The 72089-nt window shown below is 38.8% G+C and overlaps 1 protein-coding gene across 4 annotated transcripts; it reads left to right on the forward strand.

Annotated features, from left to right (window-relative positions):
• The first annotated feature begins 13137 nt into the window (after positions 1 to 13137).
• CRISPLD1 (cysteine rich secretory protein LCCL domain containing 1) lies at positions 13138 to 54398 on the forward strand. Of its 4 annotated transcripts, none has more exons than XM_057426207.1 (15): positions 13139 to 13276; positions 14208 to 14530; positions 31198 to 31316; positions 31444 to 31576; positions 33080 to 33195; positions 34106 to 34206; positions 35321 to 35500; positions 35593 to 35653; positions 35779 to 35845; positions 39535 to 39665; positions 43428 to 43471; positions 43565 to 43637; positions 45677 to 45752; positions 51513 to 51604; positions 53497 to 54398. In XM_057426207.1, the coding sequence occupies exons 2-15, from the start codon at positions 14273 to 14275 to the stop codon at positions 53546 to 53548; spliced, it is 1503 nt and encodes a 500-aa protein (XP_057282190.1). In that variant the 5' UTR covers positions 13139 to 13276; positions 14208 to 14272; the 3' UTR covers positions 53549 to 54398. The 4 variants fall into 4 exon arrangements, with proteins under 4 accessions (XP_057282191.1, XP_057282190.1, XP_057282189.1 ...); XM_057426206.1 differs by having other exon boundaries at positions 13142 to 13276; positions 51513 to 51643; XM_057426208.1 differs by lacking the exons at positions 51513 to 51604; positions 53497 to 54398 and adding an exon at positions 46998 to 47019 and having other exon boundaries at positions 13138 to 13276.
• The last annotated feature ends 17691 nt before the right edge of the window (positions 54399 to 72089 follow it).

The following is a 72089-nucleotide window of genomic DNA, read 5'->3' on the forward strand; positions in this document are numbered from 1 at the left end:
GCCAAGTGGAAGCAACAATGTTTACTCAAAGTTTGCTTCCTTTGGAAAAGAAATTTGGTGTGGCTTCATTTTATTTAGTTTGTACCTTGCGAGAAATGCACTGACTACAGAGGAGGTGTGAAATGGTGTGAAACTATCAAAATGCAGTAGGGCTGCTGGAATCACAGTCTGGATCTTGCAGGGGACAGGGAGTTAGAAGGCTTCCTCACAAATCAAAGAGGATGCAAAGGAGTCTGTGGCTGGCACAGTATGATTATGCAAGTGTGATGTATATCTGGTAGGGTCAGTGAGCTGGACATTTGTACTACAATGGAAAGATGTCACTCTCTGCTGCTATTATCACAAATGCATTAGACATGTAACTTCCTCACATGCGAGTGGCATGGCTAAAAAGGGGAAATTTTGATTGCTTCATTTCCTCTGTGACAATGATATTGATTCAGTAATGGAGGAAAAGAGGCCCTATCCTTCAAACCTGACTGACAGTCTGCATGTCCTTAGCAGTTAGGAAATCAAAATACTGCTGTGTTTGTGATCTCTGCTATTGCTTGTCAGTATTCTAATAAAATAGCACATATTTTCCGGTCATTGGTCTAGTCTTAGAAAAGTAGTTTTAATATTTGAATATTTAGGGTTTGTAGTATATTCTGTAATAAATGATAAGTGTACAGCAGTTTGTTGTTTTTTAAATCTCAGCTTACCACTTTTAAAAATAGCAAAATGATAAAATTCTGCCACTGCAAAGTTGCCAGGGTGCATAGCAGAGAGATTTTATGACAGGTTGCTTTTTGCTGGGATAAATGCTTCTCGAGAAATTTTCAGAGGTTGAAAGTCTTTGGGGAAGTTTGTGAAACCTGATCCTGTGGTTTTGGTGAAAACTTGTGGATTATATTTCTTATGTATTGGGGCTTTTTTTTCTCCTAAATATTTCATATCACACACATTTATAACCTAATTGCAATGTATAAATGATAGCAGATCATATACTCAAAATAATATTATCACAAAGAAAGCCACACAGCATTGATGTGGTGACCCACCTGACACTGGGCACATGTTAACTTTAAGCACTTTCTCCCGTCAGCTAGGTTTCCCTTTCACAATCACTTCTAGACATCAGGACTACCCATTCACTGACATATGATAAGGTTTGAAAAATGACCTGTCAGCAAGACTCACATCTACACTTAAATAATGATAAGAATAACTGAAATTTCTAAGGTTCCCAAAATAAACATTAGAAAAAATGCTCTGAGGGGGCTATCTAATGCATTATTTCCAGATGTATAACAAATAGCGTGTTTCTTTAAAAAGTGCTAGGAAGGCAGTTTCTTCCAATGCTTGAGACAGTTTAAAGGACAAAGGCACATAAAGGAAACAACAGTAAAGATGGTTTGGCATTGGTAATGTCTATAGAGATTGCTGTAAGGAAACTCAAGGTCAAATTCCTGATAATTTTCAAGATTTTTTAATCTTTAGTTATAATGTATATATTTCTATGTGTAAAAGAGTGATTTAAAACATTCAAGTGAAAATATTTGTGTTATATTTCACAATCCCCATATCCAACTGCTTATCCAACTTCCATACCTTCCCAGGCTGCAGCTCCTGATACAGTTGTCAGTTCTTAGAGTGACATGTCTACTCCCAGCCTTCCCTTATGCTACTCCAAAATCTGTTTGGGAAGCCTTTATTCTTTCTTGGCCTGCAGATGTTCTTAAATCAGGATTTGGACCTCTGGTGATTTAACATTTTCCCTAGTCTCACAGTACATTTGGCAACACAACCCAAGGCAAGATGCACACGTCTCTTGTCAAAGTGGAAAATATCCAGTTGTCCTGGGGAACCCTCAAGAAGGCCAGCTGGCAGTTCAGCTCTTGTGAACAACCACCTTTTCTTGATAGAGTCTAAAAAAATGCCTAACCAGAATGGATACGTTTCGAAGCATTTCCAGAGGGTTTGTATAAAAAACTCATGAACAGTTACATACCATCTACCAAATACAAGGAGTCCACTAAGTTTAACTGGAATGTACTGAAATTTTTGTGTGCAGTATTCAATCTTATACCCTATACTTTGTGCGCTTACAACCATCTTTTATCAAATTCCATATTTTTCTCCAGTTACCCATTTAAAAATATTTTCCACAATTTGCTCCCACAATATTGTTTCAACCATTTGTTACCTGCCAGAATGAATTTTCTCAGTCTCTTTCATTTCGCAGCTTGCTTTATTTTGAGCCTGAACTCTTCCTCCCTGTTGCCTTTCTTATGCTTTCTGTACTTTTCATTCTTGGGACAATGCAGGTGTTTGTTTAACTGTATTCCTTTCTTCAACTTCTCAGCAATTGTTTTCACTTTCCTTGTCTTTATTTAATCATCTTCTGTCCATTATTTTTCTCCTTCTCTACCAGCCTGACATGGTAGTTCAAGCTAATACCACCGCATGAGACTCAGGAAAACACGTCTTCTCCAGCTATAAATGCCAAATAAAACAAAGACAGAAGACAGCTGGGTCTTGTTACACAGATGAGATTTTTACAAAAAGTTTGATTTGTTAAATGTCAAGTGCCTGTTTTTTTGTGTTTTTTTTTTAATGTCTACTTTTATCTTCACTTTTCAAGATGCAATGCAGTTCTATAGCAATTTAATATCACTGCTACAAATTAGTTAATAAAACAAAAGTAGAAGCTACATAGCATGTAGGAAGGGTATGGAGCTTCTGACAGGTAATACTGTGTCTCTCAAGTAAAATTACTTTCTGATCTCATGCCAATTCTCTCCCTCTCCTTGACAGCCTTTCACTTGACTACAGAATATAATATGGATCCTGGCTTTGATATTCTTAATTTTGGGTGTTTTTTGTTTTGTTTTGTTTTTTTGTTGTTGTTATTAGACCTACTATGGTCTATCAGTGAGTGAAGAACCATTTCAGATTTCTGTAAGGAACCCAAAAATGTAGTCTGCCTTGTTTTTTCTGTGATGTTTTCTGCTCATTCTCTGAAAGTATCTTCAGTGATTTTACACAGATAGTAACAAACTGGTATGCTTGTTATAGTATTTCTACTGCTTTGCCTTCCAGGTGTGCCATTTAATCGTAACCATTCCAAAGATGACTTTCTTTGAAGAAAATCCCTAGATTCTTTACTAAGCTCTTAAAACAAGATGGATAGAAAGGTAATTCTTTGGTAAGCCTTTAAATCCACAAAAAGAAATGTTGACATGGCACAGGTAAATTGATGAGCTGATGAGAAAAATCTGAAAGATGAAAACAACCCATAATGAATTAAATGACATTATTTGTAAGCCCAGATCTTCTGGGGAGTAAAATCTGATTTCGATTCACCTCACGTTTTCCCCATTAAAAGAAAATCTGTAATAATATTTCATTAATGAAATAATCCTCCTCATTTAAAAGACTATCTTAGATCAATGCAAATATAGTTTCAGAGAAACACTTGCTTTTTGAGGATAATTTTATGTATCAGAATACTATTAATAGAATATGGATTTATAATTTGACATTTTTTTAAGCAATCTAATGCAGATTTCTTACTTTGTATATTTTTTTTTTTTTTCACACCTACAAGAAGACTATTTTCCTCCAGGTCAGGGCTGTATTATAGCTGGTAATTCTTTGAGTTTAAAATAAGAAAAACACTCTTATCTCTGTCACTGTTCCTTCCTGGAGTGCTGAATAAGACACCTCATTTACATTTATTAGTTAGTGCTACTTCTCTGCCTTTTTATTCTGTCTTTCTGTCTTCTTTTATATGATTTTTTAATTAAATCTTATTCTGTCCTTTCATTACTTATTAATGTTTTCATTGGGGAAGCATGATTTTCATTCTCCTCACAAAGCACAATTTATTTCAATAACCTCATTTAGACAGTTATCAGAAATAACACAAATAATGCATTTGTTAATTATGCAAATTGAAGTGACAATTTCAGAACACCCATTCCTAACATCATGTCAAATGGTCACACCTGCAATATGGCTTCTGCTTCATAAGCAAATATGTAGACTATTAGTGTGACAGCATCTGGTAGAGATTATTCACAACTTCTAACAGAACATCTGAGATGATAGGTAGCTAAGTAAGAACATTCTCCCTATTTCAGCAGTTATGACAAATATGTCCATTATGAAGATGACTTTGACCATCAGAGTTAACCTCCTCATGTTGGCCAGCCCTCTACATAAGCCTACGCTGACTATACAATTCAAACTCCTAGTTTAGGTACCTGCAGTTAGGCAGTGAGAATAACCTCTATGTCGCTGCAAATAGCCAGATTTCATTAAGCAAAGTATTCACAAAGATGCTTTAACTTTAGCTCTTGCTTTAGCCACATTCCCATTGAGCATTTTCCTGGCAATACCTCCAAACTGCTGTTACCTGCAAACCTCCATCCACATTTTATCCTGACTGCTACATTTCTTGTAAATTTGCATTCATCAAGTAACGATGAATGAAAATTTTAAGCGAAAGGTTTAAAGTGAATGCCAGCAGGTGTTTTTTTTTACTTTATCTTGGTTCGTAATCTTTACATTGCCAGTGAACCGTTTTCTAGCACTTTCAGTTTTATCATTATAAGCAACAGAAGATTGTAACATTACAGTTTCCTTCATAAAATATTTAACAAATAAAATGTGAAATGACTTCATTCTGCTCGCTTCCTTCAGTTTTCTCATAGCTTCCTATATTCCTATATTCAGGTAACATAATTTCTCCCAGTATTAACAAATAGTTTGCTTACTTTTAATTCTTCACAGTGCCATAGTGCAGAAGAGTACAACTGGATGATTGCATCTTTTTCTTTGGCATGAATCATAGAGTCATAGGATCATATGGCCTAGGTCAAGGTTATAGGAAACTTTAGCATTCCGACATCTTTCTCATAGCTTCTGATACGAAATGATTCCAGTGCCTGCCAGGTTCACCATGGCTTGCTGGCTCATCAGTCTGAAAGGAAACAACATGCACAAGATAACTTGCAAGTAAGAATCTCTTGTTTTCAGAGATGCTGCAACATAACCCTGAGGGTCTATTTGTTGAAAGGATATACATGCTTTTGCCACCCAGAGACTAAGCTCAAGTGCCATCAGCAGCTTTACAGTTGTAATCCAAACCAAAACAGTCTGCAGAGTGAAGTATAAGAGCAGTTCACAGCAGTAAGGAGTTGCTGGGTATTGTTTATGTATGCAAGTGAGATGGGTGTACAAGAGGAAGTGGTCTGCAAAACAAAGGATTTCAGTGCTTGCATGAACGCAAACGGGAACTTTTTCAGAGGGGTTATTGGAGCTATGAATTATCCTTTCCATCTGACTCAATGCTCTGTTTCAAGCTTCTCCTCTTCCGTAGCTTACTGGCTCTTGACTAATTATAAGCTAATATGCTAAGAAGCAGTTGCACAAAATTGCCTTCTCTATATTGGGTTTACATGCTAGCCTTTGGCTGCTATTCCCACCACAACATCAGGCTGCTTGTATAAGTGGTAAAAAAGACACATTGGACAGTTAAACAGTAATCACCACTGCAGCCACAGTCCCACAGGGGCACAACCATAAAACTAGCATTCATAAAATAAGGAACTACATACAAAAAGCTGCCTACACTGAAGAAAACAGACTTTTCAGATGCTAGCAGTGTTAAATGTAGATGTGAGCACATTTTCACCAGGGTTGCACAGGAGGTAGCAGTGACATCTGTCGTGGTTTAAACCCAGTCAGGCAACTCATTCACTCACTTCCCCCCCTTCTTGCCCTCCCCCTGCTCCCGGAGGGATGGAGAGGAGAATCGAAAAGAATGTAACTCCCACGGGTTGAGATAAGAACAGTTTAGTAACTAAGGTATAACACAAATCACTGCTGCTACCACCAATGATAATAATGATAAGAGAAATAACAAGGGAAGAGACTACAACACCTCATCACCAGCCGACCCATAACTCGCCCCACCCCACCAGACCAAGCACCCACCGATACCTCCTCCAACCCTGCAGTCTACCAGCCCTTCCAGGGCACTCCCAGTTACCTCCTGGGCATGACGTGCTGTGGTATGGAATACCTCTTTGGTCAGTTTGGGTCAGGTGTCCTGCCTCTGCTTCCTCCCGGCTTCCCCTCCTCCCTGGCAGAGCATGAGGCTCAAAAAGTCCTTGTTCAGACCAAAACATTGCTATCAGCTCTGTTCCCAAGCTGAAAGTCAAAACACAGCACTGCACCAGCTACCAAGAAGGAGAAACATGACTGCTACTGCTGAACCCAGGACAACATCCCAGAGGCTTAAATACCTTGATGATGTGACATTTTATGGCATATGCCATTATAATTCAACCTCTTTAATTTATTGACATCAGCTCAAAATCTGGTGTGGAAAAATGAAAATTAAGAAGACATGTTGCATTTAATTGACGTATCTGAGGAAAACAAACTGAGGAAATTACAGTTTGATTGTAAGCCCTCTCTATCATGTGACCCGGAAGAAGAATGATTTTAAATGGGGCCCTGAGCAGCAACAAGCCTTTGAGCAAATTAAACGCGAGATAGTTCATGCAGTAGCCCTTGGACCAGTCCGGACTGGGCCAGATGTAAAAAATGTACTGTACCCTGCAGCTGGGCAGAATGGTCCTACCTGGAGCCTCTGGCAGAAAGCTCCAGGGGAGACCCGAGGTCGACCCCTCGGCTTTTGGAGTCGGGGATACAGAGGATCTGAGGCCAGCTATACCCCAACTGAGAAAGAGATACTGGCAGCCTGTGAAGGGGTTCGAGCTGCTTTGGAAGTGATTGGCACTGAAGCACAGCTCCTCCTGGCACCCCGGCTGCCCGTGCTGGGCTGGATGTTCACAGGCAGGGTCTCCTCTACACATCATGCAACTGATGCTACATGGAGTAAATGGGCTGCACTAATTACACAACGAACTCGAATAGGAAATCCCAGTCGTCCAGGCATTCTAGAAGTCATCATGGACTGGCCAGAGGGCAAAGATTTCGGAATGTCACCGGAGGAGGAGGCGGTGCGTGCTGAAGAGGCCCCACCATATAATAAACTGTCAGAAAGTGAAAAGCAGTATGCCTTGTTTACTGATGGGTCCTGCCGTATTGTGGGAAAGCATCGGAGATGGAAGGCAGCTGTATGGAGTCCTGGACGACAAGTTGCAGAAACTGCTGACGGAGAGGGTGAATCGAGTCAATTTGCCGAGGTGAAAGCCATCCAGCTGGCCCTGGACATTGCTGAACGAGAAAAGTGGCCAGTACTTTATCTCTATACTGACTCATGGATGGTGGCAAATGCCCTGTGGGGGTGGTTGAAGCAATGGAAGCAGAGCAACTGGCAACGCAGAGGTAAACCCATCTGGGCTGCTGCACCGTGGAAAGATATTGCTGCCCAGGTGCAGAACCTGCTGGTGAAGGTACGTCATGTAGATGCCCATGTACCCAAGAGTCGGGCCATTGAGAACACCAGAACAACCAACAAGTGGATAAAGCGGCTAAGATTGAAGTGGCTCAGATGGACTTAGATTGGCAACATAAAGGTGAATTATTTTTGGCCCGGTGGGCCCATGACACTTCAGGCCATCAGGGCAGAGATGCAACATATAGATGGGCCCGTGATCGAGGGGTGGACTTAACAATGGACACTATTGCCCAGGTTATTCATGAGTGTGAAACATGTGCTGCAATTAAACAAGCCAATTGGTTAAAGCCTCTTTGGTATGGAGGACGATGGTTGAAGTATAAATATGGGAAAGCCTGGCAGATTGACTATATCACACTGCCAACAACCCGCCAAGGCAAGTGCCATGTGCTTACCATGGTGGAAGCAACCACCGGGTGGCTGGAAACATACGCTGTGCCCCATGCCACTGCCTGGAACACTCTCCTGGGCCTTGCGAAACAGATTTTGTGGCAACACAGCACCTCAGAGAGAATTGAGTCAGACAATGGGACTCATTTCCGGAATAACCTTATAGATATTTGGGCCAAAGAGCATGGCATTGAGTGGGTATATCACATCCCCTACCATGCACCAGCCTCTGGGAAAATCGAACGGTACAATGGGCTGTTAAAAACTACACTGAGAGCAATGGGTGGGGGAACTTTCAAGCATTGGGATACACACTTACCAAAGGCCACCTGGTTGGTCAACACCAGAGGATCTGCCAACAGGGCTGGCCCAGCCCAGTCAGAACTTTTACATATTGTAGAGGGGGACAAAGTTCCCGTGGTGCATATGAAGAATTTGCTGGGGAAGACAGTCTGGGTAATTCCTGCTTCAGGCAAAGGCAAACCCACTTGTGGGATTGCTTTTGCTCAGGGACCTGGATATACTTGGTGGGTAATGCGGGAAGATGGGGAAGTCCGATGTATACCTCAAGGGGATTTGATTTTAGGGGAAAACAGCCAGTGAACTCAATTGTATGCTGTTGCCTGCTGTGTAATATTTTTACAGCTCATCAGCTAGATGTCTCCAGGTCACCAGTGACTAGCCCTGACTTCCCTCCAACCATCATCCCAACAGAGAATGAACTTTGATAGAACCAGATGAGTTCTGCAGTAAAGGAACGACCAGCATCAGCAGGCAACGATCCAATACTGCACACAGCCTTTCCTGCCCTGAAAGATTGTTACAAGAGATGGAACCTGACATCATGGACCGAATGGACTCGGCAGCATTATAGGGATCGGTCCATGCACTAAGAAAATGATCTTTTTCTCTTGGTCTGTGTGTATATGGATGTATATATGTGGGAGAGCGATGGTGTATTGAAAATGTGGGATATGAGCATGACGTGAATGGTATGGAATAAGGGGTGGATAATGTCCTGGGTTCAGCAGTAGCAGTCATGTTTCTCCTTCGTGGTAGCTGGTGCAGTGCTGTGTTTTGACTTCCAGCCTGGGAACAATGTTGGTGATACCGATGTTTTCGGTTGTTGCTAAGTGATGTTTACCCTGACCAAGGACTTTGTGAGGCTCATGCTCTGCCAGGGAGGAGGGGAGGCCGGGAGGAAGCAGAGACGGGGTGCCTGACCCAGGCTAGCCAAGGAGGTATTCCATACCACAGCATGTCATGCCCGGGGTGGGGGGTAACTGGGAGTTACCCGGAAGGACAGGGGCTTCCGGGTGGGACTCGTTTCTTGGCCGGTGGTATCGTATTCTCTTCCCTTGTTATTTTCTCTTATCATTGTTGTAGTTGGTGGTAGCGGTGGTAATTTGTGTTGTACATTGGTTGCTGGACTGTTCTTGTCTCAACCCGTAGGAGTTGCACTCTTTCGATCCTCCTCCCCGTTCCTCCGGGAGCGGGGAAGGGGAGAGCCCCGGTGGGGGGGGGGAAACGGCCCTCGATTGTTGTCAGCCCGGCACCACTCACTGGGAGTGAGTGAACAAGTTGCCTGACTGGGTTTAAACGACGACAATGTGTCTCTGAATTACCAATAGAGCTGTGTTTCTCAAGAATAAAACAGTTCACAAGGTCCTCAGCAATGGATGTGGCTAAGACATTTTCAGCTGAGGGAATCCATCTATCAAAAGATCTTGCAACATTGGAGTAATTTTGGTTTGGATAAAGGTTTCCTTGCCATACCCACAACAACACAAATACTAACACACATAATTTGTTTACTTCATTTGTTGTCCCGGACTGTGAAGTCTTTTGTGACTTTTGTTACCAAGCAGAGAGTCAAAAAACTGCAGAGGCAGTTTGGGCAAAATATTAAAAGCAAGGCTTTGAGCACAGTTCCTCCATTTTAGCCACCAACTTGCAGATGGATACATTTGCCCTTTTTAGCTCTATGTATATTTATTTGTAAAATGAAAAAGTTCAATCAAAAAGCAAAATCAAATCAGACCACTCAGCAACATGTTGGGCCTATTAGATCTCAGCAAAGGAGCATTCAACAGCCTGCTGCATATCAGGAAGAGATTAAATTTAAAAACTGATCTTCCACCTTATAGACATTTCCCCTTAAAGGTCTCCTGCTTGGGCATTTTTTGTGAGGGTCTGGAGCAATTTGCCACACTGTTAGGACATATAAGCAGAGGGGTGCCTAATTTGAAGGTCACTGGAGCTTACTTACATGCTTGACAGGTTTGTGATACACACAATACCATACAAAATCCAGGGACTGAACTTCAGGTGTACAGAGGGTTTTCCTGGCAAAAACTGTTCCCATGGTTATTAGTTGCCTACAGGACCGGGCAACAACTAAACACTGATTTTGTGGGCCTAATTTTTGGAAGGAAAAAAAAAAAAGTGGAAAGTGGCACCAAAGTCCTGTAATGGATCAGACTTTAATAGCTCCTTTAGGTCAATGCAGTGCTGTGATACTGTAATGTCAAGCAGCAAAGCAGAAGGTATATTAACTGAAGATGTTTAAAATCAACAGAAAGGTGGCCTCGATTTTTCTTCTTCTGTTTTCAATTAAAAGCTCAGCTCTTATAATTTAGCAGGTTTGCTAAATATGTGTGTATATGTTTTAGAGTCTTTCTCTCTTCCCCACTTGGTCGTGTCACTCTTTCTCAACCCAATTATCCACACGTGGGGGCCCTGTGCATTATTTCTATTAGGAACACAAATTGATGATGGAGTAAAGTATCTTTCATTCAGGTCTTTGGTCATTTACAATGACTGATGGAATTCTGCCTCCTCAACCCCTGGAAGACCCAAACAGCAGAAGATACTCTTTCCCTAAAAATGTTCTTTCCTAGGCTTTTCTTGGTGCCATATTCTCAGTGTTTGTACAGCATATACCTGGTGACCCATTTCTAATTTCTTTCAAGTGTTTTGGGGGTTTTTGTTTGCGTTTTTTGCTTGTCACAATTGTTGTTGCTGCTACAGCTGTTCAGAAACCAGTTACTGAATCTGTCTGACTGCAGGTGCCTTTGGGAAAAGATAGTTTTAGTTTCAGGAGATGTAATGGTGCTTAACTCTTTATTGCAACAATTTTAGAATATGGATAGCAGTTATATCTTTGGTGTCAGAGGAATTCAGAATTCATAGAATTCAGAATAACAAAACAGGCGAAAAGGGTCTCCCCCCAAGCTGATAAAGTCAACAGATCCAGGCAGTTACATTTAATTATATATACAAAATTAGGTCAAAATATAACTTGGAAATCACAACACTTTTATCTGGTCACAGATTTTACAGCCATATATCAAATAAGAAAGAGCACAGTTCACAGAGTGTAAAGGGTTTATTCACTTGTTGATAAATTACCTGCTAACCCAAAAAGAAAGAGGTAAAGATCAAATTCAAAGAGGCCTAGCTCTTTTTATGGTAGTATTTATTTTATCTAAAACTTGTATTACAATATAATAAGGTCTTCAAAGACCAAATATGATCAAGTGCTTTCTAAGAAGTATGATGAATACTCAGAATGAAAGATGTTTGATCTATACTATGTTTAAAACCCAGCACATGTCCAGTGCTGAGTGAAAGGGGCAGCTTCTGTGCTTTCCAGTGATTGATAGGAACTCCATTATGTATCTTCACTCCTTTAAAAATCTTAAGGTTTTGCGTACAACCATTAATAGCTATAACAGTAAACCTTTTCTGCAGCTTTATAATGAAATAGCACTTGTGCCTGTACACAGAATAAATGGCTTGGTATGACACACATTCTTTACTAGGTGATGACGGTGAAGCTGTACATTAGTGGTTTAGAGTTTAGAGGTCTACAGAGGATGAAAGTCCACATAGCAAGACAAATGGGATGTGAATATTATAAAAATCCAGATCTGAAATGTAGTCTCCAGCAAGTTCTTCTAGTTTTTTGTTTCCTTTCCCTTTCTTCAAACTCTTAGATGGCCAGACTATAAGCAAGGCTCACTCTTGTACACCAAAAATGACAGACATTAAGGCATCCCGGTGCATAAATCCTGACAAAACTTGCATCTAGTCTGTGTATGCAGCTGCACAGTGGTATTTTACCTCACAGTTTTGCTGGGATGAAAGTGTAGTAGTGCCTGATACCCAGGTGCATAAGTCCATTTCCCAACATTACAAAGAAAAAGTCTTAAAGATCAACCAATATAGGGCATAACAATTTTTTGCATATCACAGTGCATAACAGAATACCTATAGCATCCTGCAAGACAGGTTAGTTTCAAAGTCTTTAGAGAAATTATAACTAGAACGGAGAGAGTACAATAAGAAGCAGTGTGTTACTTGCATGGCATTGTTTCTCTTGGGCCCATGAAATTTGGAAACATTTACAGAGCTGGTATGAAGCCAGCTGGATTCTGATGAATTTTAACCTCAGCCTCTCATTTTCTGAAAAGTAAAATACAGAAAACCTTTGCAAGCTGGTACAGCAATCCTGTGAAGACTGGAATCTGATCAACCCTGCTGTTAGCTCCATGTACCAAATTATACTAAATAAATGAAACATTGTCCCAGTCCTTTTACATACAAAATTCAGGCTAGAAGACTTTGATGAAATACAATGAAAAAGTACATCTCTAATACCTAGTCTTGTGGGAAGCAGAAGTGAGTGGTTACAAAGTTTTGAATTCTACTTCTTAAAGAGAAAACTCATGCTGATGGTCTGATCTACAGTAAAATTTCTGTCCTGGTACCTCCAGCCCTACTGACATGTTCCAGACTTTTGCAGAGCTCGTGTATGAGCACCCAGCTTTTTCTCCTTGCTGCATCTCAGCAGGAGGGTGCTGCTTTAGCATCCTCTCCTCAGATACCAGGGGATGGAGGCGGCTGGGGCCGGGGCTCGGCTCTGCCTTTTATGCTCGACAGCTTTTGCGGGACCAAGGCCAGCTTCTGGCAGGATGCAGAGGACCCAGACGACCCTTCCTGCCAGCCACACTCGAGACACCGCCGGGGGGGGGGGCTCCTGGGAGCTCCGCCGCACGGGGGAGGACGGGCAGCGGTCGAGGGTGCGGGCGCTGATGCGGGGCCGTTTTCGGCGCGGTGCCCGGAGTTTGGCGCATTCCGCCCCGCGGGGTGCCGGGGAGGGTTGTCCGCCGCACGTCACCGCCGCCCGCGATAAAAGCCCGGCGGGGAGGGAGCCAGGAGGAGAAGCGCGGAGGTCCTCGGGGCGGCAGCGACCCGGAGGCCGGCGGGGGAGGCGGCGGCTCGCTCAGCGGCAGTCCTTCGCCGCACTCCACTGCTGGACGTGGCCGCACCGCGGCTGCCCGCTACAGTGAGCTGGGAGAAGCCGTGTCTGCGCCCCCCGGCCCCGGCCCCTGTGCGGGCCTGGCGAGGAGGTGGTCGGCGGAGCGAAGTTGGCTGCAGAGGGAGGAGGCAGCCGGCGGCGGAAGGGTAAGGGCGTTGTAGGGAGGGGGGGCTCCCGGCGGCTCCCGCAGCATCCTCCCTGCGGCGGGGGATGCGGCGGGATACAAACCCCGGCGCATGCAGGGTGACTCGGCCAGGAAGAACGTCGGCGGGGCCGGCAGCCCCTCGGCGAACGGGGCCTGGGCGGTGCACCACAGAGAGCCCGCTCTGCCCCCTTCGCCGCTTTTTGTTTCCCTCGCAGCGGCTGGGTCCGGCGCGGTCGGTGCGGCCGGATGAGCGCGTTTTCACCCAGGCACCCATGGCGCAGGAGTGACCATGGCATTCCCACCTAGAGCACTCAGTCATGCAGTAGGCAGTGTCGGTATATGCTGTTCTTGGAAGTGGTACTACTTTTACAGAGTTATCTCTGCTGTCCTTTGTTTGGTGAATAGACTAACCTCATCAACCCTCATTTGCTTTCTCGAGTTGGAAATCATTAAAAGAAAAAAAAAAAGCTTTAATCAAAGTCGTATTTTGAAATGCACCAAGAGGGGATATTTCGTATCAACTTAATTGTGTTTTTCAGTCATTATTTTGGCAATGGATGCAGGCCTTTTAAGTTACTTTGTTCTTATTCCAGTACTGGAAGACCCTTTCTACAGTCTAATCTTCATTTATGTTTGGCTCCTTTTAAGTAGCTATGAAAAGCATGCTTTCCTGCATGAAGGCAATTAAATGTGCATGCCAGTGTACCATATAAAACAGCTTGAACAGACTGAAGTTCATAAGGTTGAAGATAAGCCATCTTCCCAAATCAACAGTGTATACTTACTAGAGTAAAAACAGAGTAGCATCCTGGTTTCTCCCCCTGAAACAACAGTGGCAAACTGTACAAACTACAGTTGTTGTTGCTTAGTAAGTTCATACAGACCAGCAATTCAGCCTCCAAATTACATTACTCTCTCTTATGCATTTACAGCCAACAGACCTGGAAGAAAGACTTTGTCTTGGACCTAACTCCTGAGCATTTTGAGATCATTCATCATGAAGTATGTAGTACAGGAATGGCTCAGAATAACCACCTTGCTATTCATAGCTCAAGGACTTTCTGCAATGGTTCTTCCCAATGCAACGCTCTTACAGGAGCTTTTGGAAAAGTACATGGATGAAGATGGTGAGTGGTGGATCGCCAAGCAGAGAGGGAAAAGGGCTATCACAGACAGTGATATGCAAAGTATCTTGGATCTTCATAATAAATTACGGGGTCAGGTGTATCCACCAGCTTCCAATATGGAATATATGGTAAGGAAAAACTGATAGTGACGTGCAGAAAGAAATGTGCTTAGAATGGTTGCTGTCACTTTGTAACACAATATACTTTCAGTTTTGGCTTGCTTGTTTTCCAGTTTAAAGCACTTGTTTCTTGTTTGTCTTTTTTTTTTCCTTTTGTACAGAGGTGAACTGTGAGATAAAAGTATCTGCTTGTGGATCAGACATCATGTTCTACCGATACTAATGGTTTTAATCCTTCATAGCTCTCCTGAATTTAAGTGGCAATTCTGCAGTGGTAGGGTTCAATTTCCAAAATTACATTGCTCAAAGTAGTTGATTGTGACCTAAGAAGTTACCATCTAAGAAGAGTTACTGAACTCTGAACTTTCAAAATAACTTGAATACTCTCCCATGCTTCTAGGTTAGATGGAATTTCTGAGGAAGAAAGTCTTCTATTTAACTTGGCATCTGTTACTGGATTGGAGTCCTGTATGTTCCCATGTTAGACAGATTAATAATGTAATGCATAATTTATATTTGTGTTTTTCCCTTAAGAAGCATCTATATTTGGTTTATTATTAGTAGATTTAAATCTCCCATGGTTTTGAACTTTGATTTTATGCCATAGTTCAAGGCTAACTCTGTCCTTGCTAATTAAATCAAATCAGGTCATTAGAGCTTTGAAGAAGTCCAGAGGTCTGACAAGAATGGACAACTTTTCTTCCGTTCTTGTTTCTGCAGAAAAGCACAAATCTCTTTCCTGTGTCCACACTGTGTATTATTTGTGTATCAGTCCAGGCACCAGAGAAATAGCATTACTAAGGGTTGGGTTGTTTATACCAAATGTTACACATATTTATTTACAAATATTGTCAGGTTATGACAGCAGGTCATACTAACACATTTCAAGATGTAGATGTCTTTTGCAGCTTGGAGTGGTGTCTATCAGCTTGGAGATCTGATTGAACTGAGCATATATGTGCCCTGGAGAAACTGTGCTTACTTAAACCATTAATAAAGGCAGTTTAACTTAAGTTTACCTGTATGAGTGTTACTATATTAGACTAAGAGCCATCAGAGAATTAGTTACTATGTTTCATCTCCAAATAAGGGGATGATAATATCTGAAACTCCTTTCTTTAACTCCTTCATTTAGAATAGTCTGCACATCATTGAACTAGTATGTTTCTGTTACGACTTTATAAGACCTTTTTATAATATAAGTTAGCTTCTTGTTTCCAATAATCTAAGTTGATTTATTTCTGGAAAACTTAAGAAAAACCTGTCCAGAATTTTTATAAAATAAGAACAGGGAAAACTGCATTGTTTTCCTATGTTAAAATAGCGTAACACTTTTTCCCAAGATTCTGCAAAAGAGTAGCTTTGATTTTTATTTAAGTGCTTTTTTCCATTCCTAATGATATTTTACATTTACCTGTGTTACATATTTTGAAAAGAACTTGGATATGCTGGTTGGAGTTACACTTTTGACGTCTGTATTCTTCACAGATTCCTCCTGCACTGCGCACACTTTGGCCTAGACCTTGTGTTAGGTCTACATCTGGAACAATTTTTTTGTGTTGTTGTTGTTGTCTTTTTATTTCTGTGCTTCACTGTGACCCCTGACCCAGAGTACAAGTAGCATGGAAAAGAGATTACACAATTTTAGTATTAAGGAGATATACTTACGTCCTGTTACTCAGAACAGGACAGCAGCTTTCAAGAACCTTGGATTCAATTTTGGGATAATATCCAAGGGAATCAGGGATTGGGGTGGGCAAAAGTTTAGGATTTGTGAATGGGAAGGGTCTGTGTAAAGAATCTGGCCAAAGGAATGGATATGCGTTCAGAGACAGAGGCCCATGAGAAGGGCATGCAGGGGGGCTGAGAGTCTGGTCAAGAAGATGTTGAGAAATCAGTGGCATGGAGAGAAAGAGCATTTGATGAATAGATGTGGTTAGGGGGAAGAGCTGTGACTTCCTGGTCAAAGAAAATTTGGAAGCAAGAGTTTACGGAGGGAGGTTAACAGCACACAAGTTCACTAAGAGGCTATACAAAAAGACAACCTGTGAGTGAGTGATAAGGGAGATTGTATGTGGAGGAAGCTGGCAGGAGTCAATATTGGGAACTGAGAGGATAATTTAGGAGACAGTGGAAACCCTCCACTGCTTAAAAGAAGGAGGAAATTATGGGATTTCTGATTGTTTGCATGTATTGTTTAATAAGAGTGAAATTTGAGTACAGAATGGTAAATGTGGTGTGGAGCCACAGATTGAACAGCAAAGAAGGAAAAATAAATGATAGCTCATTAAGGAAGCATGGTTTGTTTTGTGTAAAGTGATTCCTTTGGAAAAACTAGCATCATAATCATAGTGCATTATTCATATTGCACATTATATTTATTGCATAATTAAATTACTTGAGGCAAACTCTATTCTGTCATTTCATAACTTTTGAGAGATATAGCTGTATACGTATTACTGCTAGTTTTCTGTCCATAATTAAAGCAAATGCCTGTTTTGACACTTTATAGTGAATTTATTTTTCTAGATTCATATCAATAATAGGATTAACAAGTTCTACTTTTCCAGGTGAAGTGATAAGCACTCTTAGATCTGTCTTTCCAAGGGTCTGTGACCTCTGGGTTAGTTTTGTGATTCTTTTCCAGTTTGTATCTACGCATGGTAGATATGTCTAAGGAACAGAATGTTCTCATGGTTGTCTGGCTGAATTTACCAGATGACAAGTTCATCTTCCCAAGTACTGTGACTCTAGCAGTGAGCAGTAATAGATTTGTCGGGTAAAAGGATAAGATAAAAGCGTGTGAAAAGAGAAACTTCTGCAGTGAACCCCCCCCCCCCCAGCTTCCAGCAAACAGCAGCTTAGGGTCTTCCAAAATCTGCTGTTATACTTTTTGTGGCCAATAGTCTTGGGTGGAATTTTCTTTTATGAATCTGAATGCTTTTGAGTCCATTTGTATTGTTTGAATCCATGGCATCAAGTTGCAGAGCACGGTATATTTCAAATCATAGAATAATTAGGGTTGGAAAGGACCTTAAGGTCACCTAGTTCCAGCCCCCTGCCATGGGCAGGGACATTTAATTATGGATTGTGGGAAAAAGTACTTTTTTTTTTTAAGAAATAATAATTTCCTCAATGGTGGCATCTTTTCAGCTGGAGAGTCCTACTCCTCTTACGTGAAAAATGTTCTATCTGGTATGGTTGTACTGTTTTCATTTTAATTCAAAGGGAGAAAAACAAACTCTTGATACTTATGGCATACCACAGATACAGTTTTTTGCTTCCTAATCATTTCTAAAATTCTTTTACTTTTTTCACTGTGCCTGAACTAAAGCTGACATTTTCATATAGATATTCACAATTACTCCAAGATCTTTCCAGTGTGCTAAGAGGTCATTTACTACACTACAGTGTATGAAAGTTGTCTGTAATCTCCAGCAATGTTCTCATTATTTTGCATGTGTTCACACCGAATGCTGTCATTTTGTTTTCCAGTCACTTATTATTAGTGAGGCTCCTAACTCTGTCTTTTATTTTCCTATCTTGTTTTTAACTACCATTAAGTAGTGAATACCATCGTGCATTCCCTTTTCTTGGGCTGTTGTGAAGAAGTTATACAGCAGAGGACCGTGGACACATCTTGCAGGGAATTTGAAAAGTTATTTTGTATTCTTATCTCTGTTTTCTGGCTTTTATCACTTTTTTTCTTAAACTCATGATATCTTAATTTTAGTCATTTATTAATGATAATGAATTAATGAATAATTAATTAATGAATTTATTAATTTCAAGACCAGGTTGGATGAGGCCTTGGGTGATATGGTTTAGTGTGAGGTGTCTCTACCCATGGCAGGGGGGTTGGAACTAGATGATCTTAAGGTCCTTTCCAACCCTAACTATGCTATGATTCTATGATTAATTTTTAAATAACTTAGGAACTTTGTAGGAAGCTTAACTGCACTTAATCCTCTTCCACATGTTGACACCTTCAAAATTTAATACATTCAGGGAGGATTTCATATTATCTGTGTATTTAGAATGTTTTTTAATGTTCTGTATGGAATCATCCCATGGAAATCAGCCTTTAGTCTGCAGTTTCTCAGGATCTACTGGACACTTTTTAAAATATTACTACCCACACTCTGTTTTCTGTTACTGTGGTAATGAGGCCATATTAGGAGAGATTGTGTACCACAGTAATTCTGAAGTTCCATGATCAAGTTCTTCCAGATTCTTGAAGGATATTGTCTGGTCCTGCAGTTTGATGCTGTTAATGTATTCAGTTCCATCTAATGTGTTTTAAGTCTGATATGGATCCTCCAACTCCCCTTCTGTCTCTTTCTCCATATAGAAGGATTCTGGCAAGAGAACCTGTGTAAGCTCCTCTGTAGGGAACTGTAGTCCAACCAATTCAATTAACTTCTCTGCAGTGGCTTTATGTGACCTTCTGACTGCATGTTAGATCATTCTTTCCTAAACATTTTATTTCAATGCTGAGAGAATTCTTGAAGTGTCAACATTATGACTTAAACAGGGGAAAAAAGATATTTTTAAGGTGATGATGAACATGAAAATGAATGGCAGATACATACTGTTGATGTTTATTGAGGTCTCTCCTCATAAGAGAGATGCTCCAAACCTGTGATGATCCTTGTAGCCCTCCACTGGACCCTTTCCAGTAGCTCCTTGTCTTTCTTGTACAGAGGAGCCCAGAACTGGACACAGTACGTCATGCATTCTATTTTAAATCATTCTTTTAGTACTGATTCCATGACTTCATGCATATTTTCCCAAACAAATGAGTAAGTCAAATAGCTCATGTAAGACCTATATTCCATGCATGTGCCTCTGTTGTACTGAAAAGTGTTTAGGTTCCTATTTTGATAGATAGCAATGCATTTCAACCTGGTATTTCTCAGCAATTAGCCACACACTGCATTTTGTAATTACTGTAATTAGAGAACATCGGTGTCGTCTAGAACAAGGAAGTCTTTGCTTATTTATAGTTGTCTTTTTTCTAATCCTGCTGATAAATGCTAGGGAAGTCATTGAAAAGCTTGTGCTTTGCTTCTATAAAGTTTTATTTTGCAAACCTTGTGAAGAAAATACAGTCTTCTAGAGGTACTTTTCAAAAAGTTCAGAATGCAGTAATTTATTTGCTATAGCTGCATGGTTCTTAAGGGCAGTTATGGGTGTGTATCTGAATCAGTACTGAATCCATATTTTGTTTACAGAAGAAAAAAATATTCTTACTTTGTGTTGCTATAATACCTCTGAAGGTCTTAATTTTAAAAATTGATAATGATCTGATGAAAGTGCTGATACCATGATACTCCTTTCGAAATCATGACTGACTCATGACTCCTGAGGGGCCTTACATTTTAAGAGGCTTAAAGGTTTGCCTTTCCATTTCAGTAACTTCATGAAAACTTCAGAAGAATATTAGTAGTGACTGTAAATACTTCTCATTCAGATTTTTCTATTTTTTCCTCAGGCATATTCCTTCTGTATTTAAATACAACCCATTGGACTTTTGATCATATGAACTCAATAGCAGGTGGAGCTGTTCCATGAATAATAATGGAACTTTCATGTCACCATAGTGACTGAACAGCTATAGAAATAAATTATTGGCTGTTTTGTGATGCTTTTAGATCCTATGATCTGCATAAGTCTGAAGGTAGAAGTTTCTCTCTCTATCTCTCAGCTTCCAGCTGAGATTTTTTTGTCTGTAGTATACTTAGGAGAACTGAAATAGCATTAGGAAAAATGAAGGAAAGCCTTGTAGTGTACTTTACACATTTTAGTGTAGTGCACTTACACATTTTGGTGAACTTTTATGTGCTGAATAGAAGTGCCCTGTTAAATTTCCTAGACCTTTCTGACAAAACTTGTTCATGTCTCTGTTTAGCGTATCTTGTCCATTTTGCCAAAACTCTTGAGGGACACTTGGTAAAAAACCATTCATGTTCCTTTCGAGTGGAGGACTTTGGTTTGTGGAATCCCTCAAGTGTCTGGAGAGCACTTTGGGTGCCAGGAACAGGGCACCTCTTTTAGAGTGAACCTGCCTGCTTTCCCTCTGGTTTTCCACTTTTCTGCTCCACTTCAAAGGTTGGTGGAAGTGCTTCAGCTCCTCTGCCTGTGCTCAAAGGCTGTTGACACTGCATCAAAGAATACATTGACGTTGACTTATGCTCTTATTCTGTCTGGCAGTTTTAGCAAAGGATTGTGCAATGTGAAGTGTCCAAGAAAGCAAGTGGATAAGTCCGTGGTATGACTTTTACTGATGTAATGCCAACAACAACTAAGCAACTCCAAGCAAAGAAACTGAAAGTGGAAAATAGCAGAAAGGCTCACTGTCTCAAAGTTTAAGGGAGCCTTCCCAAAATAATTAACAACATAGGACAGAAAATGTTCATCTTGTATTTTTGCTGTCAGAGGCATTCTTCATCCTCCATATCAAAAATATTATTAAAAGTTAATCAGTAGTAGTAGTATAAGAGCTTAAATACAAAATACAGTCTGAACACAGAATCAATAAGATTTATAAAAGTATCTCCATGTAGCCTTAGTCTTTATGATGATACCTGCCTGGGAATCTTCTTTAACTTAAGATTTTTTTTTAACAGATGCAAAATACTTATTTTTTTAACAATTTCATTGAAATGGTAGATATGAATTTATCCTCAACTTTAGATTTGGCTTAAGTACAATGACTGCCATAGTTAGAAAAGTGTGATTTATTAAGAAGACTGTCTTCTGTCCATACAGAGGATGTTTTTTATTTTATAATGAAGGAAGATAAGTTTCTATTGAGGCTATTTCACTCATTAAATACAGAATTTTGGCTGCCTGATAGATACCACAGTATATTTGCCCTCAATTCCCTGTTGGATCTCCAAATGATCAAGAACTCCTTTAATACATTTATTAAGTCTTTTTTCTTTCCTTTTTTTTTTTTTTTTTAGGTTTTATTTAAACATATTTCTAACAGTCGTAACAAGTCACATATGATCAATGGGTGCTTTATGGCAGTAAGTTCAATTCACTTATGTCAGATTACAGTGGTCATCTTCTCAAAGGATTCACTGTGACACATGTTTGAGATACTGTGGCTAATTCCTGTTCAAAGTCCAGGAAATTCTGTAGCATCTCTAAAACTGCTGTATGAAAGCAATCAATTATAGCTGGTTTATCGTAGCAGTCACTACTAGGATTTGAGGTAAGGACCCATACTCTGGTCAATTTGTGATTAGCTATAAATATTTATGATTACTATTTGTAATGAATGTGTGTAATTCATAATTCAACAATCAACAAAACTCAGAAATCAAGATCAGTGTTTACACTCTTGCTTCTTTTCCATTTGTGTCAGAATTTAGAAGTGAATAGGTATTTAGTCATGTTCTAATAGAAAGTCTTTATGCAGTACTTTTAAAAAGTAGCAAAATAAATGCACTGTTTCAGAACACCTTGGAAAGCTGAATATTCCAGCAAGGTTTTTTTAACATGCTTTGGGTACACACAGAATTAAATGTGATTAGTCATGTCTGCTGGTTCCTATTCCTGGTTTTACTTTTGAACACAAAAAGCTCAAACACATGAAACTCTAATAGGGAGATACTTCTAAATATTGATGCAATGTATTCAGTGTTGGGGAACAATATTTTTGGCTGTATACCACTTTCATGTTTCCAGGCAAAAGCCACAGTTTTCCTGCTTCTTACTTTTGTCCAGAAAAGTGGCTGAAACCTCAAGGTATGTTCAGGGATCTCTGCCCAGTTAAAGCTCTATAAACTCTAGTCCGCCACATGGTAGCATGTAAAGTCCTTACTGTTTTATTTCTAGACAGGTAGTAGTTCTCCAATGAAAAATAGGTGCCTAACTTTCTTGGTAGTATAAAGTTTAACAATTTCAGCTATTCTCTTTCTTTTTGCTTAAAGGATGTATCAGTACTAGTCAGTGTGGTTGTTTTTGTATATTCAAGGAGAATTGTCTCGTGTTTCAGTACTCCTGAGCTTTTGTGGTCACTCTGCTGTATTCTGTAAGGGATCTTGAGCTTGTACAGAGGCCACATTTTTTTCATACTCAAATGGCTGAAAGTAAGCATCTCAGTCATGTGCTAATTCTCATTAGTTTCTATGGATTTCATTCAGCAGCCTTGGTATGGATCAAAATGCCTCACCTAACCATAACTGAAAGCCAAGCTGATGAAAACTGCCAATGTCTGTTCATCAAGAAGAAACCATATCAAGCCAATCTATTTTTTTTTTTTTTATATGACCCACTAATTAACCAGCATAGTGTAGCAGAGGGGAGTAGTAGGTGTCATATTTTTGACCCTGGAAAGCTTTTGACACTCTTCACCCTGACATTTTTGCAAGTGAAAATTGACAAGCTCCCTGTTAAACTGGCAGATGATTGAAGGTGTTGCTGCTTCTGGAGCCCATGCCATTTGGGTAAGCACTTGGGTTATGACTTGTGTGAGCATACACTTAAAGAATACACTTGAAAATTGCAGAAGACATTAACATGGGCGCAGGTTAGGATTGTTTCAGAAAACACGATAAATTAGAACTTGAGAAGTGGGAGTAGTGGTTTGGAACCAACATGATGAAGTTTAACTGCAAGTTATGGAATAAGGAAGAAATCAAACAGGCAAGATATAAGGAATAAAACGTAGAGGTAACACTGCAGTAAGAAGATACAGGAGTCGCACTGATTTAAAATTTAAAAATTAGTATAAGGGAGCAGTCTTTGAAAGGAGACTTCTCCATGTGAAGCTGGTGAGACCTTGTCTGAAATGCAGTATCCAGTTTTAGTCATTTTTTAAGAATGGTCTAGCCATTCTAGAAGGAATGAGAGGGATTAATTATAAAGACAGCATATGTGCTTTAGGTGTAAAAGTGAAGGAATGAAGCAGCTGAATTTGTTTAATTTGGGAAATAAATGAAGGTTGTTAACAGGAGAGAGGGTGATTTCTTTTTTCCTTGGCAATAAAACATCAGCTAGCATTCCAGCATTGCAGGACAGGAGGTTTGGGTGGCATACCAAGGAAATCCTCTTTACTCTTACAATAAAAATATTCCAGAAGAAAATTAACTATTATTCCGAAAATGTTGTTGCTAGTTTTGATTTAAAAATAGGGATAATACACATATATTTGATTCTGGCTTAGAGGAAGAAGCTAGATAGATACAGTCAACATCAGTCTTCTGAAGTAATTTTCAGTTGTACCTTTCTGTCACTTTGCACTGGTGCCCTGCAGCTGATTTCTAGTTCTTGACTGTATTTCTGGCTTACTTTGCTCATGGCATTTCTCATTCTATGTTTCATCTTTCCTTTTTTTTTTTTTTTGTTCTCAGTGTCATTAAAGAATACAGTGGATTCTATTAAAAAGTAAATAAATACCCATACTGTACTGTGGTATTTACTTTACCACTCTCTATATTTAGAATATATACAGCAATGAGGTATTTATACTATGCCATGGTAAATGTTTACTTTCAGTGGTGCCTGATGGTACTTACTTTTCCATCTTTCCTGAGCTTAAATTTTAGCTTTTTTCTTTTCTTTCTGTATAGTCCCATTCCATATATTTTTTTCTTCCTTCCTACATACATGAAAGCCTCTCCAATTAAAATGTTATCCCGTTTTATTTTATTTTATTTTACTTTTTCACTGGAAAACGTTTTTTGAACTACTGGGGTCTTCAGTTCTGTTGCAGTACTGGTTGGTATAATTGGTAGGCTCACTTAACACTTTGGATGGGAATGTACTTATTTGATCTAACGCTCATACAACAGAAATGGTGGGAGTCATCTACCACCACAAGCTTTTGATGCCTGTGGTGTATATGTCTTCATTTGAGCCAGTCTTTTTTTATAATTAGTAGAGAAAACTGAGAATTTCCAACACACAGTTTATCTCAATTAAAGGTGGGTAGCTAAAATTACCTCCCTCTACAGATGCTTACTTGTCTGTGTAACTGCAAAGGTAATTTGGATAATTAGCTCAGATGTAGGTATCTGCTTTAAGGCTGTTTAAATTCAGGGGAGGTTAATCCCTGTGTGGAGTGATTAGTTTGGCTGGTGATGAATTGTAATTTAATATGAGGTATCCTCACAGAAACGTCAGCTCCGCCATAAGCAGAGCATTAGTTTCAGTCTACGCGCTACTTGAACCCCATGTTGACAGAGGTTAAATACCGCAGTTTGTAGTCCAGTCCATAAAGCTAAGCTGGTGTTAGATGCGGTTTATTTTAACGTGATAAACCAGAAGCATTCAGAAGATCCTTATTGCATGCAACATTCCTGCTGTAAAACTTGTAACCTTCTGGGGTAGAAGAAGAGTGGGCAGCTGGAGTTGGTAACTGTTATTACCATTCAGTTTAATCTGCCACCTGGGTGGTGGAAAACCTGGTTTTTAGCTTCAACTGATCTAGCACATGTGGAAAGTTTGTGTAATGCTGCTAGCGCCTAATATATGGGTATGTCTTTGATGTTGCACTGGGTTTTAATAGGATACTGATGAAGGCAGTGCCTGTGTTAGTGAGTGTTGTGGTGCCACAGGAGCAGGTATGTAGAGCAAAAGAACTGGTGCTGAGGGCTTGACATTCATGCTGTCTGTATTTCAGTGGTTTTTATTTTGAACTGGGATTAATCTGTGTGGACTGAATACCCATGAACCACTGCAAAGTGTTAGATGCACTCCTAGAGCACACCTTGCATTTTAGCTGGAAGAGATCCAGTTTGTACTCCAGGAGTGCTCTGTGATACACAGTAAGTGGGAGTGATCAGGAGTTCCATTTCCAAAGCACATTCCTGTTCTAAATTAAAAAAAAAAAAAACAACAACAAACCAAACCCTAATTCACTTTGAGTTCAGTCATGGTGGTATTGCAACCCAGTCTAAAAGATTAGCATTGTTTTCAGGCTGCTGTCTACATGAAAGTGAATGTTTTATATAGTAGATATTAGATTGGTGTGAAATCTAAGAAATGCAGTAGAAATAGCATAAATAATAACTCAGATGATACACAAGTTGTTTTCCAAAGCTGAAGCAGGAACACACTTCTGATACTGTAAGGCTGAAGTATATAGAACAAAATATTTTTCTCTTACAGTAAAATAGGTGTTTGCAGGGACTGAAAACTTAGCCAATGCTCCTGCTGTGTGTAGTGGCTTAGGTGAAATAGCTTTTAAAATAGCAGTTTTGCTATTTGGGTATGCTGTTGTGGATAGCAGAAGCATCTGAGCTGTCTATGATGCCTTGTGAGTGGTAGACTATTCAGAGTAGATGATAAAATTAAGTCTTGAGCAGCACTGAGCCTTGACCCTTGGTTTTTATATGAGGATGATGCTAACTGTAAAGACCAAAACATGTTACCTTGCAATGGGAAGAGACTACTTCCTCTAGTAGACAGCTATTGCAGAGATGGGGAGAAAAGAAGTTTTTTTTTCTCATCCATTATCATGATGTCAGAGTGGTCATAGCTACCTAGTTATGTACCTCTCTTTCCCTCCCTCTCATATAGAGCAAGTTTACATCTGCACCTTTTTTGAGAATTTCATGTTGCACTTTGGACACCAGAGGGCAAGACAGGTACAAACCAATGCATATCTGTCCTGGGTTCAGCAGTAGAAGTCATTTTTTCTCCTTCTTAATAGCTGGTGCATTGCTGTGTTTTTAACTTTCGGCCTGGGAACAGCACTGATAATGCTGATGTTTTTAGTTACTGCTCAAATGTTGTGTCTGACCAAGGACTTTCTGAGCCTCATGCTCTACCAGGGAGGAGGGGAACCCGGGAGGAAGCAGAGGCAGGACACCTGACCCAAACTAACCAAAGAGGTATTCCATACCACAGCATGTCATGGCCAGGATGAATAAATGAGAGTTACCCAGAAGGGCTAGATCACTGCTTGGGTTGGGCGGGGTCTTATCAGTCAGCGGGTGATATTGTATTCTCTTCCCTTGTTATTTCCTTTATCATTATTATTATTGGTGGTAGCAGTAGTAATTTGTGTTATACCTTAGTTACCGGACTGTTCTTATCTCAGCCAGTGGGAGTTACATTCTTTCAGTTCTCCTCCCCATCCCTCTGGGAGCTGGGGGAAGAAGCAGGGGGAGTGAGTGAATGAGCTGCATGGCTGGTCTTAAACCATGACAATATCCAAGACTAAGAAAATGGTATGTGCTACACCATTTTGTGCACTACAGTCTCTTTAGTTCCATAGTTTCTTCCATGATACTGTTGAATACAGGGCTATCGTTACAAATCCAGCTATCTTATAAACTACATTTTCTCATCTTAAAATTATCAAGATAGCCTTTGGTTCAGTGCTTTCTAACCTTCTGCATATGTAAATAATTTGAAAAGTGAAATTTCATTCTGTGAAAAGTTGATCCCATTATCTCCTTTCTATATCATACTTAGGCTTTGAATCTTTCCTAATTTCAGCTTTCACTGGCAACTGTATGTGTATAACAAATTAACTTCTTACAACTGCAGTCTGCAGACTTTATCTTACAAGTCACGCATTCTTGGCTTTTACAAGTCATGTAACAGGTTTAAAAACTTACGGACCTGGCCGTAACTAGAGAGACATTAATCTATTCTATTCCATTCTGTATCTAATATTTCATCTCTATTTGAGCACATTTAAACTCTAACGTAGTCTTGAAGAAGTAACAATGGTAAGTTGTACTGTAGGTTTCATGAACTCATCTGAAAAACTGGATCAAATTAAGCATTGGCTGGCAGGATAATAGCAGTTTTTTCTTATGACAGACTGTGCTAGGTGTATGTGCATGGCATCCATGTCAGGTAGTTTTTCTGTGTGCACTAAAAATAAGGGGTTTAGGTGTTAAAGGCTGAAGAATAAATGAATGGGTCCTTTCCTCTATGGCGCAGAGAGAAAATGTCCTGAATAGCTGTCTTGGTTGTGTAGTACATGCGTTGAGGAGGAAAGCAAGACAAGTTGCATCATTTGCTGCGAACCCAAAATACATATATGCAAGGCTTTTGACATCTGATTCACGTCTCGGAACATGTTGCAGTTGAGGTTATTTGTTGATACTGTGTGTTTGAGTTATGCAGTATGACTGAGTTAATTCAATCCTTATAAAACAGCAACTATTTACTGTAAGATTTCTGATTATTTTTATCATAAAACTTTTTATTCACAATTTCTCATCAAAATTTTGAATGATTAAACTTAAATGAGTGCATGAAATGTATGCTTTGAGATTTCATGTTGTATTTTTTATAAAAAGATAACCTGTCTTCTAATTCCTAAATTTAAATTCTGATATATGAGACAGTTCCCATGAAATAATATTACAGGCATTGTACAAAGGTACTGAAATATGAATTACTCAAGTTTTAAAAATCATCTTCTTTCTCCATTGTTACAAAGATTAGCTAAAGCTGTTTTAGATTAGTGCCAATGAACAACATTTGTCTAGTCTATTATAACACTTTTAAAGTTTGATTAGAGAAAGGAAAATTGAAAAATTTCAGTTGAAACAAAAATTGGTTTTATCTATTGGAGAATTATATTTTTTTGTTTTCAATGAAAACTACCAGAAATTATGATTAGTTGACCTCTAACATTCCCATTACTTCATTCTTTCCTGTTCTTCTTTCATATATGTCATAAACTGATGTCTTTTGTGAAGTTCCTGTCATTAGACCTGTCATTATGATGGACACAGTGATCAAGGAAGGATGGTGTTATCACTGTCTTAATGGACACCAGAGCAGAATCAATAATGAATCTGCTACAAGGAAAGTGCACTATGATGAGGCTCACTTCACCATAAACAGTAGTAAATAAAAACCACAGAAAGCACTAATTGGACAAATTAAAACTCTTAACATAAAAAGAAATAGGGTGATTACTTAATGGTGAGCCTTAAGCTACGACCTTTTTTGCTTAATTACTTGTGCAGATTCCTACTTGATATAATCTCATGCACATAGACCCATTCTTCAAAAACCTGGAGTTGGCTCCTCTTGGCTGATGTACTAACCTTTTGTGCAGTCAGGAATGACTGCAATGGGTAAAAATACCCAAATACCCCAGTCTCATTGTTGATATTATCTCCTGCTCTATGCTTTGTGCAAAGAGCTTTGCTGCATTCCATCTGCTTAGTCATGAAGATTATTTCTTTACTCCATCTAAGGTTGTGGACTAGAAACTTAGAAGTGTGCTTATCTCTGGGTAGGCAAAGCAAGGGAGAGTAAGGACAATATTTCATAGTGTGTGTGAAGGCAGAGAAGCAGAAGCAGCTTTTTGAAAGGCATCCACTCTCAACAGTACCTTGGAGTGTGGGTGCTCATCTGTCAGGAGGATTGAATTTAAGTTTTTCATCAGAAAGCTATTCTTGCAGAGTTCTGGATGGCTCTGTCATGCATAGCTATCATCATTCTTTAAAAGAAAATTTTGTTAAAGGTAACTACTTCACAAGCTTGAGGAACTGATTCAAGCAGCTATTATTGACTGCCTAGCTTAACTTCAAAAAATCATTATTTCACTTAAAATAGCTGCATAAAATGTTTTGAAAGTTTTGTGGAGAAAAATACCCACAACAGTACAATTTCTTTATCCACAACTGCTGTTTTAAGAGTTGAAAATGTAAGGGGATGCTTTACCAGAGAATAGATTGTGGTATTCTGAGATTTATAAGAGCTACAAGAAATTTTAGCTGGCTTTGGAGGTAGGAATTTCTAAAAATGAGCAGGTTGCCTGCATTTTGGTCTAATGTAAGTCTAATTTACCCTGTATCTGTATTTCAGAACCTGGTTGGTAAAACCATTCTTAAAGAGCAATTATTTGGGAAATATATTAACTTTATGACTTGTTCATATTCAGAGCTAAATCTAAGTATTACAGGATTTTAATCTGACAGTGTCATATAATATATTCAGCAAAGACAAATGATAGTGGCTTATATTTCAAAATGTTACAGTCTCATGATTTTATTACAGAATATTGAAGCCTATCATTTATAAGACCAAAACATATATGTGGAAAAGTGTGCTAATCTTGATGGTTTTTACAGTGGGTACAATAGAAAGAAGAACTATTAATAATGGTGAAACAAAGAAAGGGAAAAGATTTGTACAGACTGTCATATAAAACTTTCTGTTTTAAGATTAGAATATTTTCTTAAGGAGATTAAAGAATGCTGTGGCATATGACACTGAAATACTGGCCCAGTAGGGTAAACAGAAAATTCCTACTGTTTAGAGTCAGCGGGGTTCGTATCCATATGCGTGTTAAAAGCTTTATTGTGTCATTATTACATGCTGTCAAAATAAATGTTGCATTTTGTGAGTCAAAATGGACCCTATAAATTTTGTAACTGCTGATGATAGTAATAAAATCTAATTCAATGCATGAGAGACTTCTGAAGAGAAGCAAGAACAGATATGCTAGGATTAAACTGAGTTATATTAAAGTCTTTACATAATCATGGTCTTGCATAACCAAGGATATATTTATTTTTAATGAGTAATCTGATTAATAAGGGGAAAAACTGCATGTCAAAATAATTAGAAAAATAAATTTTAGCACATGGAATTTGTCTTTTATGTTTGTGTATTCTTTGGCTTAGACATGATCTCCAGTGTCTGCATGGAGATTTGGTTTTGGAAACACTGAATTAGTGTTGATTTAGAAATTCAGTCTGAACTTATGATGAAGTAATTGAGGCTCTATCAGGAAAAGTGTTTCCTTCCTGGAAGTGTTTCAGTTTCCTAACCTGAGCATTGATATCAGATAGTCAAGTATCTAGAAACTGTATCTGCAACTACAGGAGTTGTTAAAAGTCCAGCAGTGGTATGGAGACTTTGCACAACAGGGACCACTTTGAGCAAACCGCAGTTTAGCACAGTGAAAATGTGCATACATAGTATTGTATAATTTCTTGCAGTAGGAGTACATTTGTAGTATGCTTTTAAAAGAAATAAACTTGCATTTGCCTTTCAGCTATAAGCCTATTCTTCCATGTCCCTTAAAGAATAAAAGAATAAGTAATTTTGAGGAACAATAATTGATAATCTTTAACTTATCCTAAGCATGCCTCTTGCTAACATGAATGCCTTTTTTACCAATCTGTCATAAAAATCTGTTAATGACAATCTTACTCTGTTTTTCATATTTTGTGTTTGCGCTGTATTATTTCAACAAAAGCTGATTATAGAAGAGGGAGAGAAAATCACTTTCATTTCAGATATACTGTTGGTTTAGAGGAAGTAAAGCCTTATGTTGAAAGTGTGCTGGATAACATCCTTTTGGCTAAGAAAAGTACCTATTACTAAAAAGAACTCTCACAAGACAGAAAATGCACTTAATATAGCCTCGAAAGTTGAACTAAGTCTTTCAGTTTCATATTTGTGCTTTATTCATTGCAGCATTGCTTCACATGCTTCCTAAAGGAACTGCTGTGAAGGGGTTAAAACTGGTTTTTTTTTTTCCTTCTGGTGAAAATGTTTTTTCTTTCTTATGTAACACAAATTTGCATACAATTGTCAAGTCTTACTCTTTTATTTATTCCTCTGCCCTGGCTAGTAACAGAGGCTTCAAAAACGGACAATCCTGTTTTGTTGTTTTTAAAGTAGGAGATACATATTTCTAAGAAGGTGTACCTTTCTTTCCTTTCAAATTTCAGACATGGGACACAGAACTGGAGAGATCTGCAGAATCGTGGGCTGAAACCTGTCTATGGGAGCATGGGCCTGCAAGCCTTCTTCCATCAATTGGACAGAATTTAGGTGCACACTGGGGAAGGTAGTTTGAGATACTGTTTCATACTATATTTTTTAGAAATCTAACAAAACTTGCATGTTACTTAAAGGGGGAATAATAGAAGCTACAACTTTTGAATGATCTAATAGACTACTACTGGCTTTCATAGGTACAGACCTCCAACATTTCATGTCCAAGCATGGTATGATGAAGTGAGAGATTTCACGTATCCCTATCCTCATGAATGCAACCCGTATTGTCCTTACAAATGCTCTGGTCCTGTTTGTACACATTACACACAGGTATGTAGATGGGTTTGGGTTTTGTCAGCTATGGAAAAGAGTGGTCAAGACTTCCAGATATGTTACTGTATAACAATGTAGAACATTAATCTTGCAGCATATACCATTGCACTAAAGCACAAATGGGACTTGTTGTTTATTAGACTCCATAGTTACAATCATTGGGTAGCGGTGACATAGAGTAGGGTTATACAAATCTTTAGATTCCGTCCTCATTAATACCACTTCCTTAATAGGATTAAGGAAAAAGCTCATAAACCCGTGTTGAACTGAGTGTTACTGCTCAATGCACTTTACAGAATCTAGTCTCTGTTGCTGGTATGTTGGTACTTCTTTCTGTAGTATGCTGAAGAAACACATATTTTAAAAAGAGAAAAAAAGTTTTATGAGGTGAATTCCTCAGCTCAAACAACAGTTTTTTTAACATGCTACTTTAACCTTAGCAAGATTTTTAAATTGGATAAGAACCATTTTATTTGGTACTTCTGAGATCTGCATGCCTAACCTGAATTTTTCCAGAGGGGAATCAGTTGTATTTTCAGTGAATTGAAAACACATGATCCACATGTAATTTTCAATATAATATTAGAAAACTTCAGAATGATTAATTTAAAAATATTTATTTTGTTTACTTGAGCAATTTACAATTGTAGGCAATTTTAAGACAAAAATACCTCCATGTGTTTATTTACCATTTCTGTAAAAATACCTGTAATTACACTTATCAGCTGCATGGGAAATCTACAATGCATATATATGGTTCTTTGTGGTACTAATTCTTCACAGTACCTATCTCTATCAACTCCTAAGTCTTGCTGAAACTACACAGTTGTCTTATCTTGAATTAATACAAATTTACCACCTGTCATATTTGTCTAATTTTAACATTACAGACTTTGTAATTCAGATTATTTTGAGATCTGTAATGAAAATTGTTTCAACAGATGCATAAAGGAGCACAGCCACCTTAGATTACAATGGCATAAAAGCATATTCATTTAAAATCCGAATTTGAGTCTTTCTGGTTTATTAGTGGTTTCTCTGAATAGCTTTATCATTTATGTTACCTGCTTTCACTGCTGACAAACATCTGTTCTCTCAGTCTAACCAACCTAAACCCCTGTGGGTCCTCAGATTGTACTGAGAGCTGCAGGGTATAGGAAGCTAACTTCTAAAACATGATTATCTGTTAATGTAATTCCAAGAATCAGTTCTTCAGATCATGTTTTGTAAATATTTTTCTACACTTTCAAATACATGCTTAGACCATTTATGTAAAATGAGAGCCATGTCATTTTTATGAACGGAAAGGTTTTCTTTCTAGCAAGGATATAACCGAATGGCCTTTTGACAGTTGTAATTAGGTCACTTCAACCCATTTATAACAGAGTTGAATTTAACATCACTTTTGTGATTTGAGTTTTATATGTTGAAGTTGAGAGTTTTGATTTTGTGTTAATCAGCTTTGGTTTTCACAATTATTTCTCTTTCATTTTCCCATAGGTTGTTTGGGCTACAAGTAGCAGAATTGGTTGTGCAATTAATTTGTGTCACAACATGAACATCTGGGGGCAGATTTGGCCAAAAGCAGTCTATCTTGTATGCAATTACTCTCCTAAGTAAGTAGGCTGACACCCAAAAATATCTTGAGGGGGCAAGATACTTTACCATAATACAGGAAATCTGAAAGGAAATCAGTCTGGGTTTTCTGGTTTTTGTGCTCTTACAAAGTAGAGCATTTTTCCAAATGCAGCTTTTGCCTGCACAAATACTCTGATTTTCAGTTTTCTGGCCTGTGTTTTAGCATCCAACATCAGAGATCTTTGTTGTAGTGTGATATTTGTCTGAAAAATAAATGTATCTATCTCCCCAGTGTGACTTTAAGGAATGTGTAACATGAAGCCCATGGTTAAGATCAAATTCTATAGGATATTCCTTTTAGGAAAGCAGAGCCTGAGCTCGTGTAGTTGGGGAGTTTACTCTTAAGGTGCTATGCCAAAGATTTTAACAGCATAAGTAAAAAGAATTTAACAGCAGTTTATGGCAGTACTTCAGTTTTTGCTGCATGGACTTTTTAATTACTTCATGTGCATTTTGTATAGAATCATGGAATCAGAGAATCATTTAGGTTGGAAAGACCCTCCTGATCAACAAGTTCAATGGTAAACCTAGCACTGCCAAGTCCGCCCCTGAACAATGTCACTTAGTGCCACAGCTACACATCTTTTAAATACCTCTGGGGATGGGAACTCAACCCCTTCCCTGGGCAGACTCTTCCAATGCTTGACAACCCTTTCGGTGAAGAAATTTTTCCTAATATTCAATCTAAACCTCCCCTGGTACAGCTTGATGCCATTTCATCTTATACTGTCACTTATTACTTGGGAATATCAAAACAAAGTTACAGGCTAAGTGTCTGCTGGTTTTCATCATTTGTCCACATACTAAATGCAGTTTAATGTTAATATATTTATTTATTTATTAAGCCATGTTTTGTTAATTTATTCTTTTATGATTTTTTGTGTAAAGGGGTAACTGGTGGGGTCATGCTCCTTATAAACCTGGCCGCCCATGTTCTGCTTGTCCCCCTAGTTTTGGAGGAGGTTGCAGAGAAAATCTTTGTTACAAAGGTATGTTCTATTTCAACAGTACAACTATAAGTGGGAAGAGAAATGCAACTTTCATTTTGCCTTCTTTCCTCATTATCCCTAGTGGAATAGAATATATTATGCATGTTCCCAAAGACCTGGTAGGGGCCTACTTTTTCTATGCTGAATGAGATCATGTAATTATGATTTGTGAGGCTGAGCCTCACCAGAGGGAATGGAGTTTGCTGAACTCCTGATCATTTAAGTGCTGATTGAGGGCTTTTAGTACACAAACACGTAGACTGTCTCTGCTATGTGTATGCCTATCTGTAATTATAGTGGGATCCTGTGCAGTCATTTGTTTATAGGAAAATGTTATCTCAGGCATGTAGCCATGCGCATTACTGTAAGAATATCAAGAACAAGCCTAGAAGATATTACTAATTAAAATGTCAGCTGGGATGGTTATTAACTTCTTGCAATTTTCATACTTTAGAGGATTGAAACACAAAATATAATGAAGCTACTTTTTTTTTTAATTTGTTTACCCTGTGTACAAGTAATTAGGCAGGTCTTCTTAATAAATTTTGAAAGTTCATATGGACCATAAGAGCTGGATGCGTGTAACAAAATACCTTCCTTATGGTTTTGCTCAGTGATGAGTATTTAAAAATTATTTTCATTATGTTTGAATAGAAGGCTTAATTCTCAGATGTATGTTTTTATGAAACCAGCTTCTTTAATTGCAAGTTATCTATGAACTTGATAGAACTCTTACGATTGTATAATAGAGATGACATATTTGTTCTAGTTTTTGTGATGGCATAAAGATACTAAAACAGGAGTGTTAGGAGCATTTTCATACTTCAGTTGTGCTGTGTGTACTAGAAATAAAAAATCTATCTTTTGTTAACATCAGAAACATACTTCAGATGTATGATTAATTTTGAGGTCTTATGCTTGAGATGTATGATTAATTTTGAGGTCTTATTATGAAGCAGTGGAAAGTTTTCCTTGCTTTCTTGCTTTTATTCATCCACCTTTTTATGAGGACAAAGCCATGTTACCAAAACATGGTAAGGGATTTACATTCCACAAACACTGGTTTCTTTTTTCCTGAGATTTTTTTTATTTTCTCTCCTGTTTTCTGAAACAGATGATTCAGAAAGGCCTTATTCTCCCCAAGAGCCAGAAGAGGAAACCAATGAGATTGAACGGCAGCGATCCAAAGCCCAGGATGCAACAACACAAAGCTGGCCAAGAGCTCATTCACCTTCAGGCTCCACAGGCACTGATGACAGTGAGAAAAATGAAGTAATAAGCACACAGCAAATGTGTAAGGAATTTACCCAATTTGCAAGCGGTCAACAGATTTGAATTACATAGTACCAAATTCATTGCAGTGAAATTGCTTTTTGCTTGTTTTAGCTCAGATTGTTTCATGTGAAGTAAGGCTAAGAGATCAGTGCAAAGGAACAACTTGCAATAGGTATGGTAAATTTTACAGTTGTCATTCTGAGATTATTTTGAAAGGCTCTATTTGTTCATGAGCTGCAGTATTTTCCCTTTTTGTAATCCCAGGATTTTAGACCAAGTTGTATTTTATTTTCTTAGGTACGAATGTCCTGCTGGCTGTTTGGATAGCAAAGCCAAAGTTATTGGAAGTGTACATTATGAAATGGTAAATATTTTAAAATTAGATTCTGCACCAGTAGAATGTTTAATGAAATATCTCTCTGTTGGAATGCTGGTTAAAAACATATTAAAAATGGATTTTGAAGAAATCAATATTTACCAAAAATAAAAGCCTACACCAGATGTTTAAGATCATATCAGATGGTCTAAGTTTGCATCTGCTGTTCTGTGTATATTGTCCAAATATACTTTATACTTCTTATACATGCACAGAAGTAGAATTTTTGTGTCTACATATTTGCATGTAAATATGTGAAGGTGCTGCAGTAATTTATGGGTATATAAATTATTTGAGTAAGAAAGATAGGCCTACTTGTGTAAGCTTAATGGTAGCTGAAAATATATAATTTATTCTGTAGAACTAGAAAAACAGTGTAGGAAGTAATAGCTGTTGTGAACAAGTATGCCAGAAATTAGTATAGTTTGTCCCCAAGTAAGGCTGGAGAGCTTTAAACTAGATTCAAAGGGGGATGGGGTTGTAGCTGGGCTTGCCCCAGTGGGGCAGCACTCCAGAATTAATGAAGACTGGGAGGCCTCCTATAATCCTAGGGTGAAATCGGTGTGCTTAGCTCGCTCCCTGAAATGCCTGTACACCAATGCGCGCAGCATGGGAAATAAGCAGGAGGAGTTGGAAACCTGTGTTAAGTCAGGAGACTATGATCTGGTGGCAATTACAGAGACGTGGTGGGACAGCTCACATGACTGGAATATAGTCATGGAGGGCTATGTCCTTTTCAGGAAAGACAGGCCAGCCAGGCGGGGTGGTGGGGTTGCTCTTTATGTGCAGGAGGAACTACAATGGACCGAGTTCTGTCCAGGGACAGATGATGAGCGAGTTGAGAGTCTATGGGTGAGAATTAAGGGGCAGGCTGGCAGGGGGGATACTGCTGTAGGTGTCTGTTACAGACCACCGGATCAGGGTGAGGAAGTTGACGAGGCCTTCTACAGGCAGCTGAGAGCAGCCTCACAGTCACAGGCTGTGGTCGTCGTGGGGGATTTTAACTTCCCTGATGTTTGCTGGAAGGACCACTCGGCAACCCAGCCTCAGTCCAGGAGGTTCCTCCAGTGTATGGATGATAACTTCCTCCTGCAAATGGTGGATGAGCCGACCAGGAGAGGAGCACTGCTGGATCTCATCCTCACTAACAAGGAGGATCTGGTTGAAGCAGTAAGGGTTGAGGGCTGCCTTGGTTGCAGCGACCATGAGATGGTGGAGTTCAGGATCTTGTGTGGTAGGACTAGTAGAATACCAAGTAGAATTGCAACCCTGGACTTTAGCAGGGCAAACTTTGGCCTTTTCAAGCAATTGCTAGGGGAAATCCCATGGGCAAGGCTGCTTGAAGGTAAAGGGGCCCAAGATAGTTGGTTGACATTCAAGGATTGCTTTTTCCATGCTCAAGATTGGAGCATCCCGACACGTAGGAAGTCAAGGAAGAGGGCCAGGGGACCTGCGTGGCTAAATAGGGAATTGCTGGGTATGCTCAAGTGGAAGAGGGGAGTTTACAGGTCATGGAAGGAGGGGCTGGCCACTTGGGAGGAATATAAGGCTGCTGCTAGAGGATGTAGGAAGGCAGCTAGGAGGACTAAGGCATCCTTAGAATTAAACCTGGCAAGAAGGGTCAAGGACAGCAAAAAGAGCTTTTTCAAATACATGGCAGACAAAACTAACACCAGAGGCAATGTAGGCCCACTGATGAACGGGATGGGTGCCCTGGTGACAGAAGATACAGAGATGGCAGAGTTACTGAATGCCTTCTTTGTCTCTGTCTACTCTGCTGCAGGCAGTCCTGAAGAGCCCTGTACCCCTGAGACCTTAGATGAAGTCAGGTTGACGGAGCGGTTTGCCTTAGTCGATGAGGAATGGGTTAGAGATCAGTTGAGCAATCTGGACATCCATAAATCCATGGGTCCAGATGGGATGCACCCACGGGTGCTGAGGGAACTGGCGGAAGTCATTGCTAGACCACTCTCCATCATCTTTACCAAGTCTTGGGAAACGGGAGAGGTGCCTCAGCTCTGGAGGAAAGCAAATGTCACTCCAGTCTTCAAAAAGGGCAAGAAGGAGGACCCGGGTAACTATAGACCGGTCAGCCTCACCTCCATCCCTGGGAAAGTGATGGAACACCTTATCCTTGGTGCCATCTTAAGGCATATCAAGGATAAGAGGGTTATGAGGGGCAGTCAACATGGCTTCACCAGGGGGAAATCATGTTTGACCAATCTCTTAGCCTTTTATGAGGAAATAACACGGTGGATGGATGATGGCAGAGCGGTGGATGTGGTCTACCTTGACTTCAGCAAAGCATTTGACACAGTCTCCCACAGCATCCTCACGGCTAAATTGAGGAAGTGTGGACTGGATGATCAGGTAGTGAGGTGGACTGCAAACTGGCTGAAGGAGAGAAGCCAGAGAGTTGCAGTCTCTGGGGCTGAGTCTAGTTGGAGGCCTGTAACTAGTGGAGTGCCTCAAGGGTCAGTACTGGGACTGGTATTATTTAATATATTCATCAATGATTTAGACGAGGGAATTGAGTGTACTATCAGCAAGTTTGCTGATGACACTAAGCTGGGAGGAGTGGCTGACACGCCAGAAGGCTGTGCTGCCATCCAGCGAGACCTGGACAGGCTGGAGAGTTGGGCAGGGAATAACTTGATGAAATCTAACAAGGGAAAGTGTAGAGTCCTGCATCTGGGCAGGAACAACCCCAGGTTCCAGGATAGGTTGGGAAACGACCTGTTAGAGAGCAGTGTAGGGGAGAGGGACCTGGGGGTCCTAGTGGACGACAGGATGACCATGAGCCAACACTGTGCCCTTGTGGCTAAGAAGGCCAATGGCATCCTGGGGTGTATTAGAAGGGGGTGGTTAGTAGGTCGAGAGAGGTCCTCCTTCCCCTCTACTCTGCCCTGATGAGACCCCATCTGGAATATTGTGTCCAGTTCTGGGCCCCTCAGTTCAAGAAGGACAGGGAGCTGCTGGAGAGAGTCCAGCGCAGGGCAACAAAGATGATTAAGGGAGTGGAGCATCTCCCTTATGAGGAAAGACTGAGGGAGCTGCATCTCTATAGTTTGGAGAAGAGGAGACTGAGGGGTGACCTTATAAGTGTCTATAAATATATAAAGGGGGAGTGTCACGAGGATGGAGCCAGGCTCTACTCAGTGGCAAACAATGATAGGACAAGGGGTAATGGGTACAAACTGGAACACAAGAGGTTCCACTTAAACTTGAGAAGAAACTTCTTCTCAGTGAGGGTGATGGAACACTGGAACAGGCTGCCCAGGGAGGTTGTGGAGTCTCCTTCCCTGGAGACATTCAAAACCCGCCTGGACACATTCCTGTGTAACATTATCTAGGTGTTCCTGCTCCGGCAGGGGGATTGGACTAGATGATCTTCCGAGGTCCCTTCCAATCTCTAGCATACTGTGTGTGATACTGTGAAGGCAAAGTGGTATTTTCTTCGTCTGAAATAATACCTACATAGACAGTATCAAGCTTATTAGACTATCTACCAAGGTTTTAATGACATGTTGTAGTTAAACCCTGGAGGATTTTGGTGGGGATTTTGTTTTTTTGTGGGGGTGGGGTTTGGTTGGTTGGTTGTTTTTTCACAAAGAAATTTCAAAGTAAAATAGTGGCTTTGTCTGACATGGAACTGCTTTTCTTGCTCTGTTTTTCAGCAATCCAGTATTTGCAAAGCTGCCATACATTATGGCATCCTAGATAATGAAGGTGGTTGGGTTGATGTCACTAGGCAAGGAAGGAAAAATTACTTTATCAAGTCTTACAGAAATGGCATTCAGTCAATTGGGTAAGTTTTCTTAAAATGTGTGGAAATTTTTTCACCTGTTCTTTTGTATTACATGCAAAATATTTCACAGTAATAGCGTTTTATTCATACTCTTTATCCTAAAGAATATGAAAATGATGTAAAAGGGTATGTGGATATGCAGGTATTGTATCCATTCTGAAACTTCAGCCTAGTGTTTAATGATGGGCAGAAAAGTGATGCAGTCATGATATGAAAGAAGGTGAAATGGTTATCAAAATCACTTGGGCAGTAAGTTAGTATTTGTAGAAATATTCTCAGTATATGAAGGATTAAATTAATTGATTTTTTATGTGATATATTTATTGTAGGAAACAGGGGACTCTTCATTAGGGACTGTAGTGATACGATAAGGCCTAACGGGTTAAAACTTACACAGGGGAAGTTTAGATTGGATACAAGGAGGAAGTTTTTTACTGTGAGGGTGGTGAGGCACTGGAATGGGTTGCTCAGGGAGGTTGTGAAAGCTCCATTGCTGGCAGTGTTCAAGGCCAGGTTGGACTGAGCCTTGGGTGACATGGTCTAGTGTGAGGTGTCCCTGCCCACGGCAGTGGGGTTGGAACTAGATGATCTTAAGGTCCTTTCCAACTCTAACTATTCTGTGATTCTTTATTGTCACTGAAGTGGCTTTGTTTTGGACAAAGCTGGTAATATTTCCAAGGTTGGACCATGGGCACCGTGCATATGAACAGTATGAGCCAAGTAGATAATACACCTCTTCCAATATGTTTGATAGTTGCATCACAATTCCACAATTTACATATTATGCTCCAGTATTTTGCACAATTTCTGCTTAGGCCAGTGGTGAAATAATACTGCATACTGTGGAAGCCTCATTTGGAGGTGTACTATATTGTTTAGGTGCTTGCCTTAAGACAGGTGTACAGAAACAGATCCAAATACTTGTTGACATGCTAAAAGGAAAACGAGTGAAAAAGGGTCTAGAAGTGAATACTTGGCTGTTTCCATATGTAATCATCCTGTGATGGGACAACATCATTATTTGTATGTTTAAATCTAAGATATTATTAGGATTTGCAAATTACACTTCACTATATTTTAATATGTTCTGCAGAGCTGTACATTGCTGTCCTTATTTCTGTCTATTGTTAGTATGTATGTAATAATGGTATGTATATAACAGTTAATATAGGAGGAATGTTGACCTAAGAGAAAACATAAGTTTGCTGATGTATTTGGCTCAGGTGTGAACCCAAGAGTAAGGATATACGTAATCATTTGAGGCGGTACTCTCACATACAACAAATGCCACATACTAAGATGCTTGTCAAAATTTCTCTTTTCAACAGATTTACCTAAGCCAGGATAGAGAGAAACACACTGACCAGGTAGACTAAATTCAGTGGCCTATAGTTTGGGCTGCCTGGGTAGCACTTAAATCATTGATATCGATCTGTTTCTTTGGGTCATCTGATGATCTGACTGTGGTTTAATTTACTTCCTCTAGAAATGAAGATACACACAAATCTCTCTTTTTTTTTTAATGCTGTGAGAAAAAAAGAGAAGTAAATCTTCATTATATCAATACTAACATATTAGGAGCCAGCTTTCTAACAAATGTAGGAGTAGTTAAACTGTAGAAAATCATCAAGCTAGAAGGAATTGATTTCCTGTCACTTGAAATCTCTGTATTTCTATGACTTATGAAGCAAAACTGTATTGAGTGTTTGGTCTACAGAGTATATTTAGCACCTATCCTCTGAGAGCTAGAACTCGGAACAAGGTATTAACACTTGAGTTTGTTTGCTATGGGCATGGATAATCTTGTCATTGCTGAACATTACTGTTTTTGTTTTGTGATTCGGATGTTGTAAAAAAAAAATAAAAATAGATGACATACACAAAATACTGTTCAAGGACCGAATCTGTACCTTCCTATCTATAAACATATTTCAGGAAACTCATGCTGCTATGTGTGCACAAGGACGACATAATTCTTCATTAGTGTCCTATAGTATTTAGCGTATCACCTTTTAGAGTGAATTTACAACATTTTATGATCAGGCATCAGTTTCATAAGTCAATCTGTAAGCCAAAGGTTTGGGATAAATAAGGATGATTTACCAAAGTTTCAGCCTTCAAAAGGCCCATCAGTAAGGCCGGGGATGCCTTGCATCTAGCGGGCTCTCACTAGTGTCTCTAGATGGAGCCATGCATAAACTACATATCAATTCAATGAGTAATGCATATTGCATAACAGAAAGACAGAAAATGTAATACCAGTGCAACATAAAACATCTCCTAATCTTCAGCTCCTTTGATTTAAGATCCGGATTGCTAATACAGATTTTTGTTCAACTGTTGCATTTTCATAGTACAGGATACCATTTTTAATAGCATTTCAACAAGCTAATCAAAGATAGAATCACTGTTTGACAATGCAAGGGCAACAGAAATTTGAGCTAACTCAGTGAAAGCAAATTGGAAGCCACTAAATGAGCAAATGTGAAATTGGTGGACCATGCAACTAAATAAACCAATGCAAGCAAACAGTTTCTGAAAGCAAATCACCATGCTGTGGAGCACATGTCTAGAATTTGCTGCAAAGGTGGATAGGGAATAATTTCCTTGGGGTTTTGTGGTTTGTTTGGGGGGGGGGGGAGGGGGTTGTTTTTTTGTTTTTTTGTTTTTTTTGATTGGTTGATTTGGTTTGTTTGGTTTTTTTTTAATAATCAGTGACTTTGTGAGTACCAAAAGCGGCACCAGCTTCCTTGTTACATATGAAAAATACTAGAATCAGAGGCATATCCAATGGCTAAAAGGGGAGCAAAAGAGGAGGAAAACATAAGAGGAGGTGTGAAATGGAAGTGTTCATAAATTCTCACAACAGAAAGAGTATACAGGAAACAGATACATCCAGGTACCACGTAATTACTGAGAAAAACAGACTTTTGTATATTATCATAGAATCATGGAATGGTTTGGGTTGGAAAGGACCTTAATGATCATTTAGTTCCAGCTCCCCTGCCATGGGCAGAGACACCTTCCACTAGACCAGGTTGCTCAAAGCCCTGTCCAGCCTGGCCTTGAATGCTGCCAGGGATGGGGCAGCCAAAGCTTCTCTGGGCAACCTGTGCCAGGGCCTCACCACCATCACAGTAAAGAATTTCTTCCTTAATTCAAATATAAAACCACCATCATTCAGTTTAAAGTCATTACTCCTTGTTCTATCACCGCATGCCCTTGTAAAAAATCCCTCTTGTAGGCCCTCTGTAGATACTGTTATACTGGGGTTTTCATGATACTGGTGAAAATTTACCATAGTCACAGGATCCAAAAGTAAAATTTCATTATTTTTTCCAAGAAGACTGCTATGAGAAACTGTGTTAAGTGTTGGAGCTGTTGGTAAGAATGTACCTTTAGGGAGAAGTGAGTGATCTCTTCTGATAGATGGATGCTTCTGACCAATCACAGATTTTGGTTGCTACATTTTGAAGGACAAATAGATTGCATAATTTGTTCCTTGCACACTTAATCTCTTAGCAGATTCAATTACTGAAAGACTTTAACATGCATTCCTGGTTTTCAGATTCACTGGGAGTACAAAGTAAATGTGTCATTGCAATAAATAGATTCACAACGGGTGAGAGGGACTGCAGTGAGTAAAACTTATTTGGAACAGTGTCTTGAATGGATTTTTAGATTCTCTAATCAAAATTTTTCTATTTAAAGAAATCAATGAGATATGTTATTTATTGACTATTTCTATTTTTTCTTCTTCAGAAAATATCAGTCTGCTAACTCCTTCACTGTCTCTAAAGTAACAGGTTAGCATTTATTTGTTATAAACTCAGTACTACTTTGAGTTATGTTTTTTCTAAATAGCACACATTTATTTGTTTCTGTTTTACTTTCTTCAGTTCAAGCTATCACCTGTGAAACAACAGTGGAACAACTATGCCCATTTCAAAAACCAGCCTCACACTGTCCAAGGTGAAATTCTTTGATTTTTATTAATATAAAGTGCTGACATATTTTCTATCAGTTTCTTATTATCTATAGTTTTCATTGATAAAGGTGGGAACAGTAGCTGTTAAAGTGAAGCCAAAAATGGTTTACTGATATTTTGTTCTTTGGTCTAAATAGAAGGCCAGGTAGGTACAGGTGATCTACAGGCTTTTGTATTTGAAGAATCTCTTTTACCCATAAATATCCCTTGGCAAATCTTAGTGAAATCATCGTTGGTAAGACTACAGACTGCACAGAAAAATTCCTTTTTGTATTTCATTGTCCACTATTATATCTGTGCATATTAGGAAAAATACCCTTTGTTTCAGTTTGCTCGTCTGTAAAACCAATAAAATAAAAAGATATGGTACAGGTATTTACCATAGAAGTTATCCATTTGTTTGGGAGTTCTGAAGGATAGAGCAGAAAATGTGAAGTATATATATTTAAGGTAAGGTGTGGTCTGCAAGTCAGTTAACATCTTTAAATAGATGTGCCATTTCTTTAAAGCCTGCATTTTAACTCTTTGAAAGAAGCCTGTGCCATAATATCTGGAGGAAGGAAATCAGTAACAGTTCAAAAAACCATAGATGAGTCAAAGGTAAATACACTATAGCATGATTTGCCGCAAGCTAAGCTGGAGATATCCACAGGATTACTTTCATAGCAATTCTACAGCCAATACAGGAAGCAAGTACAAAGCCAGAACTGCTAGGAAAACATCCTTCATGTAGCACTTGAGTCCATGGACTTGTTTGGTGCTTGACTATGACTCCTAGCTTTTTTGCTGGAAGATATGGAGAAGTAAGCTAAGGAGTGAAATGCAGGAATGGATGGGTACAATCTCATGCTTAGATCTTTTTTTTCTTCATTAAAAACTAAAACTAGCTTAATTAAGGGAAATATAAAGTCTGCCTTTAAGAAAATCTGAAAATAAAAATAAGGTTAAAAATTACTAATTCTGATGCATCAGCTGACGGAATTTGATAGCAACAGTAGTTCATTCAAGATTCTGTGAATGCCCTTAAGTTAATTCTGAAAACATAGTCTCTGGTGTTTCAAGCAGTAATCAGCTATGGCATTAATTGCACAACCTCATTTTTCCCTCTCATGCCTTAATCATAAATCAGCAGGCCTTCAAAAAGCCTCTGACATCTTGCTTCCTCAGACAAAAATCTTTTTCCTAGCTGCATGACCCATTTTTCAAATGAAACAGCTCAGAGTAGACCTAGAGCTGACTTGTTCCTTGGAGCAATATTGGAATTACCAAATAAGATGTTGGATGCCTTCTATACTACTGTTATCCTTTCACATGGTTTTACTGTGCATTTTGGAGCTGTATCAGGCATGCATCACAGTTTTCTGAAAGGTTAACAATATGCAGTTGACTAAAGACAGGTTTTGTTTTTTTTTCAATAGCTTTCTGATATCCTAGAATCAGCCAGGAATCTCATTACTTTCCAGAGTTTTTCAGTTTAGCCACAGATACCAAGTGCTGACCCTCATTTTTAGTTCCTAAATTGTCTTTCATCACCACATCAGCATCATAGCGGGTCCTCATTCAGATCTGCCTCTCCTGAGAAGGTATGCATATGTACAATTTATATAGGATGCTGTAGAAACAATAATATAAAAGGGAAGAGCCTTTCTTCTCACTGGCTTTTCTGCTGGCCTCACATATGTTGAACATGAACACGATCTGCTTATCAAAAGGGAAGAAAACCAGACATGTCCGAAAACAGGAAGATGTTTTCAAGCAGTTCATTACAAACTACAACTTACATCAGCAATGCTTTCACCTGTATTGTCAAAACCTTGAAAGCTAACAGCCTTTTAGTATTGCCGTAGACCCATATAGGTAGAGCCACAGAATCAGCTAGATTGAAAAAGACTTCTAAGATACCCCCAGGAAAGGGGTATGCATCAACTAGGTTTATACTCAATAATGCTGATGTTAAATATGATGCAGTAGTATTCTGATATCATTCTTTCTAACTGTGTGTGGTTTATTTTTGATATTCCAGGGTGTATTGTCCTCGCAACTGTATGCAGGCAAATCCACATTATGCTCGTGTAATTGGAACACGAATTTATTCTGATGTAAGTATAGTGAGTTACACTGTAGTATGTAATAAAATATAAAACCCTATGAAAAGCTATAATGTAAAGATAATAAGATTTAATATAGATACTTGGTTCTCCTCTATATCCTCATTTTTTACACAGTCTTTTCAAAAATTCTTTTTCAAAGGCTCTCTTTTAACTTAGTACTGAGCTGCTGAAGATGCAGGAAGTTACTTGAAAACTCAGTGTAGACTTCAGTAGTCTCCGGACCTATATTTTGAACTTGTTCAGTATAGGCAGTGTATACTCATTTAAACTTTTGCTCTTTAGACCCTAATGCAACCATAACTTCTGTCAGATTAAAGTAACAAAAAACCAAATATATCTGAGAATAAATGTCTACATCTCATTATTTTGGATATTTCTTAACTGTGCAGATAGCTAAATACTTGCAGTAGGATTTTGATATATTTGTGGTAGTATCTCACACTGTCATATTATTTTAGCAGACTAATACTGGGTTTTTTGGTTTTTGGTTTGGTGTTTTTTGTCATTCTGTCTACTAGTCAACTTTCTTCTCCTTTCCTTTCTGTGTTTAGTTCTGAAGTGGGTAGAAAGAATGAAGGGAGAATTCTTTTTTATGCCTCTCCTATGTCATCTCTCTGTGGAGAAGCCAGGATGCAGTGGCAGAGAGCACAGTTTACTTTTTTGTTAGTACATTGTATGTTTTAACTGTCTTTTAACTGTCATAGTGACCAGCAGGGTCAGACAATTATTTTCTCTACTTTCCATCACTTTAAAATGTATAAAAATAATCTGCAAATATTTATTCACCATTATTTTGAAATTAACTGATGTCTGTTGGATTACCTGGGTAGCTTGTCCTGAAAACATTCTTGTCCATAAATATTGTTAAATGTTTCAGAAGTACTTCCAGTTCAGGAATATAATTGATTTGTGCATGTGGAACTTGGTCCTTAATGTGAATAAGAGAGGCAATGAAAACAGATTCAAATGAAAGCCCATTTTGTGGAAGACTGTTTTCTTTCAGTTCTGTGGTTGCAATCAAAGGCTACAGCCAAGGTTTCCTAGTGAGTTAGAAAAGATTTTGTTGTAGGGGAAAGATGACTCATTTCTGTTTAACTTACAGAAGAGAACAGATACAGAATACATACAGAATATATATTTGCCCTGGTTTGAGAAGTCTCATATGACTTTCATTATATTATGCTTTAAAATAATTATAGATGTACTATCTCATTATTCATCTCCATTGTATAGTAATGTGTGCAGCCATACTGCTTTTAGGAAAAAATGGACATAAATACAGGTAAAAAAACAGGGATGGGACTCAGTTTACCGACTTCAGATGCTGTCAAGGGTAGGTTGCTACATTGGTGGTGCCTGTCTAAGTTATACTGACAGTAGCTTGCAGTACATACAGGATAGTGGTAAAGGAGATAAAGGCAGCTGCAGCTCAGGATTCATTTGGCTTTTCAGAGTGTCTGCTTCAGTATGAAGTGAATTGCCTAACAGAGATGTCTATTCCTCTACATTTCCTACAGAAGGGTTCTAGGGCATCTAGCTCAGATGTAGACAGATGTGTCCTACCTGTATCAGTACAGTAGTTTCCATTGATGGTATCAGCATTATGCAATTTTCTGCAATGTTTCTTTGTAGCTAACATTTAAATTATTTTAAAACTAAGAGACCTCTAATTGAAATTTTCACTATATGGCTGGGTATTTTGTGCATTGTTATATGTTAGTTACTGAACTAGTTTCAGGTAAAGTACTTACAGAGAATATTTGTTCAATATGTGTCCTCTTCTTCATTTTTTCCTGTATTCAAAGTCAGTTTTGTTCATACATACAGAGAATTCATTTACCCACGTGATAGAAAATGGGTTTGAAATTGCAGTCCGTGATCTACTGGATTGAGTCCACAAAACAGATGGGATTTTTTTGTGACATTCCTACAAATTCTTTTGTTTCAAAAATGCATATGTATATTAAATGTATGTATGTATGCATGTGTGCATATATGTACATGACCATTTCTTTTTACTAGCTTTTACTAGCTTAGGCTACTTGCATTCAGTATATGAAGATTTTGCAGAGATACTGAGGAAAAAGCAAATAACATTAATAGATGTCACTAGTGCAAAAAGATAAGTTTACAAACCCATTTTTGTAGCACTCATTCATAAGAACCCAGTTTAACCTTTCCTTTTCTGGCTTTGATCTGATCAGGCATTCATTCTTAAACTGATTTCATATTTTGCAGTGACTTCTTTTCCTCCCTGTTCCTGAGAAGGGTTTTCCTCTGATTTATCAGTAGTGATCTTTCTTTTCCCCAATGATGCCTCTGTCTTTTTCGTATCTCGAGTGTGAACTGAAAATGAAGTTGCTACTATATTATATTACTAGTAATTAATAGTGTTCTCCTAGTTCTTCACTAGTAGTTAATTGCTTATAAACTTCACCTTTTGTTTCTTTAGACTATAATCCTGTATTGTAGAGGCCATTTTCCCCTTGTATATTTGAAATTGCTCATGATCAATATTATCTTTAGTAACTCCCATAGTATACGTACATAAAGAATGCTATAATCCTAAAAATAAGGCAACTACTGGTACACAGGGAGTCTTGCAGCCTTGGGAGGAGGAGGGAAAGTACAGAGGAATGTAAATGGCATCCCTTCTGGCATGTTCAAACCTGCAGCCAGCAGTGTGAAAAGAAAAACCAAGGTGTCTTTGTAAAAGGTTCTTTGTACAAACAATTTCAAATCTTTACTCCTAGAACTATTGTAACATTAAAAGACAAACTGTTTAACAGTGGAACTGGCAAGTTCTGTGCTTGGAATGAGAGTAGGAAAAACATTGCTATTTTAAATTCCTGATTTTATATAGCATCGCGAAATGCATATATAGCATCAAATAAATGCAATTATTGTTTGAATAGTGGTCTGTGTGACCAGCTATTGATATTTATATTGACTACATTTTTAAGGTTAGTCGTGGAGCCATCTATTGCAGTGAAGACTTTTTTCCACAAAACAACTTGGCTTGAATTGCAGATTCACTGTAACTGTAACTACACTTTGCTGTGCTGTGTCTTGAAGATTGGGACCTGCATTCTGGAGTACCTAAGAAGTTTCATTATTCTGGCATCTTTTAAAATGCTCAAAGAGTAGTAGAGGACTGCAAGTTTAAGTCAATTATTTAAATTAACATTATCAAGTTTGTTACTGAGCAATCCTTTGTTGAATATTATTTATGCTGCATAGGATCATGAGAGGAATTAGTGGCCAGAGAATGTAGGTTTCACTGAGGTGAAACTGCTGTTAACTTCACAGGGAATTTTCATAGAATCATAGAACATCACATTGGAAGGGGACCTCAAGGATCGTCTCTTCCAACCTTTCTTGGCAAAAGCACGGTGGCCCAGCACCTGGCACAGCTGAATCTTGCAAGTGTCTAATGTTGGTGAATCTGGCACTTCCCTTGGGAAATTATTCTAATGGCTGATTTTTCTTAATGTGAAAAATGTTCCTTTTGTGTCCAGTTGGAATCTCCCCAGCAGTAATTTGTGACCATTACTCCTCATCTTTTCCATTTGAGACCTTTTAAAAAGGGACTCTCCATCCTTGATGTGCCCTTTAAATGCCATTTAAGTATTGGAGCATGGTGATAAGATCTCCCCTGTGTCTTCTTTTCCCCAGGCTGAACAAACGCAGTTCTCTCAACCTTTCCTCATATAGCAGCCTTGCCAGTCCTTTGGTCATCTTTGTGGGCATTCTCTGGACCCTCTCCAGCCTGTCCACAGCTTTTTGTATAGCGGGAACTAAACTAAACACAGTATTCCAGCTATGGCCTGACAAGAGCCAAGTACAGTGGGATAACCTTGTACTAGAATTTGATTACACAAGGTGATACACTTGTTGATGTAACCCAGCATCCTGTTGGATTTCTTTGCTGCAGCTGCACACTGTTTACTCAAATTGAGCTTGCTGTCCCCTGGGATCCTCTTTCCACAGAGCTGCTCCCCAGCCTCATAGATCACAGCCTGTGCTGCATTCCTGGATTGTGTTTTCCCAAGTGCAAGACCTTACACTTGTTGAAATTCATAAGGTTCTGGTTAGTCCACTCTTCCTGCCTATCCAGGTCATCCTGCAGGGTGGCTCTCCTTTCCAGGGTATCCACTTTCCACTCAGTTTGATACCATTGGCAAACTCCATTAGGGTACATTTCATCACATCATCCAGATCACTTATACTAAATAGTGCTGGGCCCAATACTGATCCCTAGGGCATCGCACTAGTAGCAACTTCCCAGTTACAAAGGAGCTATTCAGCACTACCCTCCGAGTATGACTTGTCAGCCAGTTCATCACCTACTGCACAGACCACTTGTCTAGACTATGATGCATCAGTTTCTCTAGGAGTAGGCTTTGGGAAACTGTTGAGAGCCTTGAAGAAATCCAGGTAGACAACGTCCAGCGCTTGCCCAGCATCAGCTGAGCAGGTTACTTTGTCACAGAAGGTGGTCAGGTTTGCTGAGCATGATTTTCCCTTGGTGAATCTCTACTGCCTTTTCCCAGTCATGACCTTCCTTTGACTTGTGATAGCCCCCAGGAGGATTCGTTCCATATATTTCTCAGGAACTGAAGTAAGACTGATGTGCCTGTAATTTCCTGGATCCTCCTTTAAGCTCTTCTTGTGGATGGGGTGACATGAGCCTTCTTTCAGTCTTCTGGGATGTCCCCCAATCTCTAGAATTTCCCAAAGATAAGGAAAGCGGCTTTGCAATGACAGTAGCCAGCTCTCTTAACACCCTTGGATGGATGTTGTCAAGGCCTGTCAATTTGTAGGGGTCAAGCTCCTGTAACAGTTCACACACCAACTCCTCCTCCTTCACTGGTGCTGCATCTGAGTTTGCAACCTGGATTTTTGTTTTCAAGTCTGGTGCACAAAAGTGCTATGTAATCTTGCCTGCATAAAGTTTATGGAATTAGGCCCTGATTTAAAAAATCTTTTGAAGCAGTTGGAGTCTTCGCCTCCTAACTATTTCCTCACGCAGTCTTGAGGAGCTAAAGCCGTTAGTTGGTCATTAATCAACTGGTTTAGCTAAGGAATGATTTTAGGCCTCTATCTTCTGTTTGATGCTCACATTATACTTTTAATCTAATATGCTTTTAGTACTTTTCTCTGCCTGGGTAAGATATGCCTGGGTCTATGCCTGGCTTTGAATATGGATCATTTCACTGCTGGTAAAGGTTTTGTACTTAAAGAAGGAATTATTTCAGTCAATCCCTCACCTTTGGGGTAGGACATCCTTCTAGAAACACATAACTGCATGTGCCTTTGCTATTCTGCGGCTCCCCTGTTCAGCTTTGGCTGGGGATTAAACTGAATCTCCTGTTCTATAACAATTGACTAAGGTTTGGAGTTCACTACATCTCTGCTGTTGAAGTGAAGGCTGATAGAGCCTTTCATTCGAAAGGCTCAAGAATTCAGACATGTCCCTGATCTTTGAACTGAAATAGTCTGAAATAAATGATTTTTGAGGTCATGCTGTGGGAGATCTTTGAAGAGACAATGTCTGTATTCCTATAAAGTGGCCTATTTCCTATGAAATGAGTCTAAATACTGTAAGATGAATAAAACCAATCATGCAATAAATATAATTATTCTATGTTTCCTAGAATTTGGTTTAAATGCCTTTACTTGTTTCTTCTAAACAATTTTAAAATAAAAGGATGAATAAAAACTAATCTCCTCCTCATTCTTTCTTAGATATCCAGTATCTGCCGGGCAGCGGTACATGCTGGTGTAGTCCGCAACCAGGGTGGTTATGTTGATGTTATGCCAGTCGACAAAAGAAAGGTGTACATCGCTTCCTTTCAAAACGGGATATATTCAGAAAGGTAAAGCGCCCAGTTTCAAAGATTACACTTTAATCTTCACCTCAGTAAGATTTACAGTCTTGCTTTGTGTCTGTTTGTACCTGGGCAGTGCTAGAAAACTTGTACCTGGGGCAGTGCTAGAAAACAAATAAATAGGCCAACATGGGAGATTTACAGAGCTTGTGTAACAGCTGTGGTGACTTTGGAGAAGCTGTGGTAATAGAGCTGCCTGCCTCCTCTAAGCTCATAAATCATTACCCTAGAAAGCTGCTTATGAAATAAAATAACTCTCTTGTTTACTTTACTGGTTCTGTTGCAGCTAACATATTTGATAAGAAAATTGCCTTTGCTTTCTTTGGGATGTTTTTTAAATTAACATTGGTTATTTATTCTGTCCAAGTTAGAGGATCTGCAAGAGATAGTTACTAATAGCTAATGCAGGTTCATGATGAAATTCATTACTAATTTACATGGTATTGAATTAGTGGGCCTGAATCATAAATAAATATTAAAAACCATTATAATTCACTACGACATTCACTATCATTAAAACTTTTTTTTTTTAATGGTTTGACTATTTTTAACTGTTTTTCTGAAAGACATGGAGATGCTGCTGTGTATTTCATTCTCTGATGATAATGAATGGTGCATGCTGCAGGCTAAATTTAATCCCTGAAAGAGTTCTTCTGGTTGTAAAGGAAGAAAGAGAAATTACATTAAAAAAAATCCCTCTTGCACCAGTCTTTTAGTCCTGTGAAACTGGGAGTGATTGTTGCTTCTAAAACTGTAGGCTTTCCAAGAAACTTGAGTGGGAAGAAACCTCAAAAAGTTTCTGTAAAGAACTTGAAAGTAGGGAAAGAGTATTTTTTTCTTATTTTTAATTGGAGGTGGGAGAATGTGTTGCCTCTTTCCCTCAAAACTTTCAACAAGCCTGGAAACTTCTGAAATATAGATTTCCTTTCCTTAGTGAATGACTTAATTTGCATATTCTTTGACCCTTCCCAGTGACCCTCCAGTTACCTCAGAAAGAGAGCTTCCTTAGTGACACTTTTGTTCTCCATATTAATCTCCTCATTGAGTAGAGATGTAGGCAGGAAAAGAGATGCAAATTTAATCCTTAATTGTACTTTAGTATTTCGGTAAAGTTAGGAACATCAGCAATTTAGGAAATAGTCTCATGCAAGTTTCAGATGATGGGTTGATCTAATGCCCTTGCAGTCAGCCTGTTTCATTGTGCCCTTCCTTACTTTCACCTCCATTTCCCTTTTGTTCCCAGGTATGCCTCAGACAGTTTGCAAAAGAGAAAACAATGGCACCATTAAATGTGATATATTAGTTCAGTATGTAAGGCAAAAAAATATTTATTCTAACGAAATTTCATTGTAGTTGAGTACTTTAGTTTCATTCCTTGTGAAATCAGATATTCATTCAGAAGAAATTTTCTTGTTTTTGTAAAATATCAATTCCTTATAGAAATCTATTCATCATATAAGCAACTAACAAGTGATTTTTTTAGGTCTGCAAGTTCTCTCTGAATATAATTATTAGAATAGTGATTATAAAGATGGATGATTTCTCTTCTTCCTAAAAATTTTTTTTTAGTAGTTTGTTTTGAAGAGCATTATTCTTTAAATAAGAATCTCTCATCATAAAGGATCGCTTGAATTTTTTTATGCTGTTACTTGTTTATAATAAACTGCTTGAAAAAAAAAATTCTTTTTATTTGTAATATTTAAAAAAAAATTCTTAGCTGAGGTTATGAGTAGTCACAAGAAGAGTCGCAGGATTCTAGAATTGTCTTTAACAATTAAAAAGAAATGTCATTGGAGTGTTGCAGTCTTAAAAATAACATCAGGCATGTTTTTATGTTTCAGTTTACAGAATCCTCCAGGAAGCAAGGCATTCAGAGTATTTGCTGTTGTTTGAGTCTGGCAAGTAAAATGTGAAACAGGCAAGTGAAAATGGAGCACTTAGAAGAGAACAATGAAGGCCATTTCTTATCATTCCTAAAATTTGTATAAAGCTGTAACATTATTGTACAGAAGTTGTATACTGCTTTCCACCAAAAAGTTTAAATTACATATATATATCTTAATGAAAAAAATCTGTAAAAGTAAACATGGGAGAAGAATTCATTTGAAAATCTATAATGATATATAACAATATTTTGAATCCTGTGTTAAAAATTGCTATATTTTCTTAGCAGTTACTCCTATACAGTTAATTTGTAACTCACAAATGTCCTTTGTTTTCTTCATCTGAATATATTTTCTATGGTGCTTTATATATGCCACTAACAATAACCTTAAAGCTATACCATAGGGAGGTCTGAATTTTTATTTCCAATGTACATAAATGAAGCCATCCAAATAATTCTATAAAATAAATCATGCCTCAAAGTAAAATAAATTTATATATAACTTTTTGATGATTTACAATATCATTAGCCACACAAGCACAAATGAGGAGATAGACTGTTTTCAGTTTCACACTAATCATAACAAGTACAAACACCTATTTTGAAATAAAATGGAAAATATAAAATATAGGGAAGTCCTGGGTCATATTAGCATGTTTCGCACAAAAATATTTTTATTAGACTGGGTCATTCATGTTTATTATTTCTTAAATATGTTAGTAAATGTCTATTTGATGCTGCTAAGCTCTGAGTTTGAATAACCGATTCATTATAGCCCAGTCCTTCACATATCTGTCTTGGAATGGGAAAGTGAGAGATAGATATGCATAACCTTGAAAGATCTGAGGAAATTTTCATCCTGAGTAACCTGAAATTAAGGAATAAGCCATCCGTTCTGCAATGCCGTTCTGCACATATACATGATTTATTTTTTCCATGTGATTCCTTTAATTTACCTAAATTGGTTTTCAGCAAAAACGTAGAATTGTACACATAAAAATTGCACACTTGAAACCTTAAGCTGTGCATGGTATCCATATACTGTACATTAATATGAGGGTAAATGTTCAAAAAACAAAGGCTAGTCTTGCTCCTTATGACCTGTCACATACTCCTGCAGGCCAGGAAGTATAGTGGTATGGAGCCCAGTGACTATTATGTCATTTGCTTCATCATTTAAAAAAATTCATTTATGGTGAACAGCCCTGTGCATTAATTTTACCATATTATGGTATATGAAGAACATGTAGTGATGATACTATGTTTCTTTCTATGAAAAGTGTATTGGTGCTTTAAAACTGAAAAGCTGTTAAACTTTATTTTTGGTATATTTTGTTTCTGTTGTTGAATTTATTTCCTTCAAACTTGTAAACTTATTCATATTCTTCATATTTCAGAATACTATATTCTGCCTTCTGTTTTGCTACATGTACTACCTCATGTAGTTAGGCAAGCTTTGTCAGGTTTTTGAATCTGTTTTGAATAAAATTAATTTACATAGTAAGAGTACCTTTGACAGCATTTATTTTTTAATTATTTGTCCTGCCTCAATAAGACAAAAGTAACAGGCATCCAAAATCTGCTTTTTCTGACCTAAACATTGCAAGTGTAGGACCAACCCGTAGACATAATCTGAGGTTCTAAAAGCTGTAAAGGCAATTTAGACACATAACTTCCATTAATTACATTGGGGTTTTCATGGATAAATCTTCTGCTCATTTTTTTTCAAGTGCTGACAAAGTTCTTTAGGAGCAGATTGCTATCTCATTTTAATGGGATATTTAATGCTGTGTCATAAGTGATTATAAAAAAATTCACCACCTTTTATTCTGTCCAGCTCTTTCCTGTTGTGGTGTGCAAACATTCCTAGCTACATTTGTTGGTAACAAGCAGATTTTTATATTACACATGCTTTTTTTGCTTCATAAGAGTCATGGTCAGCTTGAGGGTTCCATGTGGGAAATCTGTTTAATTGATGAGGGAGAAAAGGAGTCTTTGATGTATAACCCGTTTTTTTGCAGGTGGTGGCAGAGGGCCATTGAAAGAAGCTTTATATAGGTTTTGCAATACTGGCATTAACTGTCCTGCAGAATTGAAACCAAAGCGCAAGCAGACCTTGACTGTGGTAGGAATCTCAGTCAAAGGCTTGAGGTAGACTTGTACCTCCTTTCCTTGAAAGCTCCAAGGCCGTAACAGAGAAAAGCCTTGCAGTACCTAGAGCTGGGACTGTCAGAACATAAAATGGAGTAAAGGCTGAGATTAAGGCCATGCAGAACTGCTAAGGGAGACATTTGGAAAAAAACAGTATAATTGCAGCAGTAGTGTTCCTTTCCACACAGGCAAGGCACTTTCTTGCATCCTGGCCTTGCCACCCAGCAGCTCTTCATGTCCCCTGCCTGGCCCGTGGTCCCAGCAGTTGCCTCAGCAGCCCATGGGAAGCCTGTAAGGTACTGCAGAGCTTGGCTCTGATGACCAGGCCGGTAGGGTGAATGCCTTTCTTTGGGAAGGGCAGAGCCTGGGCTGTTGGAAAGACCAAGACAGTCACACCTTCCGTCATAACCACAGCTTCCTCACTTTTGCTAGGTGGGTGAGTGGAGTCCCATGCAGAAAGAGTTGCTGCACCAAGTTTTTCCCTTTTTCCCACATTTGTTCCTGGTACCTTTTTGTTCTGTATATCTCTGATTCTTGTCCTCTCTCATCTGTAAAGTCCAAACTGCGTTTGCTGGGACTTCCTGTGCAAGGGGGCAGGGGTGGATCCTTGGTGCTTTAACAAACAAATTAGTGTTTTTTGGGAGAAGTGGGGGCTAGCATCAGTGCGTGTGGATGGTTGGTGTGAGGAGCTCTATTAAGCAACACAGTGACGTGAATAATGAGAGGCAAGCAATTCTTTCTCTCCACATCTGTTCTATAAATTTTGGACTCCTGTTGCCTTTCCACACGTAATGATTCTATTCTGTTATAATAAATATATTCCAGCCAGCATCAGCTTTATGAGAAATTCTCTCATGTATTTACTGTAAGTAATGAGTCAGTGAGTAGACATTTCTAAGCAGTTGTAGACTGGGACCTACACACTGGTATTTTTGTCTGCACCAGAAGCAACTGTATGCCAGATGGTCAAAACTAATTCACACAAAGACCAGATGAGTAACTTGCACTCACTTGCAGTATCAGAAAACTTGTTGAAGCCTAATGAAAAAAATTTAGCTGAAAGTAACTTTAAAATGCTGAAGAATCACTAACTGAGCAGTTACAAAATTATGTTCTCGACTTGAAAGTAAAAAAAAAAAAGGATAATGAGAAAGTAAAGCTGAAAGGGCGAAAATATCAAGGAATGTAAACCCACTAAATACAGTAGGTCCTTAAAAGCTTGTGTGAATCAAGGGAGAGTACATATGAACCTTTGTCTATAATCCTGTGGTATTTTCCATTATGACCTGCTCCATGAGGAATCTTTTCAAGAGAAAAGCATAGGAATCATTTGGAGAGGAGTCAAGTATTTGTCAAGCATAGTTCACTTGCCTGGTGAGCTTTTCAGTAAGGAGGCATCTGTCTGCTATGCTGCATCTCTTCCAGCTGGAGTAGCTAATTTCATTACTAAACAAGAGCGAGTATGAAAGAAAGTGGTCAGACCCAAACAGATAATTTTTTAACAGTATCTACCATTTTGATTGCTATATATGGATACTTTAGTTTTAGGGAACTTGGGATGCATACTCATGTCAGCAGATGACTCGTAGATCTAGCTGGACATGAACTTTGAAAACTAAGAAACATTTCCTAAACTCTGTGGATACTGAGGAGTTTTATGGGGTTTACAGACTTCCTTGTATCTGATTTCTGCGTAGGGGACTGTCTGATCTAGAATTTATACATAAAGTGGTTTTGGAACCAAGCCTGAAACACAGGTTGGGATAATGTGTGTGAGTTTACAGGCTTTTAACTGACGAAGTACTCAGTTTCAGGTTTTATGTAAATGTCTAGACTGTCAGCTGTCTGTGGATTCTTAGCAAATTTAAAAGAAAAGGAACATCAGCTTTTGTGTGTATTGATACATTTGCTGAGTAAAATGCACAGCACTTTACTTCAAATGGCAGATATGTAACCAAGTTACTCACATAAACAGTGTCTTCTGTGTGCCAATTGCTTTTAAAGTATGTTTTGAATTTGCTTAAAACTCAGATAACCCAGTTTCCTTTGAATACACAAGGGAAGGTTTATTTCCTTTAGTCATACAAAGGGTCAGATTTAGAACTGTAAATATTTGGAAGTTCCAAAGATTATTCATACGGTGCAATATGCTGTTTGAAAATTTATATAAATACTGTATGAAATACTGTACTGTCACACTTCTATGTCTTAAGGCTTTTTATAGCGTCTGTGGAACTCTAGGGAATTATAAAGGAATGAAAGGCCTGAAGAATTTTGTTTCATTCAGTGTATAGTACGCATCTTACAGAGCTTTAGATATACAAATGATAGCATACTTTAGTATTCAGAAAATTGCATGTGACTTTATAAAGACAGACATTGTGCTTACGGGAAAAGAAGCCATGCTGTCAGCCTTAGCTTTAGCCTGCCTTTGTTGTCAGGAATAAATGATGGAACTAGTATAATACTGATATCATTGTTATTAAATGACCCCTTGTTGTGTGCTAGGGGACAATGAAAATACAATAAAGTGTGATTCCTACTTCATGTTAACATAGGATAGTAATGTGACACTTGAAATTTGCCATCAGCTGTTCAGTGATCTGTGTCAAATATCTTGTTCATCTTAGCCTGTTTGCTAGGAGACAGATGCCTACGTCATTAAGCCTTCATAGCGCTTTGTAAAAAGTACTAGTAATGAGTCTTACATTTTCAGAAGCTAGCAAAAGTCCCCCAGTTGAACTAACTCAATCTAATAAGGCACATGAAAATGCAACTGACTGAAGGAGGAAAGTAAAGAAAATACCAAACAGGCAGTCATCGTGCTCCATGTCTTACTATTCACATTGATTTCTGCAATAATTACCCTAGTTATTCAATTTAATATCAGCCCCCAGTGGTGTATGCAATATTGGTTTTGTCTGTACTAACAATGGGGTGAGTGTTTGAAGGCTAGCAGCAAATTTGTTGGTTAAGAACTGAGATACACTGGCCAAACAACGTGACTAAGTTTGCAGTACTGTGTCTTCAGTTGCCAATGGCAGTAACTCTTGGTCTTTTAATTGCCTAATTTCATTTAAAGCATAAGCCTTAAAACAAAATAAAAATGTCAGCACATGATAACTCTTTAGTAAGAAGTTCAGTTGTTCAAAATCCCATTTATTTCAGCTGAACAGAAATTGCTGTAGCTAACACCAGCAGTATTAGCAATAATCTCCTTGAAATTTTATTTATGCAGTTCAGTAAGCTTTATTTGATGTGTTTGCAATTATTTCTGCAAGAAAGTTTTTTATAAGACAAAATCCTTATTAGGAGTATCATCTTAGAATAAATACAAGCACTTGCATTAGATTTGCTTGCATATCTTACTGCAATTACTTCCAAAGGCTGATAGACTCCTAAGAATTTGTAATAATACTAATTACTTTTAGGGTGCTCAGGACACAAGAAGATCAGGGAGTTAATAATACTTCCAGACTTACTCTACATTTTGAAAAACAAGTACTTCAGTTGCTTAATTATTCACTTAGGCTTGTTTATATGCAATGTAAATAGCAAGCTGGCTTTGACTTCTCATAAATTGCTGCTACTGTACATCCCAAAGATATATTGGCAACAGTTGCTAAATAAATCTCCCTGTAGTCAGTCCAGTCTTCATTCCTTATTTATCTGCTGAAATCCATCTGTTTCTTGGTGGTGGTGGGTGTTTTTTCCCTACTGAAAGAGCATGTCTTCTGAATAAGCATTTCTTTTATTGTGTCAGAACGACTCCAAGACCTTTGGGGCTGCAGGCTTCACTAGGCACAGAAACAGAGCAATCATTTTGTGCAAAAGGACTTAGTTTCAGATTTTGGATTTAGCCCAGTTCAGTACACAAAGAAGGACATTGTATGAATTGATTTAGTGCTTGCTGTACTGGAGGTGATAGTCTTACTCTGGCACAGCTATAACTGAGCCAAGGAATAATTTTGTGAAAAGCTCTGACCCCTTCTCTCTTACCCAGTAAGAATTATGGGGCAAATTAGATCAGTTTGCATTTTTAAATAAAAGGAATAACTAGAGAGATGGGTTTGGTGGCTTGCTGATAAAAGCTTGCCCTTTTGCCACTTATTGAGGGTTTAAGCATGTTATACCAAACACATTCAGTGATGTGCATATCACTGTGATATGTTTTTTTTCCCTTGGCAGTAATGTTAGAACAATTTATATTCAGAAATCTTCTGCTCCAGCAGCTTCAAAGCCCACATAATTTTAAAACCGTTTCCTAGAAATTATTTCTTTTTTTTGTGTGTTAATTTGTAATACGTAAAGATTTGGTATTTTCTCTTGTCCTAGAAATGAATAAGTCACACCTTGAATGAGATGTGCTGTTGCACCTACTACACAACAAAAATATAGTTTTTTTGATTTAGGACTTAATACTTTGAGACAATTTGTAGTTTTCTTTACAATCACTGGAGAAGTACAGTCCAGTTGAAACACCTAAAATATACTTCAGGAAAACCACCATATCTACAATGATTTCTCAGAAGACATTCAATGCTTATTTATCTTACATCAATACAACAACTCAGCATCACTGCTATAGAAATTGCAGTCTCTGGAGTCTATGATTCCCCAGAAGGCTGAGTTTTGAACCCATCTTCTTATTTAGCACTTGTCAAAAGCATAGGCAAAGGACTCAGTGCCCCTTGTAATATGCTGAATAACTTAAATCCGTAGTCAGTTGAAGAATCAGGCTTTAACAGGAAAGGTGAGATTAATTTGCAGCTGAAAGCTAGAATATCTGAGGTCTCAGAATATAAGAAATGCCTTTTAAAAGAAAGCGGGAACTTTGATGTATTAGGAGACAAACTTACATGCCTGTGTCACATGGATCATTAGTAGAAATGGTTGATGTTGCGACAATACAAAGAATAAATCTTAATAAAGAGTGATCTCAGTACTGTCTGTTTACTACCCCAAACAAAATTCAAATCTCATTGTTTTCCTTCGTTGTGTAAAAATAGGCAAATATTGAGGTCAGCAGGGCTGAGAAGGAAAATTTGTGTGTAGTTTGACTAGTAGGTGGATAAGAGCTTTCTGAGGTATACTGATGCACAAAAATCTGATGCAAATTTTTGGTTCATTCACAAGCTCCCAAACTCTCTGTGAACAGCTTTCTAGCAAGCTTTGTTCTTTGTGCACACAAGTCACTTAAATTGGTGTCCATTTGTGTTACATTTACCTGTTTTGTAGGACAGGCAGACAAAACTGATTTTTTTTTTGAGTTTTTGCAAATATGGCTCTATTTAGTGATAGCTGTAAGGTGAAATGAGAAATATTCTCCATTGTATGTCAGAAATACGTATTTATGCCTTGAAAATGCTTATAATACAGAGCTACTCCCCTTAGTATTCTCTAAGGAAATAATAACTATTGGGAACTGGTACCTTTTAGAACTGCTCAAAGAATATGGAGATGAAGGATCATGAAGGTCAAATTCAGAAAAGTATTCAGTAAAGCAGAAGACACGATGGGGGGTGGTTTGTTTTGCAATTTTACTACAGAAAGTTTCCCAAATTGCTTAGATTAGTTAGAAAGTGCATTTTACTATGTCTTCTAAACTGAGCAATCATCAGGTTTCTCTTAATTTCTACAGCTAGATATTTAATTATTTAAATTTGTAGATAAAGATGTCAACCCCCCCCTTTTTTTATTAATTACTAAGAACTTAAAAATGAACTGAAATTCCTGTAGTCTCTTCAATTTTGATTGTTCTTCCAAACTGTAGTTCACTGAAGATCTCTACCAGTTCATTGGTCAGCAATACTCTCCATACATACGTATTATCATAGAATCATAGAATCATAGAATAGTTAGGGTTGGAAAGGACCTTAAGATATTGCTAGATAGCAGTGTGTTAGAAGTGAAAAATCCAGAGAATCTGCATTGCTAAGAAAGTTATAAAAGAAACAATAATATGTGGGTTATCCTCACAGTGTAAGGACGATAGTCTGCTCATGAGGAATGCAGTTTGTGCCCCTAAAAATCTAATGTAGAGAAAATAGCTTCTTTCAACCTACCGACTAAATGGTATGCGTTAGCTGAAAGACTTGTTATTCAGTACAACTTCTAGGTTTGACCCTGAAGTTACTAAAAGCATCTGCACAGTTGAAGTTGTTACCCAACTCTCACTCATAACTCATGCCTAGTGACAGAAGTGACTGTGAAATAGAGGTAGTGTCTCTCCTCCCACCTAATCCAGCTGCTTTGAGTCTCAGCAAGAGCATAAATGCCTCTTTTCCTTCCTAGTCAAAGGTGGCATTTACAAAGAAAGAGAAAATCTTGAGAGGATGTCTGTGGCGATACTGCACTGCACAGCAGGGCTAGGGGGATGGCAGACTCCTTGCAGGGCTCTGTCACTGGAAATGTTCATGTGAAATCACAGAGAGGAGAGGGAGGGAATCTTGCCATACCATGAACATGCACAAGGAAGCATGATAACAAAGGCATCTTCAGCCCAGTAACAGCAGTGACAGCAGGCAGGTTTTGTGCACTAGAAAATTTAGCAAACTATTGTGAAGTAGTCAAGCTGTTAATTGCTAGATATAATGCTGCAAGTATGATAAATGGAAGGTTGGGTTATCTTTTCAGTTAAACTGGTGTAAATCATATAAAAGAATAATCCCACCAACATCTGTGATGCTCCTCAAAAACAAGTACAGATAGTTTTGCTTTTCCTAATTGTAAGAATACTTCTGTAAGAAGCAAGGGTTTTTTTTTTTTTGCCAGATTAACTGTATCAGTGTGCCAAATGTTTTTAGTGGAAGATGGATAAGCATTGCCTGTTCTGAATAACATGTTGGTGCTAGGTGACTTAAGAAGAAGTCTTTATAAACAGGTAGCTAATCCATTTCACTGGGACATTTAAGTGTAGGGTGATCACAGAATCACAGAACACCTGAGGTTGGAAGGGACCTTTGCAGGTCAATTGGTCCAAGCCCCCTGCTTAAGCAGAGCCACCTAGATCAGGCTGCTCAAGGACCATGTCCAGACACATTTTTAATATATCCAAGGACAGAGGCTCCACAAACTAGTTGGACACCTGTGCCAGTGCTCTATCACTGTCAAAGTAAAAACATGTTTCCGGATGTTCAGATGGATCATCCTGTATTTTAATGTATTCCCATTTCCTCTAGTACTGTCACTGGGCACCACTGAAAAGAGCCTGGCTCCGCCTTCTTCACACCCTGTCATCAGGTATTTATACACACTGGTAGTATCCCGGAGCTTTCCCTTCTCCAGGCTGAACACTCCCAGCTCTCTCAGCTTTTCCTCATAGGAGAGATGCTGCAGTACCGTAATCATCTTTGTGGCCCTTCATTGGACTTTCTTCAGTATGTCCATGTCCCTCCTACACTGGGGAGCCCAGAATTGGGTCCACCACTCCAGGTGTGGCCTCACCAGTGCTGAGTGAAAGGAAAGAATCACCTCCCTCAATACTTTGCTGGCAATACTTTGCATAGCGTAACCCAGGATACTGTTAGCCCTTTTTGCCATAAGTGCAAATTGCTTGACTTTTGTTCAACTTGATGTCCACCAGGACCCCCAAACTGTTTTCTTCAAGGCTGCTTTCCAGCTCAGTGTCCCTAGCATACACTGGTGCACAGAGTTGTTCCTCTTCACTTGCAATACTTTGCACTTCTGCTTCCTGAACTTCTAGGAATTCTTGTCAGCACATTTCTTCAGCCTGTTGGGGTCCCTCTGGATGGAAGCATGACCTCCTGGTACCTCAGCCACTCTTCCCGGTTTTGTGTCATCAGCAGACTTGCTGAGGGTACACTCTTTCCCTTCATCCAGACCATTAATGAAGATGTTAAGTAGGCTTAGACCTAGTATAGACCCCTGGAGTGCACTGCTAATTATTAGCCTGCAACTAGACTTTGTACCACTGATGAGAACTCTCTGGGTATGGCCATTCAGTTTTTAACCATCTACCTCACTGTCTGTTCATCAAGGACATAACTCATTCTCTGTGAGGATCTTAAGGGAAACAGTGTTGATCTATTGCTAGAAAGTACCCTCTTTGTGCCTTGCCTGTAGTGTTTCCTGCTAGTCTGCAAATAATCTGCCCAAATGGTGGCTTCAGGATCAGGAAGTTTAATACAGGGACTAGTAGGCATTAGTTGATGTTTCTCATTCTTTAGGTGGGGCAGTCTACAGACGCTAACAAACACTATTCTTGATGTTATACTGCAGTCATATTTTCACATTATTCTCCATAAAAAACTTACAGCCTCATCATATGACTCTTCAAGCTGGGTATATGCCTCTGACCTTCATCTAGCTCTAAACAATGTCCCAGATTTCCACTGTAGGAGCCCAAAACCTACCTGAGAACACGTCCTTTACTAAATAAGTCTACTGAAAGTGATGACTAGTTTTGTTATTTTAGATGGGTGTTATTCAGACTTGTAATTATTCGCAGACCTTTTCGGACCTAAAATACTCAGTCTATTAATGCCTATTTACATCAGCTGAAGGCTCAGCTCAGAAGGCTTGATGTAAAAGGGGGAAGCCTTGCAACACCAGGAGATAATATTCTGTAAAAAGCAAAATTTTTCTACATTAGCTCCATAAACAAAACAGAGAGATCTGAGTGTGATGAATGAACTGATGTAAGAAAATGTTCATTGCCTGATTACACTGGAACAGCTCTGTATGGAAAAGAGGAAGTGAAAAATTCAGGGTTAGAAATGTTTGGGGAAAGAGCATGAATTATCGAGCATTCAAAATAATGGGAGATTATTTCAGGGGAAAAAGATACTAACAAAGAGGTATACAGGTTATTCAAAATGCTTCTTTCAGAAGCAGATCATTTGCTTCTCTGTTATGTAAGAATGACTGGCTCTCATTTTGCTTCAAACAGCCTAAGTAGAACTGTTTATAGTTCCATGAGTAAGCTGAGTCTTCTCAGATCTTGCTCCTTTCCCTCCACTGCACACATCTTCTCAACAGTCTTATCCCCATGTCTTTTTGGAGTGCTATACTATGATCCAGTTGGGTATATCCCTCTGGATGCCAGCTTTTCTACACAGCAAGCTGACTAATCTTGGTACCACCTACTCCTATGAATAACATTAGTACAACAAGGCATAGGAAGATCTTCTTCCAAGCAAGGTAGAATTTCCTTTACCCAAAGGAACAGAGCAGGCATGAGAATGGTCTCTCTGCAATGGGCCTCTCTGCCCAAGATGTGCTTTGAGCTTGGCAGTCTCTTGTGTGGGCTGCTCTCAAACTTGGCATGCCTGAATCTCTTGGGGATGAAGCTACAGTTTCTTTGGCTTTCAGACAATCTCTGTGCTTGACACAGCTGACAGTTCCCTTGACCTCTTTCTGCCAGTGCAAATATAAATAGGGTTTATTGGTTTAAGGGACACAGCTTTAGGAAAATAAAATCTGCTAAATTTGCTGTCAGGTGGATGAAGAAACTACCTGTAATGGCCCATTGCCTCAGCTGCCTTTGAGATGCATAGCTGAAACTTTTCTATCCTGGAAGCTTTTGCTTCATTTTCCACTTTGGCAAACAATATTATTCAAAAAAATAGCACCAACATTCAATCACAGGTATTTTAAAAGCTCAAGACAGACTTTCAGCTGGCATCAATCAGGCCAACCACCTTGATTTCAAGGGAAATTTGCTAATTCACCCACGCTGATGGTATAGTCTGCATTCTTCAAAAACAACAGAAATAAACATTGGCAAAGCTTCTTAAAGGGACATCTAAATTGGTTTCATAGGTCTGTCACCTCCACAAACTTATACAACAGAGCATGCATGATTTCCTGTTCCCAAGCTCATTTCCTGGTCAACAACACAAAATGTTAACGCAAACAAGACTCTCTTCAAATTGATGCTATCTTAAAAGATTTAGTACTATTGAAATAGCTGTTTCATAAATACCTGGTTATACAATGGAACATACCTCTTGCAGCATGAAGATTTCAGGGAACAATGCAGGAGAGAATTGGAGTTGCTGCATGGATGGGAGAGAAACTCTAGCCTGCACTGCAAAGCAATTTTACTGTCATTAATTTTCTTTGACTGAGCTCTTTTGGCAACCCCTGCAGAGCCCCCAGCACACAGCCTATTTATGCAGGCTGAATGCAGAGCCAGAATTTAACCTAAACACAGTAAAAATCAAGGATAATGTAAAAAGCCATCTGTTTAGAGCAGTCTCACACAAACTAATGGATACTTGTTTTTATAGACATGTGGGACTCATGTTGAGTCACTTCTAGATGATATTTTCCCCAATATAACCAAAAGTGTCCCAGATCCCATGGGACTGCTCTGATGTTTTCTCTACATCTAGTGAATATTTCTGGATTCTGAATAAGGGCCTTTTTAAATAAGTTGTGTGGATTTACTCTCTGCTTTTATTAGGTGGAATACAGGTTACATCCTATGATTATGTATGGCATTGCACACCCTAAACCTCTCATCATTAGCAATGCTTCAGGATCACTCAGAGGGCAAAAATTTATACAACTCTTGTTTTCTATTAATTGTGAGAAAAATCCAGTGACATGAATGTTCCAAACTGAACCTAATGAAGCAATAATAGTGTTTTTTTTTTAATTAAATAGGTTCTTATCTGGTTTTGTTGTTATGTTGCAACCTTATATTAGGGACAAATTTTCTAAAAAGTCAGATTTCAGGACTATGGTGTTAGAAATTACAGGTTAGGATATAATATCAGAATAAAACACCACCTAATGCACTTAGTCCTTTGGAAAATCTGTCCCTTGTAGAAGGCACTAGTTGACATCAGAGATCGTTTGAAAAACTAGATATTATAATACATTCCTCTGGGAAAAATATCTACACAAAATCATGAATGCATTTAAACTGCAGTAATGAAACTAGCAATGTGATAGTAATTATTTTTTTTCCTGTTCATTTACATCAGCCTGTCTTGTTTGTATATTTCTTTTTCTTGGTAATAGCACGTATATCTATGCAGAAAATACTCAAGGATGGGAAAGAAAGAGGGTAAGAGGAAAGAGAAAAAAGATATATATCTTTTATGTACTAGAAACATTAATTCTAAATTAAAAGATGTGTGACAATTGTTGTGCTTTATATTTTCTCACAAACTGATCATACTTTTCTGTAACTGGTTTTTACTCTCTGGAATTCTCACAGTATTTTGCGGATAAATTTTGGTCTTTCTGTTTTTTCCAAATTTTCACTGTATCTTTACTCTGCAACTACTTTTCAAAGAGACAACAGAAAAGAAGGATAGTGAGGAGTCCTGAAAACTGCTGTGCATGCATGCATAACCTTTACAGGAGGTTGACCTGATATTTGAGGTGAGTTGGACAGGGCTACACATCCAGTGGGCCACTTTCATAGAACTCTTAGCCAGGAACAGCATGTCTATAGTTACGCCAGTCATCACCCTTCACATCGGGAAGAAATGTTGTTAACAAGGAAATATGAATGTTACAATACAAACAAAGTAGTCGATAGCTTGAGTAGTTTGAGAGACAGACATGCAAAAATGGGGAAAAAAAATGGTTCTTTATATGTTTTATCAGTTCCAGGAGGCTGTCCATTAATTTCAGAAAGCTGAAAGATTGTCAGCCTTTTCTTGTGGCTCTCACAGATGGGTTTTATGCAGAATTTTATCTCTGGGCCTTGCTTTTCCTGAGTGCAGTCTGCAGCTGGGAATCTGCCTCCCCTTTCTCTTTGGCTTTGATTTTTCCTTTTTCCGTTATTTCTGTCTCAGAGATTCATGTAATGTAATACTTGAAGTAGCTTAACACTTGTTTTAAGGGTTACTGATTTTCCACACCTCACTTCAGAAATGTTGCTGGTCCTTGGGAATGGATAACTAGAAGCATTTTCTAATTAAGTAATAAATGAAATAAGCTAACAATTGGTCTGGCATTTACTTATTTGAAATCAAAGCATTTGCCCACTCTAAAAAATATTTATACTGTCATCCACTGAGGTGGTTTTTAAATATCAGTAATAACTTTTTATACGGAATACTATAATTCATATAAGCATTATTAACCATCACATTTCATACAATCAAAAAATGGTTGAGGTGAGAAGGGATCTTTGGAGGTCATCTGGTCCACTGCCACTCACACTCAAGCAGAGCCACCTACAGCTGGTTGCCCAGGGCTATGTCCGGCTGGCTTTTGAGTATCTCCAAGACTGAAGACTCCACAACCTCCCTGGGCAACCTGTGCCATTGCTCAATCGTTTAATGCAAGCATACAATGGAAAGCACTGCATGCAGGACACCGCCACTTTCAAGAGGAAAAAACATTACAGAGTATCATGAGGTTCTGGTTAGTTTCTGGTGAACCACCCTGTATTACAAAATCTTTCTTTTTTCCTAACTGTACTAAAGTAGGCAGCACCAATCCAAGGATTCCATACAGTTGACATAAAGCAAGGTGAAAACAGGACTTTCAAATCTGAAGGAAAAGCAAAGATAACATTTATACTTTTATCCAAATTATGACTCAGTTTCTCTGTATCTGGGGTAAGGCCAAAAATTTGACTCACGTATTTTTCATCTTGAATATTTTATTTCTTGTTTCATTTATTGTTCAAACTTTCCTAATGCTTCCATAATGAGATGAAAGACCTTCTTTAATTCCAAAAATATAAATACACATTAACCCACTGAACTTTCCTGACTACGGGTGGCAACCTCTTCAGGAAACTCTTAATATGTTCCTTAGCTATGGCCTCCACACCGGTAAAAATAAAAAGTAAGTAACCGGATTTTTCTTTATTTTATTATTTCATTGGTTGTTTGGGGGGTGGAAGTGTTTTTTTGTTTGTTTTGTCTTATTTTACCTCAGATGCTTTCCAGCACATCCTTTTAGATAATTCCCAGGTTTCTTCCTTCCAAGATGTAATAACTATATAGTTACAATTTCCTGTGAATTGATTTGCTGCTACTGAAGTCTCTCAGTGGACATATGGAGCAGGATAACGTATTTTCTTTTTCTGACTGCCTTAATGGATTTGAAAGGTGGTTAAATTGTTACCTTTTCTCCAGACTACTGACAAGAAAAACAGGAATCAGTAGAAAGACTGCAAAATATAGAGAACAGCTGTTTTGAGTGTTCAAAACCAGTCAAATGATCAACTTGGTGAATTTGAAGCCTCTTCCAATATACTAAGAATTTAAAGCAGAAAATCTTATGCTACATTTCCACTGATTTTCTTGTGGTTGGGTCACAGAAGACTTGGGATGAAATTTGCCAGTATTCCTTGTTGTTTGCCTGTATGGAAATCCTTTTAAAACAGCTCTAGCTTGCATTTCCTGAGGCAAAATTCAGCAGGAACCTGGAAGGGTAGATGAAGCTTTTCATACACTTCAAGGCACTTCCACATATTCTGGCTAGTCAAACACATGCACCCCATCAATTTTTGTATTATTATTACAGGACTGCTATCAGCCAGACAAAATAGTCTGAGTAAAGGGAGCTGTTCTTGTATTTCTGCGTTCTGTGACATTGCCCACTTCTGCACTATGCCCTGGAAAATCAAATGGGATTTACAGGAAGCCTGAGCTTAGACTTCAAGACTGCCAAAAAGTCAGTGCAGTTGCAAACAGGTTGCTGGGTACAGTGCATATGCAGCCTATTGATGTATGTCAGGGTGTGAATATAGAGCACCTAATGTCTCTTCATTTTAGGAGTCTGAGGCTTGCTGAATCATGATAAATTACATAATTGCAAAATTATTTCAGATTGGAAGTTTAATTTGGTTCATGATGCCGATCCTATTCTTACAAGAAATACTTGAAACTAATACTAGACTAGAAACTAGAACTTGTCAGTTCTTTCAAATTTTATCTTTTAATTGCTGATATCTGGCAGTTGTCTTAAAATTTTCCTTCCTGGATACATGTGAATTTGAAAAATTCAGAGTTCATTTAATGTAAAAAGTTGTCACAAGAAGACATTGCAACAAAGATCTCTCCTTTAGCATATATATAAAGAATAAAAATCCAATGTTAATTTTTTCTTTTCTTACACTGATGTGTTTCAACAGAGTACTGATTTTCATATGAGTTTTCAAAGAGATTTCAGTGGGCCCCATTGCTGGGAAGGTCAGGGCTGTGGGAAGCTGGAGCCCAACCCTACTGTGTGACTTCTCATTAGGCATTGTCTGGTTAAGCATGGTGACAGTGTGGTTACAAAACTGCCTGCTCCATGCCAGCTTTTATCAGAGCCCAGGTGCAATGATATCCAAGCTGTCTACAAAAGGATTACAGCTTTTTGATGGTGCCCTAAAGGCACTTATGAAATGGCAATAAGCTGATGGATAGCTGCAGCAGTTCAAAATGCATCAGTTTTAAAGCTGAATTAAATGTTTTTCTGCCACAAGAAAGTTTTTAATAAAGATTACTCAGTAAAAATGGGTGCAGTGCCTTTGGAGATTGACTTTTCCCATTCTGTCTGCTATGGCTTCCCCAGAATGTCATTTTACAACCATTTACAAGTGATTTTACAGCCCTTGAAAAGTATTTTTGTTCTGAAACTAAATCAAGTATGCTATTAAAATTTACATATACTTCATGTAAGACTAAGAAAAGATTTCCATATATAAATCACAGAATCATAGAAGCATAGAATAGTTAAGGTTGGAAAGGACCTTAAGATCATCTAGTTCCAATCCCACTGCCATGGGAAGGGACACCTAACAGTAAACCATGTCACACAAGGCTCTGTCCAGATTGACCTTGAACACTGCCAGGGATGGAGAACTCAAAACTTCCCTGTGCAACCCATACCAGTACCTCACCCACCACCCTTACTGCAAAGAACTTCTTTCTTATATCCAATCTAAACTTCCCCTGTTTAAGTTTGAACCCATTACCCCTTGTTGTATCACTACAGTCCCTAATGAAGAGTACCTCCCCTGCATCCTTATAGACCCCCTTCATACACTGGAAGGCTTCTATGAGGTCTCCATGCAGCTTTCTCTTCTCCAGGCTGAACAGCCACAGCTTTCTCAACCTCCCTTAATAAGGGAGGTGCTCCAGACCCCTCATCATCCTCATGGCCCTCCACTGGATACGGTTGGCTTTCTGGGCTACAAGTGCACACGGCCAGCTCATGTTCATTTTCTCACTGATCAACACCCCAAAGTCCTTCTCCACAGGCCTGCCCTGAATCTCTTCTCTGCCCAACCTGTAGCTGTGCCTGGGATTGCTCTGACCCATGTGTAGGACCTTGCACTTGGCATGGTTAAACTTCATGAGGTTGGCATCAGCCCACCTCACAAGCATGTCAAAGTCCCTCTGGATGGCATTCCTTCCCTTCAGCGTATCAACTGAACCACACAGCTTGGTGTCATCGGCAAACTTGCTGAGGGTGCACTCAATCCCACTGTCCGTGTCACGGACAAAGGTTTTGAACAAGACCGGTCCTAATGCCCATCCCTGAGGGACACCACTCGTTACTAGTCTCTGGCTGGACATTGAGCCATTGACCACAACTCTTTGCGTGAGGCCATCCAGCCAGTTCTTTATCCACTGAGTGGTCCATCCATCAAATTGATGTCTCTCCAGTTTAGAGACAAGGATGTCATGTGGGACAGTGTTTAATGCTTTGCACAAGTCCAGGTAGATGACGTCAGAAGCTCTGCCCCTGTTCATCACTTGGGTAGCCCCATCATAGAAGGCCAGCAAATTGGTCAGGCAGGATTTCCCCTCAGTGAAGCCATGCTGGCTGTCACCAAGCACCTTGTTGCTTTTCATGTGCCTTAGCATGCCTTCCAGGAGAATCTGCTCCAAAGTTTTGCCAGGCACAGAGGTGAGACGGACTGGTCTGTAATTCCCTGGGTCATCCATTTTCCCCTTCTTGAAAATGGGGGTTATATTTCCCTTTTTCCAGTCATTGGGAACTTCACCTGACTGCCATGATTTTTCAAATATGATGAACAGTGGCTAAGCAACTTGATTTGCCAGCCCCTTCAGGACCCGCAAATGGATTTCATCAGGTCCCATGGACTTGTGTATGTTCAAGTTCTTAGGTTGATCTCGAACCAGATCCTCTCCTACAGGGGGCCCAAGGTCTTTATTCTCACAGTGCCTGCGCCTGCCTTCCAAGACTTGGGTGGTGTGGTCAAAGCCTCTGCCAGTGAAGACCAAGGCAAAGAAGTCATGAAGAACCTCAGTCTTCTCCAAATCGTGGATAGCCAGTTCTCCTGATAGCTTCCAGAGGCGGCCTGTGCTCTCCCTAGTCTGTCTTTATTTGCAATGTACCTATAGAACCCCAGATACCCAAACCCCTGACTATGGGACCACTGTTTTCTAACCATTTATTAACCTGCCAAATCCACATAGCCTTTTTAAGGTCCTCCCCTTTATC

Source organism: Pezoporus wallicus, unplaced genomic scaffold (assembly GCF_028554395.1).
Source record: "Pezoporus wallicus isolate ANWC-B61680 ecotype Strahan unplaced genomic scaffold, APGP_CSIRO_Pwel_v1 contig_4131, whole genome shotgun sequence".
Classification (NCBI taxonomy): Eukaryota; Metazoa; Chordata; class Aves; order Psittaciformes; family Psittacidae; genus Pezoporus; species Pezoporus wallicus.

Excerpts from the sequence above, each read along its gene's own strand:
- CRISPLD1 (XM_057426206.1), top strand. The coding sequence starts at position 14,273 with ATGAAGTATGTAGTACAGGAATGGCTCAGAATAACCACCTTGCTATTC. Across the intron at positions 31,317-31,443 it reads TTAGGTGCACACTGGGGAAG|GTACAGACCTCCAACATTTC; the intron begins GTAGTTTGAGAT and ends TGGCTTTCATAG. Across the intron at positions 39,666-43,427 it reads AATGGCATTCAGTCAATTGG|AAAATATCAGTCTGCTAACT; the intron begins GTAAGTTTTCTT and ends TTTCTTCTTCAG.